Source organism: Sinohyriopsis cumingii, chromosome 7 (genome assembly GCF_028554795.1).
Source record: "Sinohyriopsis cumingii isolate HCF-2022 chromosome 7, ASM2855479v2, whole genome shotgun sequence".
Taxonomy (NCBI): Eukaryota; Metazoa; Mollusca; class Bivalvia; order Unionida; family Unionidae; genus Sinohyriopsis; species Sinohyriopsis cumingii.
In genome coordinates this window covers 83,634,763-83,706,851 of record NC_142967.1, presented here as the reverse complement: position 1 = coordinate 83,706,851, position 72,089 = coordinate 83,634,763, and the positions used below count along the sequence as shown (strand labels likewise).

The following is a 72,089-nucleotide window of genomic DNA, read 5'->3' as shown; positions in this document are numbered from 1 at the left end:
TAATCAAAACTGATGTTGCAGCGAACAAAAAAAGTATGACCGAGAATACACTGGAAATAGAAACAATCAAAACTAATGTTGCAGCGAACAAAAAAAATGTAGACGCGCATACACTGGAAATAGGAACAATCAAAACTAATGTTGCGGCGAACAAAAAAAATGTAGACGCGCATACACAAGAAATAGGAACGATCAAAACTGATGTTGCAGCGATTAAAGACAGACTACCGAGAATGACAGGGCAATTTGAAAAAATAAAAATCCCTCATGAGAACACCATCAACACAGTATACACGATTCGGCATGGATCATTCACTTGGACTCCTACGCATAATATAGTAAATATTACCGCAACTGTCAAGGGCATTTATCGATTGACACTGGTTTCACTGATGCAGTTTAATATATCATCGTTAAGTACATCCGGTAACAACAATATAATATCAACAATCATTGACAAGGATAAAACTGAACCGTTTACAATTTATGCCGTTGATAGAAATTTAACCAGGACAAACATCACATGGTATGTGGAATTTGTAGTGGATCTAAGTAAGTAATTGAAAACACTAGTTCTTTTAAAATAAAAATGACCACCAAGGTAATTGAATCAGGGGTATCACCGACGTCACATCAATATCGATTCGATACCGTAAAAGAATTCTCCGCGAACTTGAAATCGCTTTCCGAACAATATCGTGTAAAAATAAAAAAATACCGTCGAAAAATAACCACCATCGACGTGGCCGTGTACTCGGTGTCCGGTATAGTAGCTGGTACCGGTGTCATTTTATCCACGGTGACCATGATGGCCCCAATCGCTGTTCCAATCGCTATCTCGGCGGCGACAACAATTGCTGGAGTTGCCAACGCAATCACTAGAAAGATATCATCGTGTTCTCAGAAAAAATTCGACGAGTATACAGTAAAACATCAAATAATATCCGACGCGTACTCGAAATTATCCGAGTTGATCTCGTTGTCGATTGATAATTCGTTCATATCCGATGTTGAATTCTCCACGATGGTCCAGTTGTATGACTCCGCGATGTCAAAAATCGAGGATTTTCAATTGGAATAAAATCAATCACAGGAAAAGAATCAAAAATCGCTATTACGGTTCATGAACCGACGTTGTCATTGGCGATTGAAATAAGTACAGAGGGATACACAGTAGACCTCTATAACAGCTCAATCAGAACAGTGTTAGGATGGCCTAAAGAACCACCTCAGGGACAGTATCCAACTATCCTAAAATATGATAATGATCCAGATGGCGGTGGTAGGCATATTGCTCCACATAACGTAAATATTACATCTGTGATAGCGCTGAATTTAGTATGCGATGCCATCGAAGGAAGCTATCAAATAAATACAGAACAATCAAATCAGGCTCAACAGGGATATGTTTTATACTCATTTGCGCCAACTGCTCCACCAGGATTTCTAATTGTTGAGAGTCCAATTAATCCAGTCTATATGCGATGCCACAATAAATCATTGACAAGAATTAATTTCAGACTTACTGATCAATCAAATAATCTCATTGATTTACAAGAAGAAGTATTAGCAATTACTTTATTTGTAAAATCCTAAATAAAACCCATAGCAGCAGGGGGAGGGGGCAATGACATCAACGCGGTCGTCGCGCTTTTTTACGGGACGCTGACGACACTGGGATCGGCACGCAGAAAGTATATTAAACTAAATGACGTCCCGGACAATTACCCCGACGACGACGTCGTTTTTTTTTACCAGGCGCTGACGACGCTAGATCGTTGAGTTGCAGAAAGTATCAATTAAACCAAATGACGTTTTAGCCAAATGTAGGATTCGCCCCCCCCCCCCCCCCCCCCGCTGATGCTGATGATGTTGTCAAAATATAAACAAAATACTATTAAAGTAGTTTTCATATTTCGGAATTTTGATGTAAACCTTTTGGTATGATTTACTTTATATGAAGCAAACAAATTACTTAAATACACGTATAATTGTACTTACTTAACCAATTTTAAAAGTTTAGTAATCTTAGTTAATATTTAGAAGAAAAATGCGATAAATGTAGCAATTACTCATTTGAGTGAGCACTTGTGTGCATTATTGGATTAATTGAATAGAATATGTCCATTGTCGCCATACATACAGAACACTACATACATACTTTATTCCGAGTCGATGGAAAGAACGAATTTGAAATAGCATAGGGGTACTTCCAGATCGACTAGCCAAGAAATATTTATAAGCCATATGAAACTAGTTATCTTTTTCCCGTCAGGGAAGAACAAATGCATTCAGTTTTATTTTTGTTTTTATTATATGACACCCCCCTCCCCTTTTCTTTTCTTGCCAAAAAAAGAGCTATCGAAACTTTACGCAGGCTAATCAGCACTATCGATTCATGCAATACGTAATCGAGTTATGGGTCTTTTAGAGCATACCGATTTCGTACACTTATGTTACCGTTGTAAAAAAAATGTTTTGATCTTGTGTTTACTGAGTTGATATTTGCGATAGCTCTGTATACGGCAGATCTTCATGGCGCAGACATCTTATATTTAGCCGGTTTCTCTAGCTCCGTGCCTCATTTTTAACCAAATATGTAATGCCTGGGGCAACCTTTCACACCGCTCTGTCTACCTCTTCCTGAGTAGTGAAAGGGGTGAGATTAGCGTCAATGGGAATTAGCATTAAAAACACCCCCTGGGCGAGATTAGCGTCAATGGAAATTTAGCATTAACCACCCTGGGCGAGATTAGCGTCAATGGAAATTTAACATGGGCAAAAAACCCTGGGTAAGATTAGCGTCAATGGAATTTAACATTGGAGAAAGGAAAAAAAAGGAAATATTGAGATTAGCGTTAAAGGCATTCGAACAATGGAAAAAAAAAATATCGATTCTAGGGACAAAGGCAATTGAACATGGGGAATAGAGTTTGGGTCTGTCTAGGGACAAGGGGAATTGAACATGGGAATAAAGTGTGGGTTTGTCTAGGGACAAAGGGGAATTGAACATGTTAGATTTTTTTAAATTTTATAAAGGGGTAGGCAATTGAAAAGTCATTCTCTTTTCGAGAAATATGGCTGGCCCTGAAAAGGGCCTTTGGGTTTATGTTAATATTAATATTATACATAGACGGCATCTGTCACATCTTCTTCTTCTTCTTAACTCCTTCTAACTGCAGGTCCATACACAAGTACCCTCTTGAGGCATCCTTGTCTTTCTATGTAAACTCTTCTCATCCATAGACTAGTATCTGTCCTATCAACAATAGTCCACTTGGACCGGACATACATGAGCATGTCCGTCCTAAACATCATGGAAGACACAAGGGTGGATGATTCAACTGTGGTCCACATCGTGAGGCGACGAGAACAGGTGAATCAATGCAGTGAACAGCGCTTATTTATAGGTAGAGGAAGGATTGAAACGGATTGAGTTCATTCATCAATCCGAACACGCGTTACAAAATTCAGTCAGTCCGCATCCAATCCGAAGAGAGCAGTCTGTGACGTCATGTGGTCTATATAGATTCGCTAGCGCCTGTGTGCTGTGAATCTATGCGACAGTGATTCAACATGTCGGAAACTCAGAAAACGATCCATTGGGGTGCACCAGCAGTGGAGACCGCCCAAGGGAACCCGGACTTACTTTCAGAAGAGGTACATTGGGATTTTGTGGATTTTCTTACCTCGCAAGAATTTGTTCCGGAACCTTCGTCTCATTCTTCATTACCGCAAGTGGAGAATTTTAAACAGAGACAGAAAGAAGAATTGGAGAAATTTATGCAACGACAAAAGGAACCGGAACAAGCTTTTCTCCTACAGCAACAGCAACAGCAACAAGAAGAGGTAAGAAAAAAACAACAAGAAGAAGTAGCAGCAAAGAAACAAGAGGGTGAAAATCAAACGGCTACGGTACTGTTGGACATTTTAGCGGAGTTAAGAAGTCTGAAACAAATGTATCAGACTTGTTTATCACGACCGAAGAGAATACGACCTTCCCGAGCTAAACACGCCAACCCTGTGACTAAGCCTATCGTACCACCCTTAGTGATTTCAACCCAATCATCATCATCAGAAGTAGGCCTCGGCCGTGGCAAAGGCTTAATGCAGTTAAAGTTGATTGCTTAAACTCACCCCTACACCAAAAAAAAGGCCCTTTTCAGGGCCACCCACTTCTCTCGAAAAGAGATAGCCTTTCAATTTGCCAATAACTAAACAATCAACAAAAAAAAACCATTTTACCCTTATAGTACATGTGTGTGTATGAGTGAGTGAGTGTAGCTTCTTATTTTAAAATCAAAACTCAAAGACACTTACCTTATATAATTAATTGATTCTTTTCTCCATAGTTACAATCCAATTCACAATTCACAACAGAACACTTTATAAATTACGTTCACTTCTTCTGTTTCTTTTTTTACTCTCTCTTTTTTTTCAATTTCTTCACCGTCACAGTCTTTTCCTCCTCTTCCTCCTCACTTTCTTCCCTTCTTCTTTTCTTCTCCTGTTTCTTTTTCTTCACCTGGCTGCTTTCTTCCTCTGAAGAATCTTTCTCTTCTTCTGAAGAATCCCTCTTTTCTTCCGACTCCTCTTGTTTCTTTTTTGGGCAATCTGGAGACCAATGTCCTTTTTCTTGACAATAATAACAGGTATCTTGACTTTTGTCTTTTCTAGCCCCGGTTTTTATTCTTTTTTGACGGTCTGGACACTCTGAAGACCAATGCCCTTTCTTCTGACAGATATAGCAAGTATCTTGACTTTTATCTCGAAAGGAAGGAGAGTAGTCCGTCGGCTGGTCTGAAGAGAATTTTCTAATGACCCCTCGCAAAGCTCTGATGAAACGTTCCATCTGGGTAGTCTCTTCCATCGTTGTGCTCGGTTTGAGAGTGAAATGAATAGTGAAAGGACAAGACACACACCCTTTTTATATACGCTGGTTTGTCATGACTATAAATTAGTCTATGGTGTTTAAACTTGAGTCATTTGACGTTTTGCACTCAAGATGAAACGATCCTATTCATTCGAGAAGAAAGAAGAAGAAGAAAGTAAGAGGCAGAAACGTGATCTATCGCCTCGTACCAGAGCTGAAGTCTTGGCACAAATTCATGCCAGTGATTTTGAAGAGGACATGAGTGAACCAGAATCCGAACCCTCTAAACAAAGTTCACTACCCTTAGTTAACCCTGAAAAGTGCTATTCCATTCGAGAGACGGAAAAGCGCTCCTCTAGAAAATTTAGAACCACGGCTTACACCTACACAGTGAAGTTTAAAGATTTCAAGTCCGACGTACCATTGGAGAAAGCAGAAGGGTTTATCACCGAGATGTGGGATTCTTTGCTCACCGCACTCAAGCGACAATGTCAACCCAAAGAAGACGATCGCTTGACACTATCCATAGATCACGACAGCTTGAAATCCCCTGTTTGGATCGAGTTTAGCAGACCCGCAGAACTAACCCCTTCCAAAGTCATGGACAAGATTCAACACGTACAACAATCTAATGACCAGTTTGACATCACCGATGGTAAAGCCACACTGAAAATGGCCCACGTGTCTCCTCCTCAAGGGACCGGACAACGCAATAAGGTGTTATTGGTGAACGACCTTCGCAGCACCAAAAAGAGTCTCGTCCAAATTAACAACCCTCAAGACCAGATATGCTTAGCCCGAGCCATCGTGGTGGGACGAACCTATGCCAACAAGAACGACACGGCAGAATGGAAAAGAACCTGGAAAACTATTCAACAATCGGACCGAGCCAAACAACGATACGAAGCAGAACTCCTGTTGAAACAAGCTGGCCTGTCCAAAAACACACCCTGTGGCATTCCTGAAATGCAAAAATTGCAAGATGTCCTAGCTCCACGCTACACCTTGAAAGTGCACCCTCAAGAAGTGCGTGGGCCTCTGTTGTTTCGAGGGAAAGACTTTAAGGACGGAAAATACATTCATGTCTATTATCACGATGACCATTTCGATACCATTACCACTATCGCTGGATTCCTGGGATACAGTTATTACTGTGAGAAATGTGACTATGGCTATAACAATCGAGAGCAACACAAACATTGCGGATGGAAATGCCCAGGATGTTTGGCCTCTCCACCCTGTCTCAGCGAAGGACAAGAAAGAGTACATTGTCCTGCTTGTCTGCGCACGTTTGTCAGCCCTGCCTGTTACCAACAACATCTGAAAACGCAAGGTTCACAGCAGAAATGTGCTTGTCAACTACTGAGACTGTGCCCTACGTGTCGACAAGGCCTACGTACCAATAATGCCAAGGCACACGTATGTTCAGGAAAGAAAAAATGTCACATTTGTCACCACATCGTGGACTTGAAACACGAATGCTACGTGCAAAAATACCAACCCCCACCAGAGAAAGAGGACGGTCACAAGAAGAAAGGCAATTTCATCTTTTTCGATTTCGAATGCATGCAAGAGACTGGCATTCACATTCCTAATTTCTGCGTGGCTCATCGAGCGTGCGAGAAGTGCATTCAAGAACCTATCTTCAGTCATTGCCCTCACTGCAGCAAGATTCCCGGAGGGAGTGAAAAAATCTTTCGAGGACCGAACACGTTAGCCGATTTTGCCCAATGGGTCTTAGATCCCATCGACAAGACGTGGAGCCAAGAGGACATCGAACGTTACGGAGATTGTCATCGTCATGCCACAGTGATGGCTCACAATTTCTCCGGATACGATGGACAGTTTCTTCTCAGATACTATACGGAACAAGGCACCGAACGTCCTAAAGTCACTTTGAACGGAGCCAAAATCATTTTCATGCAAGTGGGACAAGTGCAGTTTAAAGATTCGATGAGCTATTTGGCCATGCCTTTGAGTCGAATGCCTAAAACGTTTGGAATGACAGAAATGGCTAAAGGGTACTTTCCACACTTTTTCAATACGGAAGCCAATCAACACGCCGTTCTACCCCATTTACCTGAGGCTCACTATTACGACCCCGACAACATGCGTACCGAACAACGAGAAGCTTTCTACGCTTGGTACCAGACTCACGCCTCGGACCCTTTCGACTTTCAGGAAGAAATGCTAAAGTATTGTCGTTCCGACGTGGACATTTTACGGCGTTGCTGTGGAAAATTTCGAGAACTGTTCATGGAACACGGAGGGGTCGATCCTTTGAAAGAAGCTTGCACCATTGCCAAAGCGTGTTCCTTAGTGTATCGACAACGATTCATGCCTGAAAACACCGTGGCTGTCATCAGTCCTCAAACGACCCACTATGTCAGACGTCAATACTCGGTCAAAGCCCTACGTTGGTTACATTACTTGTGCGACAAGGAAGACAAATGGATTCAGCATGCCCGCAACGGAGGAGGCGAAAAGACCATCGGAACGTATTCGGTCGATGGCTGGGACTTAGAAAACCCCAAGATCGTGTACGAGTTTAACGGTTGCTTATTTCACGGATGTCCCGTCTGTTACCCTGATCGTGGCACTAAAAATCAGTTTTGTAAAAACGAACCATGGAAGACTTGTACCAGGACACTTGTCAGCGAAGCCTAAAGTTAGAACAGCAAGGATACCAAGTGGTGGAAATGTGGGAACACGAGTACGATCACCGTATGAAAACCGATCCCGAGTTTAAAAGTGCCGTGGAAAGTTACAAGCTAATGGACCCCCTAAACCCGAGGGATAGTTTGTACGGAGGAAGGACCAATGCCACCTGTTTGCTGTACCAAGCCGACGAAGAGAAAGGAGAAGAAATCAAATACTTGGACGTGTGTTCGTTGTATCCTTACGTGTGCAAATATTGTCCCTTTCCTGCAGGGCACCCACAATTGTTCACGGAACACATCGACCTGAAAAACATTCGACAATACGAAGGCTTGATCAAGTGTAAAGTTTTGCCTCCCACGAACCTATACCATCCCGTCTTACCTCACCATTGTCAAGGCAAACTGATGTTTCCCTTGTGCCGTACTTGTGCCGAAACGTGCAACCAAGACCAACCTTGTCAGCACACCCAGGAAGAACGTGCCTTGACGGGAACCTGGGTCAGCGTAGAATTGTTCAAAGCTCTGGACATGGGATACCAACTGTTAGAAGTGTGCGAAATTTGCCACTTTCCCAAGACACAACAATACCACAAGGGTGACCCCAGTCAGAAAGGCATTTTCGCCGACTACGTGGATGCCTTTTTGAAACTGAAGCAAGAAGCCAGCGATAATCCTTCCTGGTGTCACACTTCCGAAGACCAAATACAATTCAAAGAGAAATACTACGAACAAGAAGGCATCTCTTTAGACCACATCGAGAAAAACGAAGGCAGGCGGTCGTTTGCCAAAGTGATGTTAAATTGCTTGTGGGGTAAAATGGCACAACGACCATGTTTACCCAAGACGGAATATTTGACAGAACCTTCCCGCTACTTTCAGATGATTCACGACAAAACCAAATACATGAAACACGTGGATGTCGTTCGCGAGGATTTGATCTTGGTCAATTACGAAGAAGATCTGGACTTTGTACAAGACGACCCCTTTGGAAATGTCATCATTGCGGCTTACGTGACAGCTCATGCTCGCTTAAAATTGTACGAAGCTTTAGAACTGTTAGGGGAACGTGTCCTGTACTTTGACACGGAAAGTTGCATTTACATCCATCACCCGAGTCAACAGCATCTTGACATCGAAGGAGACCGTTTAGGAGCCTGGACAGACGAACATCCCGACGACAAGATTCTAAGTTTCGTCAGTGGCGGTCCCAAAAATTACGGCTACGAATACCGGGACCCACAAGGAGAATTGCACACGACGTGTAAAGTGAAAGGATTGACTCTGAATTATCGTACCAGTCGTGTGGTGAACTTTGGGGTATTGAAAGAAGCCTTGCAATCGGGAGAGGATGCAAACTTTAAAGTGACCACCTATCAACCGAACAAAATTGTACGTTTACCCACTCACCACATCGTCAGTCGACCCTTGGAAAAAGTCTATCAAATCGTGTACCAGAAGCGAGTGCTACTTCCCAATTATTTCACCTTACCGTATGGACACGTCGGTATTGGTCTGTATATAAAAAGGAACCCTAGGCAAGATCGATAGTTCATTGTGACTACCAAGACCGAGCGAACAAGATGAATACTTTCAGAGAGACACAAAACAAGTTTAGACAGGCACAATTCAAGTGTGGGGCTTCTGAAGTGGAATGCGATTGTGAGCCTTGCGACTTTTCAACCTGTGTTAGTGACGGTGCCAGAAGAACCCGTCACCCAGGACGGGACTGTCGTGGACAGGCCTGAAAGACCCTTTCGGGAGGACACTTGTGTGACCTTACCCCTACTATAGAACTGGTTAGAACATTACCCAAAACATGTTGTACAGACACTTGTGTTTATTACACGTTAATGGTTATCATGTTCCTTTTATCCTTATACTTAATCCTTTGACTTTTATGTATTTTTGTCTTTCGTATTCATGTTTGAAACATTCAATAAACGTGTTCTGAAAAAAAGTATATAAACTCTTGTCTTGTTTGTTTTCGTGTCACAAGTGACATTTCTCACACTATGGCTACCTCTGCTGTCTCTGCTCCCTCTTCCTCCACTGTCAAAGTCATCGACGAACACTTAGATGGTGCCAGTTGGGAGGCTTTGTATCTTCGCCATCCCTTTAACATGCTCATTGCTGGACCTAGCGGTTCAGGCAAAACCGAATTCGTCAAACGTTTGATCGAACATAAACATCATTTGATCGATCGACCACCTCAGCGGATCGTGTGGTGTTACAAAGAGTGGCAATCGGCGTACAGCCTCTTGCTATAAAGTCAAGGCGATTCCATCGTGTTTGTGGAAGGCATTCTTAAAGAAGACGACGGCATCGTCTCTGACTCCCGTCAAAACCCATTTGGTCATTTTCGACGACATCTTAGGAGAAGACGAAGAAGAAATTAAACTGTGGTTCACGCGCAAAGGGCATCACCGTAATGCCAGTGTCGTTTACATCACCCAAAATTTGTTTCAACAAAGTAAAGCCCATCGCACCACCAGTCTCAATGCGCATTACGTGGTCTTGTTTAAAAGCCCTCGAGATAAATCGCAAGTGCAAGTCTTAGCCAAACAGTTAGGAACGCCTTGGCTGACTCAGGCGTACGACGATGCCACTCAAACTCCACACGCCTATTTACTCGTCGATTTGAAACCTACGACCCCCGAGGATTTGCGATTTCGTACCCACTTGTTTCACCACTGGTGCCAAGACGGAGGGCCTGTCCTGTACACGTCTCCGTCCTCGACTTAATTTCACTCCACATAAAAAAATCTATAAAAACCTCAGACCCTTTTTCGTCTGTCTCACTCACAGTGCGAACATGACGTCCCTTCAGTCGCATCTTCCCGTCAAATTGATTCGTGCCTTGTATGGCATCAGTCGAGAAAAAAATCCACAAATACGAGCTCGTGTCTTAGAAGCTAGTCTCAAAGAAGTCTTACGATGGTTCACGGTGACGGCACGTCAAATACTCCAAGGAATCATTCAGATTCCTCATCGAACCAAACGCTTTTTCGATCGAAACAAAGTCGCTTTGGTCCAACTGGCCGATCCCCGCATCGACACTCAAACCAAAAAACAAATCATTTTGAAACCTGGAGGGAGTGGTACTCTAGGAGGGGTCATCATTCGCTCACTTTTAAGATGGGATCCTAATGCCCCCAAAGTTATCCCCAAGAAAAAAGTCCAACGAAGCCCCAACAAGAAAAAGAAAAAGACCAGGTCCCCAAGAAGAACTTCTCCAGTGGCGGGACCCTCCTCTTACCAGACACCACCCCGGGAAAAGAAAAGAAGCCACCAGAAAAAGAAACAGAGAAAAAGTCCCCAGAAAAAGAAAAGTACACAGAAGAAAACTAGTCGCAAGTGAGGCAGTTCGGCCAGGACGTAACCTTACACTCGCAAACCACGACCTGCCACGGCGGTGACCGCATCTCCGGCAGCCTCACGTTCATCCACTTCTCCGTTGATGACACCAAGAACTGAAGAGTACTTGGAGACGTTGATCACACCAAGAACTTCTCCGTTGATGACCCCAAAAAGAACTTCCCCAGTGGCAGGGCAATCCAATTTAGTGGCAGTGGCTGCTGCTCACAAAGTACCTTCTCCTAAAATCAAAGTCCATGAAAGATCGGGCATGTTACAAAGTTTACTGGATTTGTCCAAGCAAGAACTGGCTCGATTTAGTCCGTTGCGTACCCCTTCAAGACGTGTCATGCCTGTCCTCAAACTGATACGCCGTAAAGACAATCAGTGGCGACGCGTTCCAGTATAAAAAAGACCTGTGACCAAGTCGGGGGTATCAGTGTTTTTTTGGTGCTCCTGAAGACTCAAAGATGTCACCCTCCAGAAAACCCCAAGGAAAGAAAAGAAAAGGACTACCACCACGTTTAGTCAAACATGGGGACATGTTATCTGTCCTGTCCAAAGCTTCTCCACCTCTACGAAAAAAACTCATTCAATCGGCCTCCAAAGAGGTCATCGATACCGTGTGCGAATGTTGTTTGAACGTTTTGAAAGGCACGATCCCTTTGTCCAAACACCAGAAACAATGCTTAAGCAAACATCGTCACGCTCTTCGCCAAATGGTTCAAAAGAAAATTCCCATTCGTCAAAAGAAGAAGATGTTAGTCCAACATGGAGGCATTTTGCCTCTCTTGTTAGGCCCCATACTGAAAGGAGTCTTGGGAACCATGTTGGGAGGACTGGTGGGAGCAAGATAAAAAGGCCCTCGGAAGTCCCAAGATCTCAGAATCGACCCCTGACAACCCTATGGAAGGACGAAACTAGCTTTAGTGCCTTACAAACGATGGATGGAATACCATCGGTGGCAAGAACAACGCACCCCGCATTTACCTCCCAATCCCCATTTGAGCGAGATGTCCCAGTTACAACACGAATTGCAGTCCTTAATGGATAGCCAAGATTTGTCCGAAACAGAAAAATCGCAAAAGTACGGTCAACTCTTGCAACGACTGCAACTCTTTCACCAGAAAGCTTTAGACGAAACAGCTCTACCCACTCTGAAAGATTTTAAGACCTTGATGAAAAGTCCAGCACCATCACCAGTACCAGTACCAGTCCCACCACTACCAGTGACCAAGACAGAAAAAGGAGAAGAAGAAGAGGAAGGGTTTCAAACTCCACCAGAAAAAAGTACGCAAGTTAACAACACCACCTACCTCCAGAATTGGATGGATTAAAAAGATGATGGCCACCCGTTCTTCATCACAAGAGAAAAAGAAAGTGAAGACAGAAGTGAAGACAGAAGTGAAACAACAACCGATATCCCCCGCTCAGACATCCTCCTCTTCAACACCTATTGCCGGTCGCACACGCAAAGCATTGCAATCCAAGAAAGTACCCCAAGAGAAAAAGAGTAGCATCCTCCAAGAGTGGGTGTCTTATTAACACACAAACACAAAAAAATGGAAAAAGTCTTAGCCAGCATTTACTACGATCCCTCTCATCCTGCAGGTTACGCAGGAGTTCAAAAATTGTATCGTGCTGCCAAAACGCAACTGAAAAGTCTCCGTTTACCTCAAGTGCAACGATGGTTACAAGAACAAGCTACCTACACTTTACACAAACCCATTCGACGCAAGTTTGCCAGAAGTCGCACCCGAGTGGAATTCATCGATCATCAATGGCAAGCCGATTTAGCCTATGTCTCTCATTTGGCCAGCTACAATCGTGGCTACAAATATTTGTTTTGTGTCATCGACGTCTTTTCCAAATTTGCCTGGGTCGTGCCCTTGACTTCCAAATCAAGCAGCGAGTTAGTGCGAGGCCTGCAACGGGTGTTGAAACAAAGCGGTCGTCACCCTTTTCGATGGCAAACGGACAAAGGCACCGAATTTCTGAACCAAGCTTTCCAAAAAGAATTAAAGAAACGTGACATTCATTTTTTTACCACTGAGAATCCAGAAACCAAAGCCAGCATCGTGGAACGTTTTCAACGCACTTTGAAAGAACGCATGTGGAAATATTTTACGCATCACCACACTCTGAAGTACATCGACATCTTACCGCACCTGGTGCAAGCGTACAACCAATCTTACCATCGAAGCATCGGACGTGCCCCGCAAGACGTGACTCCCGAGAACGAAGTGTTGGTGTTTGAGCGCCTGTTTGGTACGTCCCCGACGAGGGCTGTCCCCAAGAAAAGTGGAATGTTGGCCGTAGGAGATTGGGTGCGCATTGGCAAAACCAAACGCACTTTCGACAAAGGTTACTTACCTAACTGGACGACCGAATTGTTTCGCGTCACTGGACGAGTGCATGGTCGTCATCCTGCCGTCTATAAATTAGAAGACATGAACGGAGAAGTGCTCAAAGGAAAGTTTTATTTGCCCGAGTTACAACGTGTCACCAAAAAAGAAGACGACGTGTACGACATCGAAAGCATTCTCGAACGCAGAACCCGTAAAGTGGGCAAACGACGTGTCAAAGAAGTCAAAGTACGTTGGAAAGGATATCCACCCAGTTTTGATTCTTGGATCGACGCTTCGCAAGTCATCGACTATAAAAAGAAGTGACCATCATGCCCTTTCACACAGACGCAGCTACGTCAACCACTCCTCCTTCACCTAGTTCTTCTGTGCAAGATTTACAAAAACAACCCTTGTGGGTGTGGTGTGGAGAACGTGTGCCTAAAACGCAAATCGTCTTTTTCTGCCAAATCTTCGTGGTGTATTGTGTCATCGGGGCAGCCATTGCCAATTTGAGTTTGCAACAAGGAGACAAACAATTGTGGACCATTTTATTGAGCTGTTGCATCGGTTACCTGCTTCCCAATCCCTCCCTGAAATTCTCCTCGAACGGGAACCACGGGAACCTTGTGTCCAGTGCCAGTGCCAGTCACCACTCCATCAACAATCACAACCAGAACCCCATTTTGGGCGGAGACACGCCTCTGACGTCCAGTAACCCCTCGGACAGCCACAGAACTCTGGAATTATGAGTCACGAAAGCCAATTTTGCTTAACCTTACCAAGTGGCAGTTCCATGGAGGTGTTTCCCCACAACACGTTGTGCTGTTACACGGCTAAATTACCTCAAGCCATCCAGTTAGATCACGAAGCCCATTGGGAAGTGGCTTTAGTAGAAATGATTCACCCGACCCAAGTCCTCAATGTCCTTCACAATCAGAACTTTTTTGATGTGGAAGTTTATGACGAGCAAATGTAACAGTACTTGGATACCCATGGCAAATATGACAAGAAAACCCCTAGCACAAGAAATCAAAAGTACACCACCTATCACTTGTTCATTCCCCCAGGCTATTATTTTAGTGGTCAACATTTGGTGAGCACCATTACCTCCAGGTTTAATGTCGTGTTTCTGAAAGCTTTGGAAAGTGTCAAAAAAAGTGTCACCATGGAATACCACAAAACAGCTCGTCGCTTCTTGATGAAATTTGACGGGAGTAAAATCCTGTCCATTTTATTTTGTTCTGAATTGTTTGACATCTTGGGCGGAGACATGGACATGAGAATGGCCATGATCAAGAAAAACGAATTACCCATCGTTTACGACAACGAGTCTTTTAGCAAGTTATTTCGTGCCCCGGTAGAAATGAATCAAGGACTGAATTTAATGTTTGTGTACTCCAATGTGGTGGAGTACAACGTGGTGGGACACACCTCTGTACTGCGTGTCATTCCTTTCAAAGTGGATTCTGCCACGAACGCTGACGAGGAAGGTGGAAACACTTACCACGTTCACCGCGAATTTGTCCATCCTCACTATTTGCCTGTCAGCAAGTCGTATTTGGACACGGTCAACATTGCTATAAAAGGAGATTTGGGACAAAATATTCCATTCACCAAAGGAAAAGTCACGGTGAAACTCCATTTTCGAAAACGGTTCTCTCACGATTCGTAAGTCATGTATCCAGTGTACCGAGGGGTTGCTCGACAGCGAGGACACGGTTTAGGAGATATGTTAAAATCGGCCTTTCGTTCGGTGGCCCCGGTGTTGAAACCGATGGTGACACGCGGATTGCACGCCTTGAAAGATGCGGCACTGACGCAAGGCAAAGAATTTCTCCAAAATGTCATCATCGACAAACAAAACCCTAAAGAAGCCTTCATGAGGGCAGGCAAAAATGTCTTGCTGCAAACAGGCAAAGACATTTTAGGCCGACGAGACACACCTATAAATGCCCTGCACGCTACCGAGTCAGGCATTCAGCAAGGACAAGGCAGAAAGAGACGACGAAGAAAACACCCTTTCACCAGACTTCAAGCTAGAAAGGCCAAGAAAAGAAGAACCGTTCGAGACTTAGACGTTTTCGATTATTGAGAAAGAACAAAAAAAAAACAAAAAAAAATGATGCACCGAGAGTCTTGCGCTTGTTCCAAGTCGGAACTGGATCTGTTTGCCATGCCCCCCCACCATGGTGACGATGCAAGAATCCCAGTGGGTGGAATTTCACCCCGTCTCCTCTTTGACAGCCTCAGCTCCCATTGAGTTTGAAATCAAAGGACAGCCCGAAGATTACATCGATCTGAATAGCAGTTACTTGTACCTGAAAGTCAAAGTTGTCGATGAGGATAATACACACTAGATGGTGATGAGGTAATAGCTCCCGTCAACAATTTCATGCATTCCTTGTTCAGTGGAGTGGACTTGTACTTGAATAACAAACTAGTCAGTAGCAGCATGGATACTTACCCTTATCGTGCCTACCTGGAAAATCTCTTGACGTACGGAATAGACGCCAAGAACACTCATCTCAATGCCTGTGTGGTATGGGAAGCTGACGATGCAGGCCAGTTTGAAGAATTCGAAATTGATACAAAGAAAGAACACAATGCGGGATTTGTAGAACGAAGAGACAGAATCATGGGAGCCAACAAAAGTTTAGAACTGATGGATCGTTTGCATTTGGACATGTGGTTGCAAGAAAAGTATTTGCTGAACGGAGTGAATCTCCGCCTGAGACTGAATCGTAGTAGTGCCGTTTTCCATTTGATAGGTACTAGTGCTTGCAAAACTGTCATCGAGGAAGCCAGGCTCTACGTACGACGCGTGGAAGTGTTACCTAAAGTGGGTAACGACATCAGTCAGACGTTGAGCAGAACGACCGCCAAGTATCCCATACGACGCGTGGAAATGAAGACCTTCACCATTCCTACGGGGCTGCGATCCATGACAGTTACCCAAACGTTTGATCCTTGGTATCGTCGAGAATGCAGCCTTCAACGGAGCTTTGGCTAAAAATCCTTTCCACTTTCAACACTTTGACGTGTCCAAGATCGAAGTCAGTCGCGATGGCAAGGCCTTGTGTACCCGACCTTTCGAACCTAACTTTGACAAGAAGAATTACTTGAGGTCGTACTTGTCCCTGTACGAAGCCACTGGTCAGTTAGGAACCAACACCAGTCACGGCATTACGTATGAGGATTACGCAGGAGGCTACGCTTTGTGGGCTTTCGATTTCACTCCAGACCAAGGCAGCGACGAGGGACATTTCCACCCTATAAAATCTGGCCAGATTCGTGTGGAAATTCAGTTTACTACAAATCTAACAGAGACGGTGAACGTCATCCTGTATGCAGAATTCGATAATACCATAGAAATCAACAGTTTGAGAGAAGTCATTCTAGATTACTAGAAGCCATGGAAGACTGTTCTCCCTCTTTACCTGGTGGAGAAACTTTGGAGATGGAATGTGAGGAGACCATGGAAAAAGAAGAAGTGATCATGATGAAGTCAAGATGGCCAGAACAAGAAGCCCATTTAGTCTGCTGTTTTGCCAAACACTTGGCTGAAAAAATAACGGAATTGATCAAGAAAAATTGCTATGGATGTCAAAACGATCATCCCAGTCAAATTCAACACGATAAATGCCTGATGTTGAGTCAAGAAGAAAAATTGGACGAGTATCTGGACGAGGCTTGGAGTCTCATCTCGGACGAAGTCGTGTTGCACCAGTGGTATAAAGACTTGCGTGAACATTCTTGTCCACCATTAACCACTCAAGAGATCCATCGTATCGAAGCTCTCCTGAATCAGAGTGAGGAGACGAAACGAAGAAACGGTTACTTGTCAGACATTTTCAAGCAAAAAGTCAGGATCGAATTGACAACGCATTATTACCTGTGAAGAAGAAAAAAAGCACACAAATCAATGGATACTTGGGAACTTTGTTACCTTTTGAACCACAGTTCGTATACGGCTTCTTGGAATCCTGTCGTCTGTGCTAAAGATGAACTCCCTCATCGCAAACCTAAAGACCATCAAGCTTACGTGATCAACACGGACGACAGTCATCTCCCAGGAACCCACTGGGTAGCCGTCTACTTTCCTCAAGAAGGATGTGTGGAATATTTCGATTCGTACGGATTGCCCCCTTTGGAAGACGATATCATTGACTTTATGAGAAGAGATGCTCAGACCACCCGATTCAATAATGTGAAATTACAAGGCACATATTCCTTGGTGTGTGGACAGTACTGTGTGTATTTTCTGCATCATCGCAGCCTGGGCTATTCCTTAGAACATTTAGTAACTCATTTTGATCCTCGTTCTTCTTCTAGAAATGATGTGAAAGTAGATCGATGGTTTTGTGACCATTATGCTTATTTTTTGTCTCAAGCTAGGAAACGTAGTGTCCATCAATGGCCTAATGATTTCCAACAGTGGAAATCACAATTTCATTCACAACGTTGTCAGCCCTGTTTAAAGTAGACTGTATTTGAAGAAAAAAATGTTTGATGTTATAATGTTGGATTATTGTTTAAAATATGTTAGAGTTGTTGTTGGTTAGTGTTAAGTGATTTTTGAATTAAAAATGTTGTGTTTTGAAAAAAAATGCCTTTGTGGTTTGTTTAGCTATAAGAATGTTGGATTGATGCTCTTTCATTTCTTACTATCCCTCTCATGACACTCACTGAACGTTGCGACTCAAAAACCGTGTGGGGATGTTTTCCTTCACGTCCGCGCTTTGAGTTTAAGAACCGGGTTGTTTCCAGTCTAACCATCCATTGTCGACTCATCCTCCTACGAAGATGTGCTCCAAACTAGCTAAGCTCAACGAAGCCTACGTGAATTTGCATAGGATCAGACACAGTCTGATACCGAAGCCAGAAGAGATAGAGAATGTGAGAATGTTAAAAGTCACTGAAGACCTGATAGAAGAGCTCTTCAGAGAAGAAGTGAACAGGGAAAAAGAAGAATGGACAGAGAAGTACAGACTTTAGAGACATCAGCAACAGCAGCAACAGCAACAACAACAACAACAACAACAGCAGCAGGAACCTGATCCTGAGAGAGGCTTTGTCGATTGTCGTATCGACACCAAAGAGTTCTTCTTCTCTTTCCGAAGAAGCAGACCTATCGCCAGAAAGTCTATCCTCAGAGGACATCGCAATTCTTAGAAACTAAAAGATTGCCATAGCAAACAAAAAAACAAAAAACAGCCCTTTTCAGGGCTACCCAATACTCTAGAAAAGAAATAACAATCCATTTGCCAATGTGTGTAGGTAGAGTAGTGTGAATATAAACACTAACTTTTTTTTCATAGTGTGAGGGTATGTGTTTGTGTATAAGAATGTGTATTTGTAAGTGCTCACGTACGTTGGTGTGGATAGTAGATTAAGATGATATTTGTTTTTTTTGGCTGTTGGAGGTGTGGGGAGAGTAGATTTGGGGGTTTGATTTTATTGCTTTGCGTATGTGAATAGTATATTGGAGTGATTAATGAAATTTTTTTTTAGAATAGTGATGAGCAGTATAAAAAAGTGAATGAGTGTTTCTTTTAGGTCCGCGCGTTGTTTTTTTTTGGTCATGATCTAGGTAAGATCAATTTTATGTTTTTCAGGGGGATGTTTTCCTTCACGTCCGCAGTTTTAGTATAAATTGAAACTCGTTCGGCAGTCCAGCTACCCTTGTTGACTGATCAACACCAGAATGAACACGAGACTGGCGAAACTGTTGGAACTTCATGTGCATCTGGAATATGCCAGGAGCCTGTTGAACGAACTGGCCGCGGAGGCCATTATGGAAGAAGGAAGGATGAGAGAGGAGGAGGAAAGAAGAAATAAAGAAGAGGAGAGAAGATACAAAGAAGAGGAGGAGAGAAGATACAAAGAAGAGGAGGAAAGAAGATACAAAGAAGAGGAGAGAAGATACAAAGAAGAGGAGGAGAGAAGATACAAAGAAGAGGAGGAGGAAAAGGAGAAAAGAAAAAGAAATTTCAGAATCCCAGAAACCGAAAATTGGGATTCTGAAGCCACATATCCTGCCTCTGCTCTCTCCCCCAAAAAAGTAAAAAGCAACTGGGGAACAAGATGTGTATGTGGCGCCAGGCCTGGAAGGTGCCACCATTAACCAGGTGTCCATGAAGTTCAAAAAAAAAACAGCCCTTTTCAGGGCTACCCAATACTCTAGAAAAGAAATAACCATCCATTTGCCAATGTGTGTGTGTGTGTGTGTGTGTGTGTGTGTAGGTAGAGTAGTGTGAATATAAACACTAACTCTTTTTTCATAGTGCGAGTGTATGTGTTTGTGTGTTTGTGTTTGTAACTGCTCACGTAAGTTTGTGTGAATGGTAAATTATGGGTTTCTTTATTGTTTCTTAGCGTATGTGGAGAGTATAGTTTGGGTTTTGTAACCGCTCACGTACGATTGTGTGGATAGTAGATTATGGATTTTGTTTATTGTTTCTTAGCGTATGTGGAGAGTATAGTTTGGGTTTTGTAACCGCTCACGTAAGACTGTGTGGATAGTAGATTATGGATTTTGTTTATTGCTTCTTAGCGTATGTGGAGAGTATAGTTTGGGTTTTGTAACAGCTCACGTACGATTGTGTGGATAGTAGATTTGGGTTTGTTTTAATGATTTGCGTGTGTAAATAGTAGATTTGGGGTTAGTTTATTGTTGCTTCACTTATGTGGATAGTATATTACATGAAATGAGAAAAGTAGGGGATGTTTTCTTTCACGTCCGCACGATGTTAGGTCATGATCTAGGTAATATCAATTTTATGTTTTAGGGGGATGTTTTCCTTCACGTCCACGCTTTTCGTATAAGAACCCACAGTATTCGTCGTTCAAACCATTCTACAGAGAAGATGGCTTCGAACCACCTCGATAAATTTCAAACATTGCAAGACGTCCTTGACAATTTGGGCATGATAGAACAAATGCTAGAAAGACTCAATGAAGACCACTATTCTTATAGCCCGCATAGAGTAAAAATGGAGATTAACAACTTAAGAAAAGCAAAGGACATGATAAGTGGTGTGATGAAAGAGATAAAGGAGGAGAAGGAGGATGAAGAGGAAAGGATAAGAATACGAAAATGGAATGAAAAAATTGAAAAAGAAGAAGAAAATGAGAAGAGGAAGAAAGAAGAGGAGGAGGAAGAGAAGAAAGAAGAGGAGGAGAAAAAAAGAAGAAAAAGAGTGTAGGTGAGAAAATAAGAAGTTGGTGGAGAAAAAGAAGAAATTAGAAGCAGAAGAAGAAGACGAAACCAAAGGCCCTTTTCAGGGCCAGCCATATTTCTCGAAAAGAGAATGACTTTTCAATTGCCTACCCCTTTATAAAATTTAAAAAAAAAAAAATCCCATGTTCAATTTCCCTTGTCCCTAAAGTAGTTTTGTTTTTTTCTAACATGTTCAATTCCCCTTTGTCCCTAGACAAACCCACACTTTATTCCCATGTTCAATTCCCCTTGTCCCTAGACAGACCCAAACTCTATTCCCCATGTTCAATTGCATTTGTCCCTAGAATCGATATTTTTTTTCCATTGTTCGAATGCCTTTGACGCTAATCTCAATATTTCCTTTTTTTTCCTTTCTCCAGTGTTAAATTCCATTGACGCTAATCTTACCCAGGTTTTTTTGCCCATGTTAAATTTCCATTGGCGCTAATCTCGCCCAGGGTGGTTAATGTTAAATTTCCATTGACGCTAATCTCGCCCAGGGGGTGTTTTTAATGCTAATTCCCATTGACGCTAATCTCACCCCTTATACTACTTTCCTGTCTCCCGAATGTTGGCATGTAGCTGGTTACATACATCAGCCCCCCCCCCCCCCGTCGATATATATATATATATATATATATATATATATATATATATATATATATATATATATATATATATATATATATATATATATATATATATTGAAAATCAGTTATTGAAGCTAAAGACATCGGACTGTTAAGGATAATAAACGCATTTATTCTGTATGTAACATACCATGTAACATACCGCAGTTTTTAAACAAATTTTCGAACAACTTTATCTCCAGTGTGGGTAATAATAATACAAGTACTAGAGCGGTACAACTACAGTAACTGCTACTACTACTACTACTACTACTACTACGGTATTTTGCTAATAAACTTTTAATAAAATTTAATTTAAGATGGATTTGTGACGCGGAGTAATAGTTTTTATTGATTTATTGTGTTATTTCTTTCACAGAATAACGAATTTGGTCCGTAAGTATGCTTTTCGCACGGTAAAGTAATTTGGATTAGCTATAACATATGTATCTTTATGCACGCTTCGTTTTTTTTATTTGCCAACTTATTTGGAAATTCGATAGTTGGCAACCTGATTATTCTTGGAGATTTCTACTTTCACTTTGACTGTCCCGGAAACCCAAACACATCGAAACTCATAGATTCCATTAATGTTTTCAACCTCAAACAGTCAGTTAACCAACCCACCCATACATATGGTCACATCTTAGACTGGATTCTTCATGGACCTGATGATAACATTCTACGGTCATCCCTGGTATCCCATGAACTTGCATCAGATCACCTCTGCATTATATGCTTTCTTGACGTATCAGTCCCTAACGCTCCACCTTTATCTGCTACTAAGAGAAACCTCCGTATGATAAATAAAACCAAACTAATGCATGACATCCAAGCAAACCTAACAACTTGCTGAACAACTCGATAACTGCCTGCGTTCATTGCTCGACAAATATGCCCCAGCTACCAAGTGCAGAGTATCAATTCAAAATTGTTCTCCATGGTATAGCAGTGTTAGGGACCAGCCTCGCATTGCTAAAAGAGACTGCTGTAAAGCTGAGAGGCTTTGGCTTTCCACCAGACTCACTATTCATAAGCAAATCTATGAAGCCGCTAAGAAGAACATCACAAATATAGTCCATGCAGCGAAATCAGCCCACTACAGTACCAAGATCATGGAAAGTTCCAGCTGCAAAGAGCTCTTCGAGATTACTAACAAGCTAATGTCAAGGAACAAATGTACACCACTTCCAACTATCTTCTCTCCAGTCGACCTTCCGGACATGTTTGCAAATTTCTTCCGTGACAAAGTACAAACCATTAGAGATAAGCTTGACGCCACAATTTCAATTGGCTCGTCGTCACCATACATTTGGGATACAGAATTTGAGCGGCAACCATTAGCAGCATTTGAACCTGTCTCTATGGATTTCGTACGTACAATCCTGATGAAGAGTGCAACAAAGTCATGTGAACTTGATCCAATTCCAACATCACTGCTGCTTGAGTGCTTAGATCCAGTATTGCCTTCACTAACTGATGTTATTAATACCTCTCTCTCATCTGGGGAATTCCCATCATTTTTCAAAACTGCCATTGTAAAGCCTCTGCTGAAGAAACCAACACTAGACCATACCGCCCAGTTTCTAATCTCCCATTCATATAAAAAATCTTAGAAAAGGTTGTTCTATCCCAGCTTGTATCTCATCTAAATTCAAACAGTCTTTTTAGCAATGTACAATCTGCATATCACCCTTGCCACAGTACTGAAACTACTCTTCTAAAAGTAGTTAATGACATTCTCTCTGCGTTGGATAGCGGAAAGATTACGGTCCTCACCCTCCTTGATTTGTCTGCAGCATTTGACACAATAGACCATGATATATTACTTCACCGTCTCCAGCATGTATTTGGCATTCATGATACAGCCTTACTGTGGTTCAAGTCCTACTTGGTCAACAGGACACAGACTGTGTCTGTAAATGGAATACACTCCAGCCCAGTTGATCTATGTTGTGGTGTTCCACAAGGTCTCTGTTCTTGGACCTGTTCTCTTCATTCTATACACTCAGCCGCTCTCAAGTGTCATAGATCATCATCCAGTGTCTCACCAACTGTACGCTGATGACACCCAAATATACAAATCTAGCCACCCAACTGAAGTTGATACTACCATCCAAGGTGTACAGAGGTGCATTTCTGATGTGAAATCAAGGATGACATGTAACAAGCTGCAGATGAATGATGATAAAACTGAGGCCATTCTGATCACAACACAAAGACTTTCTCATTCACATCCTTTACCTCAAACAATAAATATCAGCAACACCAACATTAAATTCACGCAGTCAGTACGAAACCTAGGTGTTACTCTGGACAGTACTCTCACATTGCACCAATATGTCATGATCATATGCAAGGCTGCATATCTTGAGCTGAGACGCATCAGTTCCATTCGCAAATATCTTTCAGTTGATGCCACTAAAACAATTGGGTGTTCATTAGTACTTTCAAGACTGGACTATTGTAACTCATTTCTGTCTGGCTCATGTCAATATCTACTTCAGAAACTTCAAAAAGTTCAAAACACAGCTGCTCGGATCATACTTAGAATATCACGATCAGAGCACACATCCCCGTTGTTCTGTACCCTACACTGGCTATCCATTCCATCCAGAATCAAACACAAAATTTGTTCTCTGTGCTACGTTTCACTGACGGACTCCAGTCCAACATACCTATCCGACCTCACCCATGTGTATACACCAACAAGATACTTACGCTCCTCTTCTGACAACCGTATACTCATTATTCCCACTATGAAATCAAAGTCATATGGACAACGTTCTTTTGCATACCAGGGCCCAGCAACGTGGAATACGTGGAATGAATTGCCCGCTGAACATAGACACAAAGACACATTGATCCCATTCAAGCGTGCTGTTAAAAGTCACTTATTCGACTGTAAGAACAAACTTAAAGACCTAATAATGTTTCCTACCTTAAATATCTTCAGCATGTTTTTTAGGTTTTCTAATTTCATGGTGTTTGTTTTTTTGTAATCATATCATTATGTATGTTTTTTATCTTATAGGTGTTGTCTAATGTTGTAAAGCGTTTAGAGCTTCTAAAGAGTATGCCCTATACAAAGTCCTCATTATTATTATTATTTGATTCTGCCTTGATTTTTGAAGATTCTGACACATTTTTCGATTTTTTTTTCAATTTATTGTTATGAATATTAAGAATATTTCATCCCTTTCCTTACTTGATCTGTTAATTGTATTTCAGCCTATTTATCTGTAATCTAATGACTATCATCTATCATTGATCTGTCTATTGTATTTCAGCCTATTTATCTGTAATCTAATGACTATCATCTATCATTGATCTGTCTATTGTATTTCAGCCTATTTATCTGTAATCTAATGGCTATCATCTATCATTGATCTGTCTATTTTATTTCAGCCTATTTATCTGTAATCTAATGGCTATCATCTATCATTGATCTGTCTACTGTATTTCAGCCTATTTATATGTAATCTAATGGCTATCATCTATCATTGATCTGTCTATTGTATTTCAGCTTATTTATCTGTAATCTAATGACTATCATCTATCATTGATCTGTCTATTGTATTTCAGCCTATTTATATGTAATCTAATGACTATCATCTATCATTGATCTGTCTATTGTATTTCAGCCTATTTATCTGTAATCTAATGACTATCATCTATCATTGATCTGTCTATTGTATTTCAGCCTATTTATCTGTAATCTAATGACTATCATCTATCATTGATCTGTCTATTGTATTTCAGCCTATTTATATGTAATCTAATGGCTATCATCTATCATTGATCTGTCTATTGTATTTCAGCCTATTTATCTGTAATCTAATGACTATCATCTATCATTGATCTGTCTATTGTATTTCAGCCTATTTATATGTAATCTAATGGCTATCATCTATCATTGATCTGTCTATTGTATTTCAGCCTATTTATCTGTAATCTAATGACTATCATCTATCATTGATCTGTCTATTGTATTTCAGCCTATTTATCTGTAATCTAATGGCTATCATCTATCATTGATCTGTCTATTGTATTTCAGCCTATTTATCTGTCTATTGTATTTCAGCCTATTTATCTGTCTAATAGTGAATATCATCTATCATTTTTTTCAGGGAATTTACTTCTAAGTCGATGATGAAATCAATTCTTTATCACACTGATTGGTCCTTTGTTAAAATGGACTGTCGAAAGAACTATGTGAAAGACCGGACAGAACTATGATATATTGAATAGGGTACACAAGCGTAAGACCGGACAGAACTATGATATATAACTGAATAGGGTACACAAACGTAAGAACTGACAGAACTATGATATATAACTGAATACACAAACGTAAGAACACCTCATACTGACATCACTTGACAACTTGTTTCTACGTGTTTGCCATAACAGGAGATTATACTGCGGCAAATTCTACTCTTCTACGTTTCATAAAATTGCATACAAATTTCTTTATATGGTCTTTGCCATAACAGTGCATCATATTGCATAAAATTGCACAGTATTACTTGCTACCCACAACATTCACTCTTCTACACGTAAACAGATTCTAGATATGTAAAGTACACAAGGTCACCACACAGTTTATTCAGTTATCACGACAGACATTGGCAAATAACCTGGAAATTAAAGAGAGAGAGAGAGAGAGGAGAAGAGAAAATACCATTAAAGAAATTTAAAACATATCGGGTCAGACTTTTATCTAAAAACCATCTCAAGTTCTCCGGCTGGTAGGGGCATGATGATGGTCGTTTTTATTGTATAAACGGAGCTACTTATATGAAATAGGTTTGGTTTTCACGATGAGAAATTTCGGCATTTAAGACATAATCCTTAAAATATGTTAATGTCATAAACTGCCAATGCAGTCTTGACAATGAAAAGTGTTTAAAAGAAAGATAAGTATGCACTTTGTGTTTTTGAAGTGATTAGAATCGGTCGCTGTGCCGATATTTATGTTATGTATGTTTGTTTTATGTGTATTGATACTTAACCCAGGAAGTCTCCCATAAATCATTGTAGGTATTGAATTGTCTCTTATAATCTAGTTCAATTTATTGATTTGTATGCTAACTAATTAAGTGTACACGAAGTGAACTATCCATGTAGACATTTAATTTTTAGTTTTACTGTTTTAAAAACAAGTTAGTGGATTTATTATTTTGAAGTATACTATCTCCTCCCTTAATTGTGCCTATTAGTCGCTTTAATTGCACCATTTTTACATCTCATGTCACGGCTATTAGTCGCTTTAATTGCACCATTTTTACATCTCATGTCACGGCTATTAGTCGCTTTAATTGGACGCTATTTACATATAATGTCACGCCTATTAGTTGCTTAAACTGAGCCCTTTGTAATCTAACGTGACGCTTTTTGGTCGCTTTAATTGGCCCCCTTTTGCATCTAATATGACGCCTTTTGGTCGCTTTAATTGGGCCCTTTCTAATCTAATGTGAGGCTTATTATTCACTTGAAATGGGCCCCTTTTCTATCTAATGTGACTCCTATTGGTCGCTTTAATTGGACCCTTTTGACATCTAGATTCAATATACAAACTTACTCAAATTATTATGTCCAAAAAAGAATATAAATTTGTATGCGATCACCACTTTTTACAACCTAGGCGAAGCCTAGTATATTCTCTTTTAGTTTGTCCGAATATCGCCCTATTCATCAGATTTATTTTCTGATGTTCTTTATCTCAACTTCGTTATTTGTACGAAACAGCTTGAACAAACATGTGCAGGTAAAATGGCTTCAAACATATTCCATTTCAGACTATAAGACAAAACGGCCATGTTATCTATTAAAATCTTACCTATTTTTATCGAAATAATATCAGCAAGAAAAGAGATTTAGGTGAGAGAAAAAAAATAAGACAACAAAACCTTCAACATTTGAACTTGATACTTTTGATACAAGTACATTGAGGTTATAGGATTACAATGAACGCTGTGGAAAAGCTATCATCAAAAGATCATTATAAGTTTCCAAACAAAACTTTTTATCTGGTAAAAAGTTACTTTGTCGTATATAGCACAATCAAATATATACGTAATCTATACAATGAAAATGTTTTATTATCTGATTCTTCGAAGCAACAGTTGTGGACGCACTCTCTCTGAATGGATAGTATTTATTTTAGACTCGGAAAACTAAGAGCAGAACGAAAATTAAATAATGTGACGTATTTCACACGTTATTGGAGCTCATGTTAAAGCGACGATGTCATATATAAGTACATTTATAAAGTTTAGAAACACTTTACGCCAAATACAAAACGTAATCTACTCGATATTAAATCCCTGGCATAAGTTAGACCTCAGTACAAAATTGACATTACCTTTGACCTTGACCCTCAGACGACATTGCAATGTCACACATTGTTCTCCAATGATGTAAGTAAACGATGCCACTGCTTGCACAGACCGTTCGGCTCATAGGTCGGCCTCGCTTTGAGTTTTCATTTCAGTTAGTTTTGCTTTGAATTTTGGCATCAAAAAGAAAATTTGCAACATTCACAATAGCAGTTCTGGAATGGCAACATAGCGACTTGAAATATCATATTTTACGTTACTTTTGGCCAGTACCGTAAATACGGACGTACAAACAAAGCAGGCGTTTCTGAAAGACAGTGACTAATTTCAAATGGTGGCGGCAGTGGCGTTTCCAGAGAAGCAAGAGCGTTACCTGGTGAGCAGTTTGGTCACAACTCCACCTTATGGCGTTAGACCATGGTGAATCGTGTTTTCTGCTATGTTCGAATACTAATTTCTCTAAAGTTGGTTATAGATGGTTGAAGTCTTGTGCTTCCGGACTGCATTATTTGCAACTGTTGCATCACTAGCAAAATTGAATTTGCGAGAGTAAAATCAGCAATAGCGTCTTTAAATTTACAAAGGCATTAGTGCTATGCCCTAATTGAATGACCTCATTTTAAGTGCCCCTCAATCAATGGAGGGAAAACTTCATTCGAGGTCAGTTATGTTTTGTTCTATCTTTATTTTTTTTTAAAAAGAGTGAAATATTAAATCATATTGACATTTCAAATATTCGGAAGTTTACTTATTCATCTTTGTCTTAATGGTTACTTTTTAGACTATCTTGTAGCTTTAGGAAATGAAAAATACTGTCTCTTGCTTCGTCTCACACGAGCTCAAGAGATGATAGTAAATGCCCTCTGGTACATTATGTAAAAAATGGTTTCGACCAGTCTAGTGTTATGCAATCATAATGTAGTTACGTTTGAACTAAAGGTGAAAAGGTTATGCTAAGCAATTCGAAACCTCAATTGTGTCCAACTATCAGAAAACACCATCAAGAATAAACCATTTTTTAAATTTTAAATTAGCAAGTTTCAGGAAAGGGACAAATATTCATTTTCAACATAAAATTCAAATGCTAAATATTGTTTCACTGCTGACAGGCATTTTGTGTTATTTTCATATGGCGAGATAACAAAAAAAAAAAAAACGAAGAAGAGCTTGAAACATATATGAGTAATGAAAGGAAAATATTCAGTAAAGTCAGCAAATTTGAAATTTCCTACATCTTGATATGTTGAGAACTGCCATATTGGGTAACCACAGGCAGGGGTAAACAATGGCCGGCGTAAACTACTGTATATTGAAAATGTAAACCCCACAGAACACAAAACAGTACATCTGTAAATAACATTTATGGAAAAACGTGTGGGTTTTTTGTAAATATTTCAATCTGCAGAATTACTTATTTTCGCGACTCTGATCGAGTGACCAATTTTGCCAACACAGTCTGTATAAATCTGCTGAATGCGCTAAATATTTCAGAAGTTTCTTAAGTCAAATGTATTTACTGCAAAGGTTTTAACTGCCTGATTGGCTAAGTTTGGGACAATCTCGTAGATTTAGGAAAATGAACAATGCGCTATTTAATGCTTACTACAGCACGAGGTCTCAGAGTGATATTCAATATCCTTCTGTGGCGTTTTGTCCTACGACGTGATCAGATGTACACCAGACTAGTGTGATGCAATTATGGCGCTGTTATGTATGATCTAAAGGTAAAAAGGTGAAAGGTAAGTCGTATCTACATTTGTGAAATGAGGTAACTCCAAACATCAATTATGATCAATTATTTTCAAACATCTGGAAGAGTAATTTAAATATTTTAAGTCAAGGCTTAAAAAATAAAATAAAAAAGATGCAAAAATCCTTCAATTTCAGCTGCAAATAATGAAATTGGAAATTTCTTTGATATGAGAAAGTAAATGAAAATGTTATTTGCATTTTTTTTCGAGTCCTCAAAACCCCCATTACATTCGTGAAGTAGTGCGGAGAAAATGAGAAAAACAGTTCGAAACTGCTTGAAAATATATGAACACTTTTAGTAGTTGCAAAAACGTAAGCATTTTCAACGCTGAAAGATATTCGAGAATACCTGCAAATTTTAAATTTGTTTTAATTGGCAAACAGCAGTAGTTTGTATTTGAGTGTGTAAGAAATTAATAAGACTTTTCCAGTTCAATATCTCTATTATATAATACTATACAACAATTGTTTCTTTTCTTGAAAATAGGATACATATGCAATATATCAGCATCTGAGTTACACATAGTAATATCATTTGGAGAACATGAAAATCATTTTGGTCCTTTGTATTTTGCATTAAAGTAACACCATACTATGGAGTTTTAGGCTCTTGGCAATTTAGGCTCTATACTTGAGATCATGCAAATATTGAATCTAGTATACCTATAACAGGTCTGCATGTCCCCATACGTTAACACTTCTGATAAAACCTAGTTTGCAACCAAACTTGGATCAGAAGCATTGAGACAGCATCCAAATTACACACGAGTGATAGTCTAGAAATAATATGTAAAAAAAAATTGTTTCCCTGCTAAGAGCATTTAAAATATTTTGGGGCATCAAACGATTCACGTGTCTCTTACTCAGATCCCATGTACCAACGTCTTGACAAAAGACACCGTATCTTGAAAATGTAATTATAAACGTACCTCACCACAAAACAGTATGAATATAACGTTTACAGAAAAAGGAGGGAGGGGGGTTGGCTGGAGCGGGGAGGGTAAATTTTAAAGTTTGCAATATTGCACATTTCCTCAACTATTACTGAGCGACCAGATCTGCCTACACAAACCGTATCAGTCTGTTGAAAGAGCATCATATTTCAAAAAATTCTTAAAGCATTTTTTGAAAAATTTCTAATTATCTGATTGACTACGTTCAGGACAATCTCGTAGCTTTAGGAAATGAACAACCCTGTCTTATGTTTATTCCAGCACGAGGTCTCGGGATGATATTAAATGCCCTCTGGTGCGTTTTGTAATAAGAAATGGTCAGATGCACACTAGACTATTGTGATGCAATTATGACGCAATAAGTTGTAATCTAAAGGTGAAAAGGTGAAAGGTAGGTAGTGTCTACATTTATTAAATAAGTAACTCCAAACATCAATTATGCTTGAAAACGTCTGGAAGAATAAGAATTTAAAAATGTCAAAACAAGAATCAAACTTCAGAAAACATGCAACATTTTCTTCAGTAATATAATACGTGGAACACGAAAATCATTTTCGTCCTTCGTTTTCTGCATTGATTTAACAATATCGTCTGGGAATTGATGATCTATACTTGAGATAGTGCATATTTTAAATCTTGAGTATACCGATAACATCTATGTAAGTGCCCATATATTGTGATAAACCCGAGTTTGCAACCTATTGGGATCAAAACTATTGAGCTAGTATCAGACTGTACACACGAGTGATAATCGAGAAAACTATTTACGCAAAATTATTTCCTCCCCAGATAATGGAAATATTTTGGAGCATCACGTGATTCATCTTTCAGCCGTCTTACTCCAACCATATTTACGAACGTATTGAAAAAGACCCTGCATCTTGAAAATGTAATTATCAGCTGTCTTACTCCAACCATATTTACAAACGTATTGAAAAAGACACTGCATCTTGAAAATGTAATTATCAACGTTCCCACGGAGCACAACAGTTCCGAACATATCATTTACAGAATACGGTATGGCTTTGTTTTTGAAATAGTCAAGTCTGTATTATTACACATATTCCTAGCTCTGATTGAGAGACCAGTTCAGCCTATACAGGCTGCATAGATTTGCTGTAAGAGTTTCATAGTTTAAAAGTTTCTCAGTTCAATATATTTATTTTCTGTTATTGTCTAATTGCCTATGTTTGGGACAGTCTAGTAACTTTAATGCTTATTTCCAGCACGAACTATCGAAATTATCTTAAATGCCCCTTTTAAGCGTTTTGTCTGAAGTGGTCAGATGTACGCTAGACTAGTGTGATGCAATTATGACATAGCTATGTGTGATCTAAAGGTGAAAAGGTGAAGGATAAGTCGTGTCTACATTTGGTGGACGAAGTAACTCTAAAGGTCAAATTATTTCAAATTATTTCAAAACTTCTGCAAAAATGGCAGCAAGAAACAAAATTCAGAAAAGATGCAAAAATGCTTTCATTTCAGCCAAACAGTAAAATCTTTAAATTTCTTTAACATGAGAATGTAAATGAAAATGATATTTGCATCTTTGTTCAGATTTTTCAAAAATCTCTCTAAATTCGTATTGTTGTGAGGTCTCTCCTCTACAAAAGAAAAAAGAAAAGGTCTGTAAAGTGCTTGAAATATATATAAACAATTCTAGTCGTAGCAATAGTTTTGGTCACGCAATTAAACTAATGTTTCATTTATATTCTAAATTCGCATACGCAACACTATATCTTGATTTTCGGATGAATCCACATTTTTTGGCAAATGTTTTAAGTACTTGTAAGTGCATTTTACATGACCCGCTTGGAAACATATTTATGTCGTAGCTGAAATAGCGGTCACCACTGACCGGTGTGAATTACCACTAACTCACTTCATTCTTCAAGTTATCATGATGTAAATGAATGCGTTAAAATATAAATTAGAAGTAAAATTTACAAGAATGGAATGCCAATACACGAACAAGAATGTCTATGTGACATTCCTAGAAAAACGTTAAGTTCATAAATTGAAAAGTAATAAACTGATTGTAGGTTTGTAAAATGCTAATTTATTTTTAAAAATGCGTCTCCTTTATTTGGGAAAAATAGTTAAGAGTTCTACAGATCTGGTACTTCTTTTGTCTGAATGTACATACATATACAAACAAACGGTGTGTGATTTTTGGTAAATAGTCAAGTTTGCAGAATTACTTATTTTCGCAACTCTGATCGAGTAACCAATTTTGCCAACACAGTCTGTATACATCTGCTGAATGAGCTGACTATTTCATAAGTTTCTTAAGCCAAATATATTTACTGCAAAGGTTTAATTGACTGATTGGCTAAGTTTGGGACAATCTCGTAGATTTTGGGAAATGAACAATGCGCTGTCATATGCTTATTACAGCACGAGGTCTCGGAATGATATTAAATACCCTTCTGTGGCGTTTTGTCCTACGACGTGATCAGATGTACACCAGACTAGTGTGATGCAATTATGACGCTGTTATGTATGATCTAAAGGTGAAAAGGTGAGAGGTAAGTAGTGTCTACATTTGGTGGACGGAATAACTGCAAACGTCAATTGTGTCCAATTACTTGAAACAGTTTGGATGAATAAGAATTTAAATATTCAAAAACAAGAAATGGTGCAACATTTCATTAATTTCAGCCGCAAATAAAAATGTTTTAATTTCTTTAACATGAGAATGTAAATGAGAATGTTATTTGCATTATTGTTTCAATTCCTCAAAAAACATCTACGCATTTTCAATATGGGGGGGGGGAGTGAAGTGAAAACTATATGCACATTTTAGTAATAGCAAAACGTAAATATTATCTGTGCAGAAAAATAGTCGATAACGTTTGCAAATTTTGAATTTGTGTAATTGGCAAATAGTTGTAGTATTGTATGGTATTAGAAATTAATAAGATCTTTCCACTTTAAATTCTTTTGAAAAGTTCCGTTTAATATATATATATATATATATATATATATATATATATATATATATATATATATATATATATATATATATATATATATATATATATATATAAGTTGAATCTACTTTTTAGTTCCTTTACCTGACCAGCTTGGAAACCATTTTTTTTGTCGCCGCACCGTTGATTGACTACTGTCCTACCAATTCCTTCGAGGTCATACACTTTTTCGTAGCTTAAACATCAGTGTCTAACGTAGTGATTTGTATGCGTGTGTGTCTGTATTTGTGTGTGTGTTTGTTTGTGTGTGTTTTCATATAACAAATTAAATGCTCAAAGAATTAAACACATAACTAAAAAAACTCAAGGAATTTTTTATGCAACAACTAGCCACAATTTCAGTTGGCCTGGCTGTGAAATAGAAATAAATAGAATACCTGCATGCATGTATATACGGAGTATGATAACAATACGTAGGAAGCCTGTGTGACCTATAAACTGTACTAGAATATACTTCATCAATCAAATGCTTGCGCTTTAATAAAACAAAACAAAATGTGGCATTAATATATGTCACGTTTGCTAACCCCCAGCTATAAAGACATGCATATGCTTTAATCTACTGTCTTGGAAATATTACTGTGGCCATGTGTTTGATCTCTACAGATTTGCGCAGGCTAGTGTTAAACTCTTATGTAATGTTACCGTGACCCGCCAGAGACCGGAAACTTGAGTTGGTGAAGGCGTCCGGTGCATCATTTGACAAAGGCTTGCCGTATGACACTTATGTGTTACAGCTTAGTCATAAGATCATAGGCAATCCCGCGAGATGAACGATGCGTGTTCTTATCCGTACCCATGTAGGCAGACAGCTAGAGGGACATTGTCCGCTAAGTTTGATTGAATCAGTTCACAGCGATATCCAAAAGGAATTGAGATAGAGGGTGCGATTTCAATTTCGATCCGAAGAATAATATTCCGAACTTGTAAATGAAAAGTTACTTTCGCCTGAGAAGATTGCTAAGCAATAGAGTTACTCCGATAGAGCCATTCGTAATTTGGCGGCCAAACCTTTAGATCGATTCTAAGGAAAGAAAAGCTTTGAAAAAGAATCTTTTTAGGGGACACAGAACTACGGGTTCGATTGAGTCCCGAGTCCTAAAGACTTGGAGATGGAAGTGAGACTAGCCGGTGGAGAAAAAAGTGGAGGACAAGGAATGTAGAGAGAGTCGAGGTGGAGGAGGAGAAGGAATTTGGAGAAAGTTTGGGAGGAAGAAGAGAAGGAATTTGGAGAAATAGGAGAGCGAAGATTACCCCAGAAAAGTAGAATACAAGGACAGGTGAAAATCAACCTCACGCTGCTAAGCAAGTGATGCAATAGGAGTGTAATTGTAAATTTGAATCATTTGATTATTAAATTGTTATTAAATTGTTATTAATTGAATTTCGACATTTTTGTATATTTAACCATCTAACGGTCGGCATTGCTGAAAGGGGGCTCAAAGCTTTACATCGATTTTTTCACTAATTTAACTTCCAACCAGAATCAAGCCTGGGTGGGACTTCTATAATATTTTATATAAAAAAAACATTGGAATCACCTCACCCCAACCATAACAAACCACGCAGTGGCGAAATTGTCCGGGATCTGAATTAGACATAAATATTATCTTTACTACTTAGAGTATAAGTTATTAGGAAGTATTAGTGAATTTTTATGACATCCAAGTTGTGTTTGTTATATTTTGATATTTGAATGCTTGGTAGAGTTCAGTTACTTGCAGTTATTGTGAAGCAAATATCTGGCAAAATATCTTACCTCAGCGAAGGTTTTTACTGTCAACAGATAAGTATTGGATTAGAAACGTGTAACATCTGTCAATTTTATAGTAAGTCGAGAAGAGCAATCACTTACTGTTAGTATCATCATAAAATTGCTACAGAAAAACAAATGGTTAAAGAGTATCGCGCCAAGGAGAAGGAAGATCTAGTGTACGAGGGAGATCGCTTTATAGCGTTCATAGAGGAGAGAATAAAAAAATGGAGGACCGAAAAATGCAGCCGAAACAGAGGCGCAGAAAGAGCTGGAGCTGGCCAGGATATCAGCGGACGGAGAGACACAGAAGGGACTGGCAGCAGCGGACTGAGTGACACACGAACTGGAGCTGGCCATGATATCAGCAACCACGAAAGAAAGAGAGCTCGTTCACGCTCTCGAAATGGAGAAAGTAAGGGTAGAAGCTAGGGCTGCCGTTAGGAACGAATCCAGTACGATTTCTGGAGGGAGCGTACAGCCGATTATCGACCACCGTATAGTACATATAAGTATGCCGCGATTCAATGACAAAGAAAAGTCCACTGACGATTTTCTCGTACAATTTGAGAAACTCAGGTGCGATCATAAAATTCTTCAGCAACATTGGGTAATTAATGTCTCGGGGTTTTGGTAAGGTGTAGCGCGCGAGTTTACCATAACTTATCCACAGAAGAAGCTGACGACCTAAACGCGCTCACAAAGGCCTTTCTTTGCCATTATCGGCTGACCGCCAAAATGTACCGCAAACCTTTTCGGGATTCGACGAAAAAGAGAAAGGAAACCCATTCTCAGTTCTACATCCGTGTTCGGGGGTTATTTGAGAAGTGGATAAAGATGGCAGAAGTCGAACGATGAAAAAACGAGTTACGCGAGGTTGTACTCAAGGAGCATGTCCTGAATACTTGCCATCGCGAGATGACAGTATTTATAGTGGAGAGAGAGCACATGACTCTCGACGAGATCGACAGCATGCCGGAGAGATACGAACAGGCACACTCGAAGTGTTGAGTTATTCGGCTTTACGGACTGATCCCCCACCCAATGAGTTGCGCCATGTGGTTGAGGGAGACCCGGCTTTCCGTAGCTGTCATGGCGACGGGAGGGTCGGAGGGGATCTACAGGTAAGGAAGCCACCCATAGACCCGGACAGGCCTCACCCGTGAAAACGGGCCTTACAGGCAGGCGAGGGCCGCCGACGTGAGACAGCTGCAAACCCTAGGGACATTTCGCAAGGGACTCTCCCAAGGGCAGGCATACCCAGGTGAATGCCGATGCTAGAGAGAAGTGCGAGATGTAGGCAAGCTGTAAACCAGCAAACCTCGCGTCCGCAACTGTCAACGGAGAAGGTGCCACCCTCTTGTGTAACACTGGGTGTATCGTTCATTTTGAAATTGTGGCTGCAGTAGCGTTACCAAGAAAAGCAAGTACGTCAGTTGGTGAGAGGTTTGGTCACAACTCCACCTTATGGCGTTAGACCATGGTGAATCGTGTTTTCTGCTAATATTGAATATTCATTTCTCTAAAGTGGGTTAGAGAAGGTTCAAGTCTTGTGCTTCCGGACTGCATTATTTGCAATTGTTGCATCACTAGCAAAATTGAATTTGCGACAGTAAAATCAGCAATAGCGTCTTTAAATCTACAAAGGCATTAGTGCTATGCCCTAATTGAATGACCTCATTTTAAATGCCCCTCAATCAATGGAGGGAAAACTACTTCATTCGAGGTCAGTTATGTTTTGTATCTATCTTTATTTTGAAAAAAGAGTGAAATATTTAAGCATATTTAAAATACAGACGAATAATAACAACTGACATTTCAAATATTCGGAAGTTTACTTATTCGTCTTTATCGTTGTCTGAATGATTATTTTTGGGAATATCTTGTAGCTTTAGGAAATGAACAATACTGTCTCGTACTTCGTCCCACACGAGCTCAAAAGATGATAACAAATGCCCTCTAGTACATTAGGTAAAACAAAAAGGTTTCGATCAGTCTAGTGTTATGCAATCATAATGTAGTTACTTTTGAGCTAAAGGTGAAAAGGTTATGCGAAGCAAGTCGATATGTCAATTGTGTCCAATTATCAGAAAACACCATCAAGAATAAACTCTTTGAATTTTTAAATAAGCAATCAAAATTCAGAAAAGATAAAAATATTCATTTTCAACATAAAATTCAAATGCTAAATATTGTTTCACTGCTGACCGGCATTTTGTGTTATTTTCATATGGGGTATTTGCAAGAGAGGTTCACATGTTTTTCTGGCAGCTAAAACAGGGGTAACCACAGGGGTAACCACTGACCGGTGTAAATTGCAGTATCTTGAAAATGTAACCCCAGAGAACACAAAACAATACATGTGTATACAATATTTACAAGAAAGAGTTTGGTTTTTTTTTTAAATATTTAAATTTGCAGAATTACATATTTTCGCAACTCTGATCGAGTGACTAATTTTGGTTACACAGTATGTGTAAATATGCTGAGTGAGTTTCATATTTCATAGGTTTTTTTAAGTCAAATGTATTTATTGTAAAAGTTTAACTGTCTGATTGGCTAAGTTTAGGATAATCTCGTAGATTTAGGAAAATGAACAATACGCTGTCATATGATTATTAGAGCACGAAGTCTTGGAACGATATTAAATACCCATCTTTGCGTTTTGTCATAAGAAGTGATCCGATGTACACCAGACTAGCATGATTGAAGTATGACGTAATTATGTATGATCTAAAGGTAAAAAGGTGAAAGGTAAGCCACGTCTTCATTTGTGAAATAAGATGCTCAAATCCTCCAATTGCAGCCGAAAATAATACTTTAATTTTACCATGAGAATGTAAATGAGAATGTTATTTGAATTTTTGTTTCAAGTTCTCCCCCCCCCCCACCCCTACTACATACGTTCGTGATGTGCGTAGAGAATGGGAAAAACAGTTCGAAACAGTGCTTGACAAATATATGAACGCTTTTAGTAGTATCAAAACGAAAACATTTTCAATACAGAAAGATATTCGATAATACCTGCAAATTTTAAATTTGTTTTAATTGGCAAACAGCGGTTGTTTGTATTTGAGTGTGTAAGAAATTAATAAGACTTTTCCAGTTCAATATCTCTATTATATAATGCTATATACAACAATTGTTTCTTTTCTTGAAAATAGGACACACGTGCAATATATCAACATCTGAGTTACACATAGTAATATCATTTGGAGAACATGAAAATCATTTTGGTCCTTTGTATTTTGCATTAAAGTAACACCATACTCTGGAGTTTTAGGCTCTTGGCAATTTAGGCTCTATACTTGAGATCATGCAAATATTGAATCTAGTATACCTATAACAGGTTTGCATGTCCCCATACGTTAACACTTCTGATAAAACCTAGTTTGCAACCAAACTTGGATCAGAAGCATTGAGACAGCATCCAACTTACACACGAGTGATGGTTTAGAATTAATATTTGAAATATTTTGGAGTATCAAGTGTCAGGTCTCTTACTCAGATCCCAACGTATTGAAAAAAGATACTGTATCTTGAAAATGTAGTTCCGAATATATTATTTACAGAAATAATCAAGTCCATAGATTTGCTGAAAGAGATTCATATTTTAAACGTTTCTCAGTTCAATATATTTATTTTCTTTTATTGTCTAATTGCCTAAGTTTGGGACAGTCTAGTAACTTTAATGCTTATTTCCAGCACGAACTATCGAAATTATCTTAAATGCCCCTTTTAAGCGTTTTGTCTGAAGTGGTCAGATGTACACAGACTAATGCGATGCAATTATGACATAGTTATGTGTGAGTAACCTAATGGAGAAAAGATGAAGGACAAGTCGTGTCTACATTTGGTGGACGAAGGAACTCCAAAGGTCAGTTGTGCCCAATTACTTCAAAACTTATGCAAGAACGGCATCAAGAAAAAATACAGAAAAGATGCACAAATGCTTTTATTTCAGCCAAAAATTAAAATCTTTAAATTTCTTTAACATGAGAGTGTAAATGAAAATTATATTGTTGTTTCGATTTGTCAAAAATCTCTCTAAATTCGTAAAGTTGTGAGGAGATAATACAAGAAAAAGGTCTGTAAAGTGCTTGAAATATATACAAACAATTCTAGTCGTGGCAATAGTTTTGGTCACGCAATTAAACTAATGTTTCATTTATATTTTAGTTCGCATAGGCAACACTATATCTTGATATTCAGATGAATCCACACCTTTTAGCAAATGTTTTAAGTACTTGCAAGTGCATTTTACATGACCCGCTTGGAAACATATTTATGTCGTAACTGAAATAGCGGTCACCACTGACCGGTGTAAATTACCACCAACGCACATCATTCTTCAAATTATCATGATGTAAATGAATGCGTTAAAATATAAATTAGAAGTAAAATTTACAAGAATAGAATGCCAATGCACGAACAAGAATGTTTATCTGACATTCCTAGACAAACGTTAAGTTCATAAATTGAACTGTATTAACTCATTATAGTTTTGTAAAATGCGAATTCGTTTTTAAAAATGTGTCTCCTTTATTTGGGAAAAATAGTTAAGAGTTCTACAGATCTGGTACTTCTTTTGTCTGAATGTACATACATATACAAACAAACGGTGTGTGATTTTTGGTAAATAGTCAAGTTTGCAGAATTACTTATTTTCGCAACTCTGATCGAGTAACCAATTTTGCCAACACAGTCTGTATACATCTGCTGAATGAGCTGACTATTTCATAAGTTTCTTAAGCCAAATGTATTTACTGCAAAGGTTTAATTGACTGATTGGCTAAGTTTGGGACAATCTCGTAGATTTTGGGAAATGAACAATGCGCTGTCATATGCTTATTACAGCACGAGGTCTCGGAATGATATTAAATACCCTTCTGTGGCGTTTTGTCCTACGACGTGATCAGATGTACACCAGACTAGTGTGATGCAATTATGACGCTGTTATGTATGATCTAAAGGTGAAAAGGTGAGAGGTAAGTAGTGTCTACATTTGGTGGACGGAATAACTCCAAACGTCATTTGTGTCCATTAACTTGAAGCGTCTGGATGAATAAGAATTTAAATATTTAAAAACAAGAAATGGTGCAACATTTCTTTAATTTCAGCCGCAAATAAAAACGTTTAAATTTGTTTAATATGCGAATGTAAATGAGAATGTTATTTGCACTATTATTTGAAATCCTCGAACAAATGTACGCATTTTCAATGTTGAGGTGCGGGGGAGAATAGCAAAAAGGTGAAGTGAAAACTGTACGCATATTTTAGTAGTTGCAAAACGTAAATATTATCTGTGCAGAAAAATAGTCGATAATATCTGCAAATTTTGAATTTGTGTAATTGGCAAACTGTTCCATTATTGTATGGTATTAGAAATTAATAAGATCTTTCCACTTCAAATTCTTTGGAAAAGTTCCGTTTAATATCTCTATACAAAAATTGTTTCTGTTGTTAAAAAGTATTATATGCATGGAATGTGTCTATGACATCTGAATGTAACATAATCAGCAATACAATCTGGAGAAAATAAAATCATTTTGGTCATGCAACAACAATAACATTTCAGTTATACTCCAACTTTGCAAATGCAACACGAATTTCTGATTTTCTGATGAAACCGCAAGTTTTGCCGAAAGTTGTAAATACTTTTTAGTTCCTTCACCTGACCAGCTTGGAAACCATTTTTTTTCTCTCGCAGCACCGTTGATTGACTACTGCCTTAAGAAGTTAGTCACTAATTCCTTCGAGGTCATACACTTTTTCGTAGCTTAAACATCAGTGTCTAACGTAGTGATTTGTATGTGTGTGTGCCTGTGTTTGTGTGTGTGTTTGTTTGTGTGAGTTTTCATATAACAAATTAAATGCCCAAAGAATGAAACGCATAACTAAAATGACTACATCTTTGATACAACGACTACTTACTATTTCCACTGGCCTCGCTGTGAAATGGAAATAAATAGAATACCTGTATGCATGTATACACGGAGTATGATGCCAATACGTATGCAAGCCGTTCATGTGGCCTGTGAAATATACTAGAAAATAAATTCTCAATCAAATGCGTGCGCTTTAATAAAACAAAACAAAATGTGTCATTAATATATGTCACGTGTGCAAATCCCCAGCTATAAAGTCATGTATAAGTTAAAACCTATTGTCTTGTAAATATTACTGCGGGCATGTGTTTGATGTCCAAAGATTGCACCAGGCTAGTGTTAAACTCTTGCGCAATATTACCGTGACCCGCCAGAGACCGGAAACTTGAGTTGGCGAAGGCGACCGGTAGCATCATTTGACAAAGGCTTGCCGTATCATACCTATGTGTTACAGCTTAGGCATAAGATCATAGGGAAGCCCGCCTTGTGAACGAGGCGTGTTTTTATCCGTAACCACGTGGACAGAGAGGGAGAAGGACATTGTCCGCTAAGTTTGATTTTATCGGTTCACAGTGATATCCAATCGGAATAGAGATAGAGGGTGTGATTTCAATTCCGATCCGAAGAGTAACGTTTCGAACTGAAAAGTTAGTATCGCCTGGGAAGATTGCTAAGCAATAGGGTTATTCCGATAGAGTCATTCGTAATTTGGCGGCAAAACCTATAGATAGATTCTAAGGAAATAAAAGCTTCGAAAAGGAAACATTTATGTGGACACAGAACTTCGGGTTCGATTGAGTTCCGAGTCTTCAAGAGTTGGAGATGGAAGTGAGACTAGCCGAAACACTGGAAGTGGACGGAAGTCTAGTAGGTGAAGAAGGAAGTATAAGAAAAAGAGAAGGAAATCGTACAGAGTCGAGGAGGAATAGGAGAAGGAATTTGGAGGAAGTCGGGGAGGAAGAGGAGAAGGAATTTGGAGAATGTTGGACAAGAACAGGACAAGGAATTTGGAGAAAGTCGGATTGGAAGTAAAGAAGGAATTTGGAAAAATAGGAGAGAGAAGAATGCCCCAGATGAGTTTAATAAAATGACAGGTGGAAATCAATCTCATACTGCTAAGAAAGCGTGTATAGGCTTTTAAGGGGTCGATCGGAAGGTGTGTAATTTGAAATTTGAATCATTTGATTATTGAATTGTTATTAAATTGTTATTCATTGAATTTCAACATTTTTGTATATTTAACCATCTAACCGTCGGCATTGCTGATTGCGGGCTTTGAGATTTACATCTATCTTTCACTAATTTAACTTCCAACCAAAATCGAGCCTGGGTGGGACTTCTATAATAGTTTAAATAAAATATTGGGAGCACCCCACTCCAACCATAACAACCCTCAGTGGCGGAATCGTCCGGGATCTGAATTAGACATAACTATTATCTTTACGGCCTATAGTATTAGTTATTAGGCAGTATTAGTGAACAGTTGTGAGATATATTCCATCCTGTGTATTTTGAATTTTTATGATATCCAAGTTGTGTTTGTTATATTTTGATATTTGCATGCTTGGTAGAGCTCAGTTACTTGCAGTAATTATGAAGTAAATATCGGGCAAAATAGCTGAGTGAAGTTAGCTACTGTCAACAGGTAGCTATTGGGTTAGGAACGTGCAACATCTGTAAATTGTTTAGTAAGTCGAGACGAGGTATCACTGTTAGTATCATCATAAAATGGTTACAGAAAGACAAACGGTTAAAGAGTATCGCGCCATGGGCACGGACGATCTAGTGTACGAGGGAGTTTGCCTTGCAGCGTTCATAGAGCAGAGAATCAAAGAAGCAGCCGAAAGAGAGACGCAGAAAGAGCTGGAGCTGGCCAGGATATCAGTGGACAGAGAGACACAGAAGGAGCTGTCAGCAGCGGACTGAGTGCCTCACGAGCTGGACCTGGCCATGATATCAGCAACCACGAAAGAAAGAGAGCTCGCTCACACTCTCAAAATGGAGAAAGTAAGGGTAGAAGCTAGGACCGCCGTTAGGGACGACTCCAGTACGAGTTCTGGAGGGAGCGTAAGACCAATTATCGACCACTGAATGGTACAGATAAGTATTCCGCGATTCAACGACAAAGAAGAGTCCACTGATGATTTTCTCGTGCAATTGAGAAGCTCAGGTGCGTTCATAAAATTTCCGAGCAACTATGGGCGATTAACGTCTCGGCCTTTTTCAAGGTGTAGCTCACGAAGTGTACAATAACTTATCCGCAGAAGAAGCTGACGACTACATCGCGCTCAAAAAGGCCTTTCTTTGCCGAAACTGACCGTAACCTTTTACGGGAAACCCACCCTCAATTCCGCACCCGTGTTCGAGGGTTATTTGAGAAGTAGATAAAGATGGCAGAAGTCGAACGATCGTACGACGAGTTATACTCAAGGAGCATGTCCTGAATACTTGCCGTCGCGAAGTGACAGTATTCCTAGCCGGGAGAGAGAGCACAGGACTGTCGAAGAGATCGTCAGCATGCGAAAGATATACGAGCAGGCACACTCGAAGAGTGGAGCCTTCGGGGTTACGGACCGACTCCGACTCACTATATCGTGCTATGTGGTTGGGAAGAGTCGGCTGTCCGTAACCGTCAACTGTTCAAAGTGCTTTTCGTAGTAGTATCACAAAATCATTATACAATATATAAACTCTGTTCAAAGAGGTTGTCTTAGTAGTACCACAAGAACATTATGAACATTATACAATATATAAAGTGTTCAAATTGTTTTTCTTAGTTATGTCACAAGAACATTGTACAATATATAAACTGTTCAAAGTGTTTTTTCTTAGTTATATCACAAGAACATTATACAACATATAAACTGTTCAAAGTGTTTTTCTTAGTTAAATCACAAGAACATTACACATGAACTATGATAAGTGGTGATATATGTAGTAAATAACGAAATTGAAATGAAACAAAAGAGTAGCGAACTGAAGATAATGATAATAACAACAATAATTAAGGAATTAATTAAATCATGTAATTTAAGTAGCATTCATAATAGTATTGTTAAATTTGTATTAAAGCGATATGAATATAATTTTCCAGATTTCTAATTTGAGTAGATTTCGTAGAATTTAGTAATTTAACAAATTTCAACATACTCGCGACTTTCAAATATGGTACTTTATATGCTTCTTTCTAAGCGGCGAAAAACATTGGCATTCTACTATAAAGTGATACTCATTTTCAGCACGTGGCAAAACTTTTAATTTTGTAACGTATATGCAGATATCCTTATTTATGACAGGACATTTTCTCAAAGTTGTCACTGTTACTATATCCAAATTCTTCTTACAGCGAAAATGGGATTACACATTTCTGTATAATCTAGCTCTTGAAGATTTTTTTCTTCTAGATTTCCTGGTTTGGATAAACTGGTCAGCTAGCTGTTTTTTGACCAAACATAAATTTTTTATGTTCCCAACAGCTGGACTTGTATATACATTTTCTATTGTCTGAGGAGATAAGTTTGGTCCAGTATTTTAGATTGCGGTAAATATATATTAATCTGTAAGTGTGACATCCCAATTCATTGCATACAAAATCATTTTGGGTAGTTTTCTTTAATCCCAGGAAGGTTTTTGAAAACTAATAAGTGCAACCTTTGAACAGCATTTCCTTGAAGTAACTCTCAGACTTCTGATCTGTAATTAAGAAGTGGAGCAACTAGTGTGTCGAAAATTTCATTTAACCTTTGAGGGCACATTTCCAAACTTGTATATGTATTTATCGGTCGTAAACCGGTATTACCTTAGTGATATTATGTTCGGTCGTAAACTGGTATTACCTTACTGATATTATGGTCGGTCGAAACAGGTATTACCTTACTGGTATTATATTCGATCAAAGACCGGTATTACCTTACTGATATTATGGTCGGTCGAAACAGGTATTACCTTACTGATATTATATTCGATCAAAGACCGGTATTACCTTATAGATATTATGGTCGGTCGAAAACCTTAAATGCACCACTCTCTCGCAGGTTTATAGTATCTGTAGTGAACCCCCCAGAATGGGAACCAGTCTAGAAATGGGTGAAGAAAAAAAGAGTAGGCCTATATATGCGTTTGGCTGAACAGAACTGGTTTGTAATAAAAGTAAAATGTTTGGAGAAAAGAATCGTTTGAGACTTTTCATAAATGTAACCAAAAACTATAGAGACAATGTTTTACTGGTGGAATTATAGCACTTTTACAAGCTTGAATTTGAAAACCAATTACGGACATTAGGACTTGATTCCTTGGTGTAGATCTCAACGTTCCGACGGAAATGTGGCCATCTCCACACACGAGCTTGCATCACGGTCGGGTCTATGGGTGTTGACTTAGTACCGTGAGTCCTTCACCGCCAAAGAGTAATCTTGTGCATGGATGTAGAAATGACAGATAAATTGAGTCGGGCTTGTTTATCCATTTCATAATTCCTATTAAAAAACTTCTTAGTGGTAAAAGTACAGTTTTTTATATAAAAATTATCCCTATCCTTCCTACCTCCTCTTATCCCTATCCCTCCTACCTCCTCCCTGCCGCACCGCCTGAAACTGAGTAGCCCTTTACCCATCATTGCTTTTGATAAGTGTTTTCGAAAGAAATAAAACCCTAATTTGTTCATGTGAAATTTAAGGATTTAATGAAAGGTTTGTTATTTAATGTCAAATAGCTCTACTCAAAATATCTAGAAATTTGCAGGTTTTTAATAGATAGTTACATCACATTGCACTGATCCAAATGAGGTTGGGGGGAGCGTGGCAAACATTGCTTATTACAGTCGCTTTTGAATATGTCGCAAAGTATACCGCATCTGTAAAGCAGGCAAACCAATTTGGAACAGATAGGATGTAAATCATTTCAAATTTATCGATGGCATAAATGGGAGATTTAAAATAAATATGGATTTTCTATTTAATTGATTTAGCCAAAGCTTGCCTTACGGAGATGAGTTATATTGTGCGAAGTCTGTCTCAGACTTTTCTGACGAGCCTACGAATTGGATAGGGAGATTGTCTGCGGGGAATGGTATAGGAAAGGACCTGAAACTCGTCGTTTTGTTCTGTAGAGTCCAAGTAGAACATCTCGACAGCTCAATTGCGAAGATTTTCAAGAATAGCATGGCTAACTCTTTTCCAGGACACGTTCTTTTGCCGCCTCCGAAAGGAAGAAACTCATAACGATTGTCAACAGATGAATTCCAGCGATCAGGATCAAAACGGTCTGGCGAATCAAATGCATGCGACATCTCGTGAGTGTCCCGAATGCTGTAGGCAACTTTCCAGCCTTTAGGAATCCGGAAACCCTGAAAATAGTGTATTACATTAGCAAAGAATGAAAAATACTGTTACCCTCTCCCCACTTGATTTTCGAAATGTTGTGAGATCCTAAGAAATTACTTGATATAGGACCTTTTATGACCAACTTTTTAGACAGTGAGTGGCAAAAAAAGAGGAAATAATCACATTATAGCTTGACTGGCTTTTGTTCTGCAGTTAACCCAGTTCACCGTGTAAATGTCTTTAAGAGAATGACTGAACAGTTTTGAATTAGCGACACCTATCTCAACTTCGCAAGAAACATGACTTCACAATTTGTATTTACCGCAGTCTCACAAAATTCGAAGGGGATCATTTTGTTCCCAAGATAGTATCACGTAAAACACCATTTGTCACTTTACAAAGCATCTGGTTGAAAGAAAGATGAAACAAAAAGTATTTCTCGTAAAAGATTTTGTATTTTTTTAATTATATCATTGCTTGATCCAATCAGTCAAATACTTTTTTATAGCGTGAAGTAACTGAATTGTATTCCTATCTGATGCAATTAGGGGAAAATCCTTTCAATTTGGAGAGAGTACATTCCACTTTTAAACACAACAAGTAACAGTAAATAATTTATTGTGCTGATTCCTAGAAGGCAATGACCTGTAGAAACTTTATTTCCGATATAATCACATTTTCTTCGTCAAAATACAGTAGACTCTCGAAATTAATTTTGCTTTTTCCCTTAAGCCCAAAACTTACCTCTAATTCAAATGTTTGGATGACCTTGCGGAACCCTGAACTGACAGGTGGGGATAACCGCAAAACTTCCTTAACAACATTCTTCACTGTGTGGAGTCTGTTGATTGTTTCGAAGTCCAGGTCGTTTCCATGGATGTAATCATGTAGTCCATTTTCAACAAGTTCATTCTTGATTCTTGATTTTAAATCTTCTCTTTGTCCGAGCTGCATCATTAAGAAGGAAGCCGCACTTGCCGTGGTTTCGTGGCCAGCGAAGAGCAACTCGAGACAAGTCTCTTTAAGTTCTATCAAGCTCAGTTTCTCTGGACCGTCAATTGCCATCAGGTAACTAAGAGCATCTGATGCGTGAGGTAGGTACTCCGACTCTCGCTTTTTTAGAATACATTCCTCAATTTTCTGTAACAGTTCGTCTCTTGCTCGAAGGGCCTAGCAAGACATAAATATTACATACAAATTTGTCCGCACAAAGCTGATTTTAGTTTTTCACCTGCATTATTGCAAAATTAAATTCCAGTATTTACGAGAAAAAAAAATTCCATTACCGTACAAATAGGTGGTAGTACGTAAAGTGAACATAACTTAGAATACAAATTACCTTACCCTGAATCACTAACAACTTGCTGTCGCTAGAAATGCTAATAATTGGACAGTCTTACTAAAATGAAATAAATAAGACCATTGCTTAGAAACTATTTATTCTGAAGCTGAAGTGGCAAACGTTACTAAAAAAGAGTTCACAGGAACAATTAATGTGTACACAAGAATCTAAGAAACCCAGTACATTACGTACATTATGTTTAAATCAATTGTTCGTTATCAGCCTGAGAACTATTCTTCAGAATATGTAGCTGTCCATTATAAATCCTGTTAACAGAAAAACAACATGGTAAAATTAAGCTTTCAAGATTGTTGTCACTACATTAATCTCCGTTAAATTCTGTACTATAGTGCCCAAATTAAATGTTATGGTTAATTAGATATCCAAGACATAGGCTGAAGTTTAATAGGCACATTACGCGCTATGTCTGTTCTATCGAAATATTTTGGACGGAACGGGAAAAAAATTCCTGTCTCACCCAGTAGCATCACGTCGGCACATCTCTCTAGCGATAATGGTTGAAATCGATACGTTTTTATTCTCGTCTTCATTCTTAGATTGCGTCTTTTATTTTATAATTGTTGGGATGAAATTGTTAGATTTGTTTTCACAGAGTAGAATTGATATACTAGGGCAACCATTACCGGTCTCAGAGCAAAAATATAACAAAGCTGTGCTGGTGCGTCCGATTCCTTATGTCAGTAAAATAGAAACGGAAGAGAATTTTGTCGGATCCTTTAGCGCTTGCAAATGAGTCCATTGAAATGGTCATCAAAAGTCGGTTGTGTTAGCAACAACATCTGTATTCCGAGTCCATTTTTGTCTTCGCTACAGGTATGTAATCACATTATGCTTTGTATATTTTAAATGTTAGCACTTTATTCCCGTCAATTTTACATTCTTTTCGCTCATGTGCTTTATGAATATAATGATATAAGTGTCTGAAAGCACAATAGTCTTCGTGCCAATGTTCTCATTTTGAAATGCTCAGCAAATAATTCGTTGTAAATTGTAAATTTATTTTCTCTTGGGCTATGTCAACATAATGATAACCATGTACATTAAGAATCTAGTGGGTTATATCAACATAACTATGTACATTAAGAATCTAGTGGACTGTGTCAACATAACCATGTAGATTAAGAATCTAGTGGGTTATGTCAACATAATGATCATCATGAACATTAAGAATCTAGTGGGTTATGTCAACATAATGATCATCATGTACATTAAGAATCTAGTGGGTTATGTCAACATAACCATGTACATTAAGAATCTAGTGGGTTATGTCAACATAATGATAACCAGGTAGATCAAGAATCTAGTGGGCAATGTCAACATAACAATTTAGATTAAGAATCTAGTGGGCTTTGTCAATATAATGATAACCATGTACATTAAGAATCTAGTGGGTTATGTCAACATTATGATAACCATGTAGATTAAGAATCTAGTGGGCAATGTCAACATAACAACGTACATTAAGAATCTAGTGGGTTATGTCAACATAAAGATGTACATTAAGAATCTAGTTTGCTATGTCAACATAACCATGTACATTAAGAATCTAGTGGGTTATGTCAACATAAAGATGTACATTAAGAATCTAGTTTGCTATGTCAACATAACAACGTACATTAAGAATCTAGTGGGTTATGTCAACATAAAGATGTACATTAAGAATCTAGTTTGCTATGTCAACATAACAACGTACATTAAGAATCTAGTGGGTTATGTCAACATAAAGATGTACATTAAGAATCTAGTTTGCTATGTCAACATAACCATGTACATTAAGAACCTAGTGGGGTATGTCAACTTAATAATAACCATGTACATTAAGAATATATTTAGTTATGTAAACATAACCATGTACATTAAGAATCTAGTGGGCTGTGTCAACATAATGATAACCATGTACATTAAGAATTTAGTGGGTTATGTCAACATAATGATCACCATGTACATTAACAACCTAGTGGGTTATGTCAACATAACCATGTACATTAAGAATCTAGTGGGTAATGTCAACATAACCATGTACATTAAGAATCTAGTGGGCAATGTCAGCATAACCATGTACATTAAGAATCTAGTGGATTATGTCAACATAACCATGTACATTTAGAATCTAGTGGATTATGTCAACATAACAATTTACATTAAGAATCTAGTGGGTTGTGTCAACATAATGATAACCATGTACATTTAGAATCTAGTGGGTTATGTCAGCATAACCATGTACATTAAGAATCTAGTGGGTTATGTCAGCATAACCATGTACATTAAGAATCTAGTGGGTTATGACAACATAACCATGCACATTAAGAATCAATTGGGCAATGTCAACATAACCATGTACATTAACAATCTAGTGGGTTATGTCAACATAACCATGTACATTTAGAATCTAGTGGGCAATGTCAACATAACCATGGACATTTAGAATCTAGTGGGCAATGTCAACATAACCATGGACATTAAGAATCTAGTGGGCAATGTCAACATAACCATGGACATTAAGAATCTAGTGGGTTATGACAACATAACCATGTACATTAAGAATCTAGTGGGTTATGTCAACATTATGATAACCATGTAGATTAAGAATCTAGTGGGCAATGTCAACATAACCATGTAAATTAAGAATCTAGTGGGTTATGTCAACATAATGATAACCATGTACATTAAGAATCTAGTGGGCTGTGACAACATAATGATAACCATGTACATTAAGAATCTAGTGGGTTATGTCAACATAATGATAACCATGTACATTAAGAATCTAGTGGGTTATGTCAACATAATGATCACCATGTACATTAAGAATCTAGTGGACTATGACAACATAACCATGTACATTAATAATCTAGTGGGTTATGTCAACATAATGATCACCATGTACATTAATAATCTAGCGGGTTATGTCAACATAATGATAACCATGTACATTATGAATCTAGTGGGTTATGACAACATAACCATGTACATTAATAATCTAGTGGGCAATGTCAACATAACAATTTACATTAAGAGTCTAGTAGGCTGTGTCAACATAATGATAACCATGTACATTAATAATCTAGTGGGTTATGTCAACATAATGATAACCATGTACATTAAGAATCTAGTGGGTTATGTCAACATAACCATGTACATTAAGAATCTAGTGGGTTATGTCAACATAATGATAACCATGTAGATTAAGAATCTAGTGGGTTGTGTCAACATAATGATAACCATGTACATTAAGAATCTAGTGGGTTATGTCAACATAACCATGTACATTAAGAATCTAGTGGGCCGTGTCAACATAACCATGTACATTAAGAATCTAGTGGGTTATGTCAACATAATGATAACCATGTACATTAAGAATCTAGTGGGTTATGTCAACATAACCATGTACATTAAGAATCTAGTGGGCCGTGTCAACATAACCATGTACATTAAGAATCTAGTGGGTTATGTCAACATAATGATAACCATGTACATTAAGAATCTAGTGGGTTATGTCAACATAACCATGTACATTAAGAATCTAGTGGGTTATGTCAACATAATGATAACCATGTACATTAAGAATCTAGTGGGTTGTGTCAACATAATGATAACCATGTACATTAAGAATCTAGTGGGTTATGTCAACATAACCATGTACATTAAGAATCTAGTGGGCTGTGTCAACATAACCATGTACATTAAGAATCTAGTGGGTTATGTCAACATAACCATGTACATTAAGAATCTAGTGGGTTATGTCAACATAATGATAACCATGTAGATTAAGAATCTAGTGGGTTGTGTCAACATAATAATATCCATATACATTAAGAATTTTCTGCAACGTAACATGCTTAATTTTTGAATATGTGTCTCAACCAATATTGTGTTATGCTTAAAGAACTGGACGAGACCTCCAACTGTATTTAGCCAAGTACAGATATAATCCCAATGTACTTAGCCTAGTAAAGTTAAAATGATTATGTTCAAATACATGTAATAGATTCTTCTTTTCAGATGTTGTTTAGTAAATATCCAGTTGTGCTAACAACGTTTATTACAGTTAGTACAAGTCACTACTGGAAACGGACTTTTAAAAAATCTCTAGCAATAGTGCGGTGTTCTAAGCATGAATTAGGAAGGTAGTAAAAAAAAAAGGAGAACAACAATTACGAGAATTATGATTCAAACCGAATGTTAGAGTTGTAGAAGACCAATGCCATTTTATATTTATCTCTGCGTCATATATCAGTAGGAAGAAGATATCTCAATAAAGTTTACTACAACAATCCTTCATGAGGAAAATTCATAAGTATGACCTACAGCAAGACAGTATGATTTCTAACTTTTCCAAGATTTCTATACTTTTTATTTAAGAATTCTATTAAAGGACATATGGTCCAATTATGTTCGACACACGGTGCCCAGTACAAAAATGATTTGTATTTTGTATAACGGGCTTGAGGTGGCGGGGTGAGAAATGCTGAATAGCAGTGAATAGGAAACTTGTACACTTTTGTGTTTCTCTGACAAATATGAACATCTTGGCGAATTTCACCGGAACTCCCAATCATGCCTTGAAAATATCGTGTTAAGAGTAATTTTCTGACGCAGAACACATTGCGTGTACCGTCTGGGGACAAATAATATTTAACTAAATCTTTTGTTTTATGCATAATATCAATATTTCCTCTGTTGAAATATGCATATTCACTTCATGTTCGAGGCATGTATGGGGGCTTCAAAAGGTCTCGTTCGTGTATATTACCTTGCGCATGCCCGGTAGTGGAATGCTGACTGAAAGTGAAAAAAGGCCGGAGATAAAAATTTCGAAGACTGTTTCCAATCTGTGGCATTCTTTCTGGTCAATATCAAATCCGGCCAGAACCTTACAGGAGACATCAAAGGTCAGTAACTTGATCTCTGGGCAAGCAAGTACTTGTCGTCTGTTATACCAGTTACATATGTAACTCTGGACAATGTGTTGAATGGTAGGCACATAGGATGACAGAGCTGTGTAGGTGAACGCCTTAATAACAGCTTTCTTCCTTGTAAGATGACCCATCCCAGTAGTTTGGGACAATGACCCATTACCGAGAAGCAGTCGAGCGCTGGCGGGAAGTTCTGATACAACTAAAGTGTTCTCCCCTTGAAGAATTTTCCGCACGTTTCCGGCTCCAATTGCTCTTATTGTCGGACGTCCAAAAATATGGGTTTTGAAGACATTTCCATACCTGTTGCGTCTACTCTTATTAAAATTCAGCCCCTGAAAAAAGGATCATCTGATATATGCATGTTTACGGTATGTTTTCTAAACAAAATCTCCTTTAAAAATGCCATATTAAACAGTGAACAATAAAATGTTCTAAAAAGACTAAATGGTCTGATTATGATATATGTAATTGCAAACTATCCCAACGATCTCAAACTTATTGTTAAATTTATTTTTCTGTACTATTCTTTGCACTTCAGGAAGAATATCTAAGAAATTTTTTCAAAGAAATTAAGAAAAAGATATACACGGTCCTTTTGAAAAGTTTTTTGTTCTTTCACAAGTATATCAAATTGAAAATTTTGACAATTTGACCAGTTTTCTTTCCCCTTGTGGTCATGGAGGATTTGACCAGTTTTCTTTCCCCTTGAGGTCAGGGAGGACTATGAAAACCAACAGTTGTTGGTTTGTGGATCTTGGACCTCGAGATGTCAAATATCACATTGCAGACGGGTGGATTCGATTCCAAGATGTCAGATTACAGAGTGAGTCATCTTGACGACTCGACCAAAGAAGCACACACTCTATACAGTAAATATTTGGTACTGTAAACGTGGCCGAAAATATTATTCAGAGTGTGTGAATGTTACACTTGTATTTTAATCAGATCGTGATCGAAGTTACTGCAAAGAGTGTGTGGATATTAGCTTAGTTATACATGTGTCTGGAAGCGGCCGCATTTGCTAAACAGCAGACTTTTAGCACCTGTGTCATAACATGATAGCAGTCTCCACGCAGAGTGTGTAAATATTGCACTTGTTGTACGGGTATCATAACTTAGTCTTAGTTGGTGCACAGAATGTGAATATTGCACTTGTTGTACGGATATCATAACGTAGTCTTAGTTGGTACACAGAGTGTGTAAATATTGCACTTGTTGTACGGGTAGCATAACGTACTCTTAGTTGGTACACAGAATGTAAATATTGCACTAGTAGCATATGTATCAAATTGTGGCTGTAGTCTCTGCACAGAGTGTGCAGTTATGACACTTGTAACACGTCCATCAGATGTGCGTGAATATTTGTCTTGTTGTACCTATATCATAACGTAGCCAAATTTTCTGCACAGTGTGTGAATATTTGTCTTTTTGTACCTATATCATAACGTAGCAACAGTTGCTGCACAGTGTTTTTGAATATTTGTCTTTTTGTACGTATATCATAACGTAGCCACAGTTTCTGCACAGTGTGTGTAAATATTTGCCTTGTTGTACCTATATCATAACGTAACCACAGTTGCTGCACAGTGTGTGTGAATATTTGTCTTGTTATACCTATATCATAACGTAACCACAGTTGCTGCACAGTGTGTGTGAATATTTGTCTTGTTGTACCTATATAATAACGTAGCCACAGTTGCTGCACAGAGTGTGTATTAGACAAGTAATATCAGTGTCAAATCGAGACCACAGTTGCTACTAACAATGTGTGAACATTACTGGTATCAGAACGTGGCTACAGTTGTTGCACAGAGTGTGTGAATATACTACACTTATTATACCTGTATCAGAAATTGCAGCGACTCTCCAATGATTGGGAAACCCATACTTCCTGGAGGCAAGGGCTTTGAACTCAGGGGGTCACTAGTTGTTAGAATGTATGCTTGCCACATAAACCTTGACAACATTATTAATGTGCACGGGATGATAACAAGGGACAGCAACTTGATGATCACGTCTTCGGTATACCTAGAAAATAGCAATAATATTAATAATAATAATGTTGTTGTTCTGGGGTTTAACGCCATTTTCAGCACAAGATAGGCCATATATGGCGGCCAGTATAACTGGTGGAGGAAGAACCCTGGAAAACCCAGGAAAGAACCACCGACCCACGAGAAGCTACTGGCAGGCTCTCCCACCTACCCACGTTAGCCGAGCCTTGGACTCGAACATACGCAGACAGAGGTGAGATGGCAGTGATCCGGAACGGTGAGCGCTTTAGACCACTCGGCCACTCGGGGCCCCAATAATAATAAGAAGAAGAAGAAGAAGAAGACGGAGGAGGAGGAGGTGGAGATGAAGATCCATCTGCTACCTCCTCATCAACATCATAGTGGTATACCTAGAAAACAGCACTAATAATAATAATAATAATAAGAAGAAGAAGAAGAAGAAGAAAGATGTGGAGGAAGAGGAGATGAAGATCCATCTGCTACCTCCTCATCAACATCATAGTGGTATACCTAGAAAACAGCACTAATAATAATAATAATAATAAGAAGAAGAAGAAGAAGAAAGATGTGGAGGAAGAGGAGATGAAGATCCATCTGCTACCTCCTCCTCAATATCATCATCTGTATCAGCTTCATCATCATTACCTCCACATTGATAACCATCTTCGTCCTTGTCGCTATCGTAGACATCGATAAAGGAAAAGGAGGAGAAAAGATCTAAAGAATTAGCTATCTGCCCAGCAAATCGTGTACAGCCACCATCTCTTTATTTTCCTGATAAAGTCAAATCTGAATATCCTCTGAAAACCGATCATAATCTTGAAGGAGTGACGCAATATGACACGGATATTACGTAACCTATTACATCATGTCAAAATGTTCAGTCCATTTTCACGTAAACAGGAACCCGCATACTGTTTATAGACAAACTTCAAGACTAGATAGTCGTGTTGTTTTTTGGCAAATCTGGGAATTGTGAGACATTTTTGCGGAGTTGTTACTTAGCACAATATCTCCATCAAATACTACTACTTATAACAAAATGAGCATCAGCATTAATAATAATAATAATAATAATAATAATAAGTATTATTATTTTTTCACCTTTTTGAAATTTTAAATGACATTTTATTTTCGCGGTCACTGATTAATTTAATGAAGAGACACAGTTTAAACATTGTTTGCAAGTTACTTTCATCTGGCAATCAACATTCGTGTCACCTTTGCACAAAAAGAAAACCGTATAAATAAAATTTTATATATTCAAACAATTTTGTAAGATTTATAATCTAAGGTGATATTTAGAATAAAAATGCGATAAATGTAACAATTAATCATTTAAATAAGCTATAGTATGCATACATTGATTAATTAAATAGAATCTATTGAAAACAGGTTGAACAATATTATCTTATCATTGCTATGAAAAAATATTAGACAATTCACTCAACCTACCCCAAAGAATTTTAAAGCGAGAGATCAATTTGACACTAGCTAGAGAAAACGTACCGATATTCGATCCCATTATATCATACAAAATGTTTCTAAGAGAGTCATTCCACCTACGATCATTTCCAGACATCCACCGAATGTGGGGGCTCCCCTCCAACGCATTTGCTGCTTCGCATCTGACGCTTTTTGTGCGCTCTGAGCGCAAATTTCCTCTGTCTCAGTCTGTCTATTTCTTATTATCTCCAGAATGTTGGCCTGTATAAAGGCATATAATTTTTTCACATATTTTGTTTTGTGACCAGGGTTCGCTGTATGAGAATGCGGGCGGGGTAGGGTGTGGTAGGGGGTGAAGTGGGTCGAGGGAGGTGGGTTGTTATGCTATAGAAATCTCGGTGACTTCCGAAATTCAATAATCAAGCAAACAAAGATCTAATTCGAAAGAATAAAATAAACTTTCTAAGTAACATTTAAAAAATATGTATGATGGCTGAAATGACAAATCTTCTATCTGAAATCAGTTTTATAAAAGAAAAATGATTTTGCGAGAGGAGCGGAATTGTTTGTCTTGAGCGAAGGAATGAAAAGGAAAAGAAAGAAACGACGATGAAGAAGAATAAGATAACAATGATGATGACGAGGAAGAAAGTGTATTCCAAAGACTACATTTACTAGTCCAGATAACATGACTAATTGATGGACAGTCTCGTTATTAAAGTTTTGCGTCCTTTACACGTTTTTAGCAATATCAATTTTTCGAATAGATAACTCGGGTCAAATTTTCAATCTCTGGCAATTTAACATTTTTATTTAACTTTGGGGTTAAATATGACTGTCTGTCTTCCATTTACTAAGAAACAATAATAAATCAGATCGAAACTAAAAAAATATGCTAACTTAACACGATATTTAAAAACATTCATAACACTTATTTTGGAAGAAAAATTTTAAATAGTTTTCTTTCTCCTTCGCTTGTCTCTGTGATTGTCTTAAGGTCCACAACAATAATACGCACAAATTTACAAGTAAGAAAATACAAAAGATATAATTTTCTTACCGTTGCTTCTCTGTGATTAATGCCAGCAAGGAAGAAACATTTTCTGGATACGGACAATCACCACGCGAATCACACCAAGTTACATTTACTTTAGACACACTGGATATGTACGCAGGAAGCATTTTCAATATCTATGTTGGAATTTAAACGTTAAGTCCTGGAATGAACTATTGACCAGGACTGATTCTGATGTTTTTGAAGCGAGTGCTGGGTAGGCGTAATTTATAGCTTCAAGAGATGACTGGGTGAACCACGTGGAATTGTAATTCCTTAACGACAATTGGCTGGTATACGTAATCGGGGCTTAAAAAGGGAAACGAGCCAAAGAACCGATTGATTTGAGAACACTCAACGAGCCAGACAGCTGTCCAATTTGGGTAGATATCCTTGACATGTTAGGGAAAGTAGTAAACCAATGGGGGTTGCAAATGTTGTGCTAACATTAATTCGATAATACCTTATGTATGGTAATAACAATAATAATAATAATAATGTATCTAAAATATTTTTTAAACATCTACTTGAAAATGTGTTATGCTGTGGAGAGCAGACTTTGAGGGTTGATAAATATACCTTTTGTTCATAACATGCGTCAGTTTTTAAACACGATCATTAAAGAACATTTCCTACAGTGAGGAGAATAATAATACTGATATAAAATATAGTACTACTTTTTATTACATATATTAAAAAAAATAACTTTTTAAAATTCAACTTGAGATCGATTGGTAAATCGGAGAAAATACTAAATACTTATCTGTTTTTGCGGTCTAAGCCATGCAATGAAGATAATCTCGACCATTTATTATAGTTTTCGTACCTGTCACAAACTGATGCATAAGTACTACGCTGTTATAAAATAATACAGATCCCTTTTTGTATCCAGTATTTACCGCAATTATTCTAATAGACACCCCGGGGTGCAATTTCCAAAGGGTGGGGTTGGAGTGCGTTGAATACCGTACATCACTGTTTGACTGGAAACGTTCGTAAATTAAGTTGTTTTGATTTTTCTAACAGTCGTTGGATTACTCTTGCACTGTTTTAATTATTTGGACAAGCCAAAATGAATATAAACGAATCTATGCGCCTCGATAAGGTAGGAATTTAATTTTTTTGTTTTTTTGGGGGGGTGGTGGAAAGGGGAGCAGGACGTTGATTAGAAAGGAGATTTATAATTACTACGATATTTATTTATTTGCTCGCTTGTGTTTGTTTGTTTTATGCTGCCTTGATATTTGGAGATTCTAAATATGTTTAAAGTTTATTACTTTGTTTATATGTATATTACGAAAATTTAATCACTTTATCTTTTCTTTCTTTGTCTGTTTATCTATGTATCTATCTGTATATCCGTACGTCCGTCTGTTCGTTTGTATGCTTACGCCTACCAATAATTCTTAGAGGAAATTTATCCCTAAGACGGTCATCAAATCAAAAGATCAACGATTCTTTAAGGCACAGATTTGTCAGTTTTCTTACTTTTTTAAAGGTCGCTATTCAAGAGAGCGTCTAAAGAACTCTGCAAAAGGCTTGGTCAACCTAGGATATATTTGAAACTAGTACATGTATGTAAGAGATCCTCGAATTGGCCCCACTTGACAACTTCTTTCTGATTGTTTTGGCCACAATATACGATTTAGTTTCCATAATAGGAGATTAAATTGCCATAATAGAAGATATGATATTAAATTGCCATTATATAAGATATGATATTTAATTGCCGTAATAGAAGATATGAGATCAAATTGCCTAAAACTGCCCAATATTTTACCAACATGTATGTTACAGATTACACAGCGGTAATGTGCAATTTATTTGATGATCAGGACAGCCATGTCCTAGTTTACATCTAAAATACGATGCCTATTAGTCGCTTTAATTGGACCCTTGTACATATAATGTGACACCTATTGGTCGCCTTAATTGTGTCCTTTTTACATCTAAAATGTGATGCATATTGGTCGCTTTAATTGCGTCTTTTATACATTCAAATTTGAGTCTATTGGTCTTTTTTATATCCCCCATTTCTACATACAATGTGATGCGTACTGGTTGCTTTGATTGGGCCCTTTTTTAATCTGATGTGACAACTACTGATCGCTTTAATTGCATCGTTTTTTTTTTTGTTGGTTTTAAACAAAAGTAGCCGTTTCTGCTAGAGAGTGGTCCATTTCGACTTGTGGTGGCAGCGAGGTTTCGAGACAAGAGGGATAAATTTAATTCAAACTCTACTTTGAGATGTAATGCCATGTAGAATAAGTTTTTCTACTCTAATCTCCAAAACGTGTTAGTGTGGAAATTTGTCTAGTTATTCAGGACTGAGGGACGTTAAATGGTGGCTGTTGCATCAAAAGTAAAATTCAATTTTTTTGTAGTAAACTCTCCACTTGCGTCCTCAAATCTTCAAGCGTATTACTAATTTAGTTTATTATGAATGATTTATTATAAATACCCAGCATTCAATGAGTGAACACAATTATTCAAAGTTCTTTACATTTTCATCCTATGTTGGTGCTTCATTCGTTATCACCCAAACCCTCCAATTTTGGAACTTCCTACTGTTACTTTTTCGTCTACCTCATTCTCTGATTGGATAAGTTTGGGACAATCACCTTTAGAAAATGAATCAACATCGTTTTCTTATGCTTATTTTCCCACGAGCTCATGGAATGACATTAAATGCCCTCCGGTGCATTTTGTCGTAAGAAGTGGTCCTATGTACAGCAGACTAGTGTGATGCAATTATGACGTATGATCTAGAGGTGAAAAGGTCAAAGGTAAGTCATGTCTACATTATTTGGACAAAATAACTCCAAACGTTGATTTTGTTAAATTACTTGAATTCATCTGCAAGAATAACAATTTAAATATTTGAAAACAAAAATCAAATTAGGATAAGATTAAAACAATTCTTTAATTTCAACAGAAAATAAATAGTTAAATATCCGTACCATGAGATTGTAAATGAGAATGTTGTTTGCCTCTTTATTTCTATTTCTCATAAACCTCTATACATTCGTAATGTTGTGGCTTGAGAATATGGAAAACAAACTGTACGAAACGCTCGAAAAATATATTAACATTTTTAGTAGTACAAATTTTCAGTGCAGAAAGATGTGACGCAAATTTGAATCTGTTTTATTTGGAAAACAGCTGTAGTTTGTAATTGAGTGCATAAGAAGTTATTAAGTTATTAAGATATTTTCAGTTCATTTTATTTAGTAAAAGATCCGTTTGATATCTCTGTTATACAATGCTATACAAAACGTGTTTCTTTTGTTTTAAAAAATAGGATGTGTATGGAATTACACGTAGTAATAGAAGTTAGAGAGCACCAGAGTCATTTTGTAATGCAATTACATCGATGTTTCTTGGAAATTCCATAAAAACTATCATTTATACTCTAACTTGGCAAAGGCAACACAAATTCTTGATTTTCGGATTGATATGCAAGTTTTGCCAGGTGTTATAAATACTTGTAAATCCACTTCACCTGACTAGCACGTGAACACATTTATTTCGTACATAACTTGTTTAACCTTCCCAGTGTCGTAAGAGGTTAGTCACTAATTATATTCAGGCTATTAACTTGTTTGCAATCTGAAGAACAATTACTAAATTAACTAAGTTCGCGTGTGTGTGTATGTGTGTATGAGAGAGATCATATAACGAATACAATGTCCCAAGAAATAAATTTATAATGAAGTGCAAATAATTTGTTATAAAACCACCTTTTAGGATTACCGTCTGTCTCGCTGTCAAACGGGATCCCCCCCCCCCCAACAACACCCCCAATAAAAAAACACAAATAAAACACACAAAAAACAACTAAACACAAAAAAGAAAAGAAAAACACCCACCAACAAGCAAAAAAAAAAAAAAGAAAAGAAAACCATTCAAGTAAAAAAAAAATCAAAACAGCCAACCAACCAACCAAACAAACAAAGAAACAAACCTAAAAAAGAAAAAAAAAAAACAGCTTATGAAGACCGCGCGAAATTAATGGGTTTCATTAAGATTGAACGGGACATTACCTTTGTCTGTGGGATAGACTGCGATTGCTAGACACACACGATGATCTGCAAAACATCACATAACTATCGAGATTTAAATGTATTTAATTTTCTGTGGTGTCAGGTAATTAAGGCAAAATCATCTAGTGAGACAATAAAAACAACAAGAACAATAACTCCTCCTGCTCCTAGTACTACATAGAACACGACGACGGCATCATCGTCAAAACGTGAATAAATTCTACCACATATTTGTTTTCGTGGAAAAACATCGGCCATTTTTCTAAACCGATTACCAATGATTTCTTGATTAGCCGGGGATGGAGTAGGTTGCTCAGACGGGGCAGAAGGTTCACTCTAATTGAAATAAAATGAAAAGATCTGATGAGCATATCAGCTGGGTTTAAAATGGACACAATATTAGAAAATTAATTAGATATAATTATTTTTCACCAAAATATCACGGGATTTTGTTATTTTTTTTTTAAATATACGTTTAATGCTTTCCCCCTTATTTCATGCGTTGCTTACCAGATGGCCTCTTAGAAGTCTGGTAAACTCGATTATAACACAAAGAAGATAGCACCCATACAAAGGAAAGTATTGGTACTTTGTTGATAATGATTGACCCTGTTTATTTCATTATGGTTGTACAACAGTGGGGAATTTTCAACCGCGCCTTCTTTGTGATAATAGCTTTTAAATGACTGACGTGTCTATATGTGTGTGCAGGTGCGAAATGCACCCATCCTCTTTTAATTGCGTCATAATCACAAGCGGAACATTTGTAGACTTTGTGTGTGTGTGCGTGTGTGTGTGTGTGTGTGTGTGTGTGTGTGTGTTTAGGGTTTTTAACGTAGCTTGAACAATTTTTCAGTCATATCGCTACGATGTCTGCAGTGTGGCAGTTTATGGTGATGTCCAGCACTGGAGCATCATGCCGCAGACACGTAGCATGATGTGTCACCCAGTCACATTATCCTGACACCAAGCCGACAAATCCTATCACTAACATCTTAATGCTGAGCGCCTGTCGAGGCACCTGTTAGTACCATTTTTGTAAGTCTTTGGTATGACTCGGCCGGGGTTCGAACCCACGACCTCCCGTTTTAACCACTAGCCAACCGGAGCGGTTCTCGACTTTATAGTAACTTGGTTACAATTATGCCTGAAAACGGTTGAAATGCAGGAGATAGAGGAGGTTTCGCTCCTGCGCCCCAAAGGGGGTCAGTCCCACAGACCCCTTGCCTACATTTTTACGCGCCCCCTCCCCAGAGAGAGAGAGAGAGATGTTGTACTTAAATATAATTTTCCCAAGGAATCTTAACAAATGTACATAGCAGTATTTTTACGAGGTAATAATGTGTTGTATGGTCCAATAGCGTCTTATTAAAGACGATGAGAACGTATGAATTAGAAGAAGAAAAAAAAACTGTTTTCATTTTTGTTAAATGTATCTTTTTTATTTTTCGGGTTAGTTTAAAACACAAAGCCTGCTTTAAAAATACATATAATTTATTCTTTTTCAATAATACAACAGGAAGGACCACCTTCAACAACTGCAAAGTGTATCTCAAGGGAGAAAACTTAAATTTTGCTTACTCTCTTTGCTCCCATAGGTTACGTTTCTTCTATCTCAGCTTGTCATCATAAAATGTTGTTCAAAATGTTTGTAAAACTGTGTCCTACAAAAAAGCTATCTGTTGATTACATTCTGTTATCGAATAATTCATAGACTAGTAAAGTTGGCGCGCTACAGTTTCGTACTTTGCATAGGGTTAGAATTTTAAATAATTAGAATTTCTCTAGGTTTCCCCACTGGTTATACTGGCTATTTAAATAAAGATCTTATATATATATATATATATATATATATATATATATATATATATATATATATATATATATATATATATATATATATACTATTATTTAAGGTGGGTCGTGGGCAGTTTTGTCGTCCTCGGACTGGTATCGTGGGCAGATGAAAGCTTCGTGGGCAGATGGAAATCTGCCCATGAAGCACGTCGTCCTTTTCTGCACTCTTGCCACAAATATAAATAAAATAAATGCATATTTACGCTGCTGAATGTTAAATATTCGATAAATATTCATCTGCAAAATAAATAATTGCCTTTTTATCTATTTATTTCCATTTTTTCATTAATGAATTGAATTGAATAGCACAACTTGAGTTACCTCCCATTATGTACAAGCATTTCTTACATGGTAAAAATAGATTGACCCGGAAGTAGTATGTTTCAAATTTACTGCCCATGATGACAGGGGGTCGTTACAAAGAAAATCAAGGGATGGGGTTCTAACCTGTAACAATATAATATGTTAATATTGTTACAGGTTAGAACCCACATCTGTTGATTTTCTTTGTAACGAGCCGCTGTGCCCGTGATTATTATTGTGAGAGATCACAACTGCCCGGGAACCAGGATGTGGAGTGAATAATCTGCCAATGTCGCCAAAAAGCACCATACATAATTACATATATACTATTTATTATGATATCTAAGAAGTTTTCAATAATGCTAATTAGTAATGTACATGTACTGTTTAAGGTACAAAACTGTTTTGCATACTTCATAACTTATTTATCTAATAGTGCAAATAATAGGAGACAGAAGACAGTTAGAAAGAATTAATTTGTCAAAATAAGTTAAATATCAAGATTAGTTTAATGGACGTTTGAAAATTTAGTATTAAAGTAAAATTGCCTATTTTTGAGAGAAAAATCCTAATAGTAATACATGTACTTTATTTAAATTAACAGTAATGTAGAGGATGCTGATTTATTTATGAAATATACCATAAACGTGTGTTTCATGTTCATTACTCCAAAGTAAAATATCCAAGAACCACCTCAGAAAATCAGTAATGACATATTCATGTAAAACACAAAACACAATTCTAAAAAAGTGTTGGAGATGCAGTTATCAGCTGTGAGTCACATAGCTAACACATGTTGAGTAGCAGACTGGATGCTTGGTATGGTAGGAATTGTATTTGCCTTGTCAGAATAGTTGGTAAAGATTGTAAGAGGACTTCCTGGTTGGAAAAAAGTGAATTGGAGAAATGTATTATTTTTTTCATCGTATGTGTCCTTGTTTCACTTCATTAATAATAATGATATGACTTTTGACAAATCTTTTAGTCTGCGTGACTCAATGCTGATATGTGTAAAACAAATGTCGAGGCTGCGACAGATGTGTCCTCTGTAGAAATGGGTGTTTATTAAACTAGGTCAAAATTAGGTAGTGTAAAAATAGGAAGTGGAACAATACACAATATGGAAAACGCTCGCTTTGGAAGACATTGGGCGGACATACAGACACATCAAGATGTACTTAATAAGATTCATACACATATTATATACTGTTGTATAGCTGTCCTTGTATGCTTCAGATTTATACTATTAACATTGAAGTTTGTGGTACCGAGGCAAACGGCAATGGTAGATGCACGTATCAAGGATATAAAGATCGTTAAATTCACAACCGATACAGAGTCAAAAATACCAAAAATTTCATATTGCATTTTCTTACATTTCTACTATCACAGATCGATTTAGACTGATGCGAAACCTATCAATTTATATCAAATTTGTCAAAATCGGGGTTTATTTACTATTGTTATGAGTTATTCACCTGTATGGAAAACGATCGTATAGGAAGACATTAGGCGAAATGACAGACAAAGGAAGACATACTTAATAAGATACATACACATACTATTTACAGTTGTACGGCTTTAATTATATGCTTTAGCTATATAACAATAGCATCGAAATATGTAGTACGATCGCAAAACGGCAATGGTAGATTCACGTAGCAAGGATATGAAGATCGGTAAAGTCGCACCCGATATTCAGTAAAAAGAGCAAAACCTTCTATTTTGCATTTTCACACATGTCTATTGGCACCGATCGATTTAGTATGATTAGAAACATATCAATTAAAATCAAATTTTTTATCTGATATCAAATGTGTCAAAACCTTGTTTTTGCGATTGTTATGACTTATTCGCCCATATGAAAAACTTTCGTATAGATCGGATCTAGGCGCACGGACAGACAAATAAAGACGTGCTTATTAAAATATATACACACATTTTATAATATTGTATAGTTTTAATTCTATACTTCAGATCTCTAATATTAGCATCGAAGTATGTGCTACAATCACAAAACGGGAAGGGTGTATTAAAGTAGCAAGGATATGAAGACCGGTAAAGTCGCACCCGATATTCCGTAAAAAGTGGAACTTTTTTATTTTGTATTTTCACACACGTCTATTGGCACAAATCGATGTAGGTAGATGAGAACCTATATATTAATATGAAATTTGTCAAAAGCTGTGTTTGTTTACTATTGGTATAAATTATTCACCTATATGGAAACCGTTCGGATAGGAAGGCATCGGGTGCACAAACAGACATATGAAACCGTACTTAATAATATACATACACATATTATTTAATGTTGTACATCTTTAGTTATATCATTCAAATCTATAGTATTAGTATCCAAGTATGTGATACTATGGCTAAACGGGAAGGGTAGATGCACATATCAAGGATATGAAGATCGGTAAAGTCGCAAGCCATAATGAGTCATAAATACCAACTTTTTTATTATTAATTTTCTCGACTTTTTTGGGGGACAGATCGATTTAAACTGATGAGAAACCTATACATTGATATTATATATGTCGAAATATATGGTTGTTTAAGATTGGTACAACTCATTTACCTATATGGAAAATGTTTGTGTTGGAAGGCATTTGGCGCACGGAAAGCCAAATGAAGACGTACTTAATAATATATGTAAACATGTTATATACTGTTGTTTAGCTTAAATTTTATGCTTCATCATCATCATCATCATCATCATCTTTATTTCCTTCCATGGAAGATTACATGATATAAGAATAAATCATCTGAATACAATCAATAAATATAAAAAAAAAAAAAAAAAAAAAAAAAAATTATATATTGGAATACAAATTCTTACACAATATCAATCAACAAAGTGTTCGTCAACTCATAAGTTGCAAGTTTCAGTACCTTATTTACAGAAGATAGCTGCACACTGCATGACAAAGTATGCTGCATACAGGACGAATAGCTTGGAGTTTTCTTTGTCGATTACTCCTGATGGTAACCTTTTACCTAAAAGATATTGTAGTTGCAGCTCATCTTCTGCATTAAATAACGTAATGTGCAGGCTCAGGGGAAATTTATCAGTAAGGAAATCCCAGAAAGAATTTCGAAAGTTCGACATATAAGGACAACTAACACAACAATGAAGTATCAAGTCTGTATAAACATTCCCACATCTAATACACATATCAAGCTGTGTTTGTGGAACAGCAGCCCATAGTTTAGCTACATATGTAAATACCTTAGTGTGTTGTCTAGTTTTAGCCGACTGCCACACTGAGGCAGGTCGTAAGTATTCGTGTATCGAAGAGAATCTATCAAAACCTGCTTGATTAGACATACGAACTCTCCAGAGGCAATTTTCAAGACCAACAATTTTTGACCTTACAATTTCTTTCCAATTATGTTTATCTGGAATTTCAGAATAATGTAAATAATCAGTTAGATACCCGAGCAAGTCAAACTTCTTTGAGGTATAATATAAATTTGAAATTAACCCGCAGCTTGACATGCATCCGCTCAGAATGAAGTGAAATAACGCAACGTTAAACACACGTTTAGTATGTACATTGTTAGGCATCAAACACAATCTGTGTAAAAACATCAATTTTCTTCTATCAATTTCGGACTGCGCTGATGTCCATCCTAGCATTCCCAGGGCAATGTCTGATCTTGTATGTATTGGAAAACCTTGTAAATGTTTGGCAAAATACCTCAGAGTTTTATCCAATAAAGCGAGGTCACTTTTTGAAATGTTACACCATAATTCACTTCCATAAAACATTGAAGGGAAAATTACCTTTTTAATTACATTTGCAGCAACCAAAGGATTTAAACCATTCGGTTTAATGCCAATACCAAACAGACCGTGAAAAGATTTTTTCCCTTTCTTGCATGCATCGAGTATTGCGTCATGCGACGTCAGCTTTGAGTTAATCCGGTGACCCAGGTGTGTTGCCGAATCGGTGACCGGCAAACATGACGGGCCAAGATACCATTTCATATTGATAAAATTCTTGTATTGGGGTCCGAAAATGATAATGTATGACTTTGTAACACTAAGCTCGAATCGCCACTTATTACTGTAGTCGTATGCTATATCTAACAGCTTTTGTAGATTGCTAGGATATATAGCCAAAAGTGAAATATCATCAGCTAGGGTTGGATTTCCCACAGCTAAGGATCCAATCTTTGCTCCAAATCCACTATTTTCTAACTGTAGCAAAGTCATTTATAAATATTGTGTACATCAAGGTTGACAAAACACCCCCTTGTCTCACTCCTTGGCCAATTGAGAACCAATCTGAAAATTGCCCATTTACAAGAACTTTACTCTGTAAATTTGTATACATGTTAAAAAATATCAAAAGGGATTTACCCGTAATTCCCAACGTGAATAATTTAAAAAGCAGTCCTTCGTGCCACACGGTATCAAATGCCTTTTTTGTATCAAGAAAAGCAGCAAAAACCCGTGAACCCATGTTTACATTATATTGTACTGATTGCAACAGCACAAAACTCGCTGTTGTGCAGCCTAAACCTTTTTGGTAACCATGTTGTTGTGAACTGGGTATACTAGAATTAGTATCTTTGAGCCAAGTTACCAAACGTTCATGAATAATTTTCTCAAAGGTTTTGTAGATAACAGGCAGTAAAGTAACAGGCCTGTAACTTTCGAGGGAGTTCTTTGATTTTCTGTTACCTTTGTACAGTGGTATTACTAACCCTTTTTTGCAATCTACAGGTATGTAAGATTGATCAATCATCCGAGTAAATAAAATTGTCATACACTCGATGAGGTAGTCGCTGCCATAGATCAAATGTTCATTGCAAATTTGATCATGGCCCGATGCTTTTGATTTCTTTAGACCTTTAATGATTTCTCTTACTTCATTTAAACTGATACTGGTCTGTAAGGCCTCGATATGGCTTACTTCGTCCTGTAGACCCCGATTTAATTCTCTCTCTATAAATTCATAAAAGTTTCCGTCAAAACTATGGTTTAAATTCGGCGTGTGAATGTCCTCATAGTATCTAGCAAAGCCATTTGCGATGGAATCATCATCACGGACACAAACTCCATCAGTTGATAGTTCCTGACAAAAATTTGTATTGTTCCCTCTCTTAATGTTGATCATTTTCCAAAAGTGTCTTACATCGCATTCATGTGCTTTTTCAATTTCTTCATACACCTCCCCCATATATTTTTCCACAGCCAGTTTTTGAACGTTTCTAAAGTCTCTCTTCTTATCTTTATATTCTCTGTAAGAATTAAATTGACTACCCCTCGGTCTTCCCTCATTTATCCAAGTATACCTAGCTTGTCTTTGAAGTTTATGTGCTTCTTTGAGTTCATTTGACCAATATGGTTTGGCATGATAATTGAATTTAGACTTTGGAAGCGCGATGTCGCTTGACTGCTGTATTGCATTAACAATGTGCTGGTAAAAGCTATCAACATTGTCCGAAATAGTATCTATATCTAAAGTTTTCAGGCGAAGGTCCAGCTCAGATTGATAGTTTTTCAAGATATCAGCGTTTAATTTATTCCAGGCTATGTTGTTTCTCTTCATAGACTGTCTGAAGTCTCTCCCACAGGTCACTGTACGAAGGGAAGTAAGGATAGGGAGGTGGTCAGATATCGCGTGCTCTTCGTGATCTGAAACAATGTGCACACTTCGTAATCTACCTATGCATTGATCCGACAGTACAAAATGATCAATCATCGTTCTTGCTGGGGTGAACGTATAGCGGGAACCAGTGCATATTATTAAATGTCCAGCACTCACTAGATTATTATATCGCAAGAACTCATGAAATACTCTATCTTTGTAATCTCTGAAAGTGGCTGGTTCAGCTACTGCGTTGAAATCACCAGTAAAATACACGTCCCCCAGCTGTGAGTACTGATCATAGAGATTTTGAATCAACTCAATTTGCGCTTTGTAACAATCTATGCCATATAATAGGGTCGGCATATATACACAAAAAATATATACATTTTGCATATCAGGAAATTTGAATTCTATGCCAACAACTCTGTCACTATTAACTTCATCTATAAAGTTAGCATATCTCATGAGAGAAGTTTTGCAGAAGATTGCAACTCCTCCTTTACCACATTTTATTAACATACAATTAGAGGAAATATCCTCTGCCTTAGCAGTGCATTTATAATCAGAACGAATAGTATCGCAAAATGGAAGTATGTGCTGTAATAGTTTATGTTCAGTTACGCAAGCTACGTCAACATTATATTTATCCAGCATTGCACTAAAGCTAAGAGCAGAGGACATAATTCCTCTAACATTCCAGGTCAGTATATTAAGATTCATATTAACTTGCAATATAGGCATATTAATACTTATGCATCGTGAAAGCAGGACTAAAATGACAAAGATGACAAAACACATTAACTTACGACAGAACATAATGGCAAATTTATGAACAATTAACTGTCACCCTAGTCACAGAATATCGCATCCTGCACCTTCATTTGCCTCCTGATCGCGATTGCTAAACCTGTCTCGCCAAGATTGATTCCCATACCACCTTCTTACATAAACACCTTTTGGCCATGTTACATCATTTTCAACAGTGTCGCAGTCTGAATTATATACAGTCAGCTTGGCCGATAGACAATTACGTCTACTGTGGATAAACTTTATGGATAACGGATCTATATCGTATTCTTTCAAGAATTTACCGAGGCCTTCAGCAGTAGATTTGACGCCAATGCCACCCACATAAAAGCGCCTTGTTCTACGTCTAACTACACCTTCAAATACAACATTCTCATTTTTGTCATCAACATCCTCATGTCCAAATTTTATGCTTGAAATCAGTAGTATTAGCATCGAAGTATGTTGTAACCCCCCTCCCCTTAGTACGCTACTGCAAGCAGACTTTGTCAAATGCTAAGAGACACTAACTTGCTGGAAAATTATAATTTTAATAATTTTGTGGACTCGTATATTATAACCTTATAATGCGCCTTCATTTTCCATCAGGTAGGTCTCCAGGTCGAGTTGTCATGAAAAACAGGAACCAGTATCGTACATTCTTTTCTAAGCGACTTCTCCGATGGTGCAATGTGTCTATAGAGCGTCCGCCTCGGATGCGAGTGGTCGCGTATTCAAACCCCGGCCGAATCATACTAAAGACATAAAAAATGGTACTAGCAGCTGCCACTTTTGGTGCCGATCATTAAGAGGTTAGTGTTCGGATTAGCCGGCCTGTTGTCAGGATAGTGTGACTGGGTGGGACAAGTTTGTCTTATGTCCGCTAAAATGCAAAAGCCTACTGAACCAAGTCGAACAGGATACGTATTATACAACTTATTTTCGACGTTTCAGCGCCCCCCCCCCCTTAAATGCGTACATTTATTATCAGCATACCTCCATACGCAAGCCTATGCATTTGGGTTACCCCCCTCCCCCCTCTATGCGTACATACTAAATGGACGGCCCCTAACCATTCATGAGATGGTATTGATTCAAATTTATGAGTGCGATTGTGATGTACGCATTGTCCTACACAAACACGGGATGGTATTATTCAACCGTACATGTCCACAAAACTATATATATTTATAGATATATGTATACAACCGTGGTACAACAATTAGGTATCTAATTACATAATGACAGTGTAGTGGTTAGCAAATTTGAGAAATATACTTTTTTATTCAGACACCATGCCAAAAGGAAAGAACTAACTTACAGTTTACTCTAAACTAAATTAAATTTACTATTTTTGTTTCCAGCATGGTCGGAATATGTTTAAATGTTTCATATTATGAAACAATTTGCATTATGGCTAAGTATATCTTAGAAGGAAATAAGATGTTCTTACGAACTCTTATTTTGTTGGTGTATTGGTTACCTCTCAACATATGAACCATTCTTTGCCATCTCACGATTATAATCCGTATGTACTTATGTGTTGTCTCATTTGTAGTATTAATTTTTAAATGTATACTTTGCTTGTAAAATGATCCCACTTTATATAAATGTACAAACACCGCAATCGTGATGTGCTTACAGGAATACATTCTTCTGAGTTCTACTGAAGTCAATTATTCAGTATAATTTGTAAAACGATATGGACTGATTGATAAAAGTGACTGTTTTCTTTACTTTGGTTTGTCGCAATATTTTTCTAACACAATACTTATATACACTGGTCACACATGACGCCCCAAAGAAGCAGTTGTAGTTAATTCTTTTTTCCCTGTAGTAATGGGATTTTTACAATATATGGCAGTGGCAGATGTACGTCGATTATCAGACAATGGTCGGCTTTTGCATTATTCACTTATTTCCCTACTGCGAGTGCGGACTGATTGACCGTTAAGCAAAATCTCAGTTAATCTCTGCGATTTATGTGTTATCATTTTGATGCAACGTACGATATTGTCCCCAGTGTTTATTTAATTCCATCATCGTTTAACAAGACTTCTTTTCTTATCCACTCTAAATCAACTTTTGTTGACCAAAGACAATACATTTTATAAGCAAGGCAGAACGCAAAATCACATTGCCCATTCACGAGTACAATGAAAATATATAAACAAAAATAGTTAATAAAATTCCAAAGTATGTATAATATTGTAATATATTTTGGAGTATGCGCATTTGTTTACAGCTCTCCATTTTAAGGATTCATTATATACTTGCTTGAATATGGGAAGTCGGTGCTGGGATTATAGTCTTTAGACCGAAATAATTAGCCAGTTACTAGGGGCAAACGTTACGGAGTGAAGTGTAAGTGAGTTTCAAGATGACATGGTTTACTTTTGGTGAATTCAGGTCAGAGCCGCATGAGTGTCCCTGTCACTCAGTAGTCCCTATTCAAATCTAGTTGCGTGAATTGATCGTGTGACTCCAGGTGCAGTATTTATGACTGGAGATTGGTAAATTATACAATGGAATCAACAGGATAGGACTGTTCCGCCGTCGGCAGGCGCCATTTATTGTTGCTATGGTGGTAAATATATTACAAAGTTACAGGCGTAA

At 37.8% G+C, this 72,089-nt stretch overlaps 1 protein-coding gene across 1 annotated transcript; it reads right to left on the bottom strand.

Moving 5' to 3' along the window:
- Positions 1–45,069: 45,069 nt before the first annotated feature.
- On the bottom strand, positions 45,070–54,330 carry LOC149795648 (cytochrome P450 26B1-like). Its single transcript, XM_089963831.1, has 4 exons — positions 54,205–54,330; positions 52,198–52,695; positions 46,829–47,254; positions 45,070–46,107 (listed from the first exon to the last, which is right to left on the bottom strand). The coding sequence occupies exons 1-4, from the start codon at positions 54,328–54,330 to the stop codon at positions 45,742–45,744; spliced, it is 1,416 nt and encodes a 471-aa protein (XP_089819957.1). The 3' UTR covers positions 45,070–45,741.
- Positions 54,331–72,089: the final 17,759 nt, after the last annotated feature.

What these genes read in the sequence shown, in the direction of transcription:
- LOC149795648 (XM_089963831.1), bottom strand. Translation starts at nt 54,330, where the DNA reads ATGTTGTCAAGGTTTATGTGGCAAGCATACATTCTAACAACTAGTGAC. An exon ending in CACTACCGGGCATGCGCAAG is followed by an intron (nt 47,255 to 52,197) that starts GTAATATACACG and finishes ATGTCTTGCTAG; the next exon opens with GCCCTTCGAGCAAGAGACGA. An exon ending in TCCAAACATTTGAATTAGAG is followed by an intron (nt 46,108 to 46,828) that starts GTAAGTTTTGGG and finishes CACTATTTTCAG; the next exon opens with GGTTTCCGGATTCCTAAAGG.